Genomic DNA, 72,089 nt, shown 5'->3' with positions numbered 1-72,089 from the left:
AAAATAAAAATTTACATTTCAGTCTCTAATGTTTCTGATCCATCCAAATTGGACCTTTAAGGTTACGAATTTAATAATCCAACCCCTAAATTTTGAAAATTATTTAATTTGGGCCATTAAAGTTTTAAAATTTGTACTTAAAGCCCTCAATGTTTATAATTAATTAAAATTGGCCCTGAAATTTTAATTTTTTTTTAAAATTTGATCCCTAAACTTTTGAATTATTAACCCTTAGGTCCCTAAAGTTTTTAAAGGCATCTAATAATGCAAAATTAATATCCTCTTTCTCAAATTAAGGTACTAAGGACTCTTTTAAGAGGAATAATTAAGGTTTAATTATGTGAGACAATCAAATTCGAATAATTTGGTAAATCATTCATAATAAATTAAGGTTCTCTAATATTTTGAATAAACTAATTGAAACAATATGTCACCAAAGTGACTCCTTTTGTGTAGATTGGTTTGTTTGGGATGTTTAGATGTTGTGTGTGTGTTTCTTCATGCGGGTATTAGCCGGCCCAAAGGAAGGTTAATACTTGGCCGAATTACATATACACCTACGGTGCTAAATGTGTGATAATTATAAAGTTTCCATGTGAATAATAAATCAATCCAAAGATGGTTTTATTATTTGACAGGAGTTATTGTCAATGTTTGATCACTGTACTGAGAGTATCACTAGCAATTAATATCACTATCCAAAGACTTGATATTAATGTTGCACTGGGTATCTTGAGATGAGACTTACCGTTATTTGAATTTATTGTACATTAAATATGGATATGAGCATGATTATCTGTTTATTTTTGTTCACTGTACAGCTAATTCATCTCCTACCACAATATCTGCTAATATCAATTCTTAATGGGACAAACTTCAAGGATTGGAAGGAGAACGTATTGATCGTTCTTGGCTGTATAGATCTTGACCTTGCACTCCATATTGAAGAACTCACTCCTGTTACGGAAGAAAGTTCTCCCGATGAAAAGAGGAACTTTTAGAAGTAGCATTGCTCAAATTGCATGAGTCTAATAATCATTAAGAGTGGTATTTTGGAAGCTTTAAGAGGTGCAATATCTAAAGAGATAACTAATGCTAAGGAGTTCCTTGCCGAAATTGAGAAACGTTTTGTGAAAAACAATAAAGCTGAAAGAAGCACACTTTTGCAAAGCTTGATTTCAATGAAGTATAAAAGTAAGGGGAACATAAGGGAGTACATCATGGAGATGTCTCACATTGTTTCAAAACTTAAAGGGCTAAACCTTGAGCTGTCTGATGACTTGCTTGTGCATTTGGTATTGATCTCACTTCCTACACAGTTCAATCAATTTAAGGTTAGTTATAACTGCCAGAAGGAGAAATGGTCTCTAAATGAGCTCATTTCATATTGTGTGCAAGAGGAAGAAAGGCTGAAGCAAGATAGAACTGAAGTTGCTCATTTGGTAAGTACTTTTAAGGATAAGGGCAAGAAAAAGATGAATGAATATGAAGCTGCTTCTAAGGGTCCAGCACAAAAGAAACAGAAGGAAGATAAATGAACTTGTTTCTTTTGCAATAAGGCTGGACATGTGAAGAAGGACTGTGCCAAATATCGCGCATGACGTGCAAAGAAAGGTACAATTCTTACTTTGGTCTGTTCTGAGAATAATTTAGCTTCAGTACATAGAAACACTTGGTGGATATATTCTGGTGCTACTACTCACATAAGTGTTTCTATATAGGACTCCATAGATTTTGATGTGTGTATTATTGTATCAAAGGAAAATAGACCGAAAAAAGGAGATTAGGTGCTAACAAATCTTCAGACGTCTTAGAATTGATGCACACAGATATTTGTAGGTCATTCCCTACGACTTCTTGGAATGGTCAACAATATTTTATATCATTCATAATTTATTACTCACGTTATGGGTACTTATATCTCATCCATGAAAAATCTAAGTCACTGAACATATTCAAAGCCTTTAAAGCAGAGGTTGAGAATCAACTCAATAAAAGGATAAAGAGGGTTAAGTCTGACCATGGTGGTGAGTATTACGACGAATATGACGCTGGTGAGTATTACGATAGATATGACGCTTCAGGTGAACAATGTTCAGGACCATTTGCTAAATACCTAGAGGAATGTGAAATCGTCCCACAGTACACCATGCTAGGATCATCTAACATGAATGGTGTAGCTAAAAGATGAAATAGAACTCTTATAGATATGATAAGGAGTATGAGAAGTCATTCTACCTTGCCATAATCACTTTGGGGAGAGGCATTAAAGACTGCAGCTTATATTCTGAATAGAGTACCAACTAAGGCTGCTGCTAAAACACCTTATGAGCTTTGGACAAGCAGAAAACCTAGTCTAAAGCATTTTCACATTTGGGGATGTCCAGGTGAGGTGAGACCTTATAGGCCACATGAAAAGAAATTGGACTCCAAAACAATTAACAGTTATTTTATTGGTTACTTTGAGCGATCTAGGGGCTATAAATTTTATGATCCCACACTTAAGTCAATTTTCGAAATGGGAACTACAACATTTTTGATGATGTTGAGTCTGGGAGGAGAAATAAGGTTAGAGACATTTTCTTTGAGGAATGATCAATTTCGATTCCTACTATTGTATTTAACAATGTACATGTTTCTACACTCCTCGTTGATCAAGAAGCATATCTAGAACCTCAATGAGACAATGTTGAAGAACCTCCCATCCAAAAATGAGGTAATTATTCTAGAAGTACAAACTCAACAACCTCAAGAACCAATGCCATTGAGGAGATCCATGAGAGAGAGAGATGAAAAATACTATTCCGGATGATTTTGTAGTATTTTTCCAAGAACATGAGGAAACTTATGGAATGGTGGAAGACGATCGAATCAATTTCCATCAGGCCATGTAGGGTTCTAACTTTCAAAAGTGGATTGATGCCATGAATGAGGAGTACAAGTCTATGCAAGACAATAAAGTTTGGGATCTTGCCCCGTTACCTGAAGGTGTGAAACCTATTGATTGCAAATGAATTTTTAAAACCAAGAGGGATTCAATTGGTAATGTGGAGAGATATAAGGCTCGTCTTGTGGCTAAAGACTTTACCTAAAAGAAAGGCATCGATTTCAAAGAGACTTTCTGTCCAGTTTCAATGAAAGACTCTTTCAGAACAATTATGGCACTTGTTGGCACTTTGACCTTGAGCTACATCAGATGGATGTTAAGACAATATTTTTCAATGGCGATTTTGATGAGACGATCTATATGGTGCAACCAGAAAACTTAGTGTCAGGAGACTCGAAGAATACGATTTGCAAATTAAAGAAATTTATCTATGGGCTGAAGCAAGCTTCCCATCAATGGTACCACAAATTTCATCAAGTAATTATCTCATTTGGATTTGAGATGAATGCCGTTTATGATTGTATGTATCACAAGTTTAGTCGGAGTAATCTTATTTTCCTGATTTTGTATATTGATGACATACTACTTGCTACTAACGATATAGGCATGTTGCACGAAACCAAGAGATTTTTATCAAGGAATTTTGAGATGAAAGATCTTGGTGACGCCTCTTTTTTATTAGAGATTCAGATACATTGGGATCACTCTCGAGGTATTCTTGGATTGTCACAAAAGAGGTATATCGATAAAGTACTTAATAGGTTTGGCATGCAAGACTATAAACTAGGTGACACCCCCGATCTAAGAGAGACAAATTTAGTCTCAAACAATGCCCACAAAATGACCTTGAAGCTAAGGAAATGCAAAGGATTCCCCATGCATCAGCTATTGGGAGTATAATGTATGCTCAACTTTGTACACGTCCGAACATAGCATTCATTGTTGGAGTGCTAGGAAAATATTTAAGCAACTCTGGGATGGATCATTGGAAATCAGTCAAAAGGGTAACCATGAGGTAGTTAAAGAGAAAAAAGGATTATATGCTCACATATAGCAGATCGGACCAGTAGAAATCATAGGGTATTCCGATTCTGTCTTTGCTGGGTACCAAGACAGTAGAAGATCCACATCAGGCTATATCTATCTGCTAGTTGGAGGAGCTATTTCTTGGAAGAGTGCCAAGCAGACACTCATAACTTCTTCTACCATGGCAGCAGAATTTGTAGTATGATATGAGACATCTAACCATGGAATATGACTGTGAAATTTTGTCACTAGGCTGCGCATTCTGAATAGAATAAAAAGACCACTAAAGTTATATTGTGATAATAACTTGGCAGTTCTATATTCTAATAACAATAGGAGCTCATCTAAATCAAAATACATTAACATTAAGTTCCTGGTTGTGAAGAAAAGAGTATATAGTGGACAAATTTCTATAGAGTACATAAGAACAAACTCCATGACTGCAGATCCGCTCACTAAAAGATTATCACCCAAGGTCTTTCATGAGTACACTGCTTCTTGAGGATTTCATATTTTAGTTGGAGTTCATATTCTCGTTGCTTTATGTTTACGTTGGACACATTTTTATATTTAGATATTTTTCTGTACAGAAATGAAGTATTTAATTCATTCCACTATCCTATTATGTTCAGTACTAATCCCACTTAAGAAATAAGGTTGGACCAGTTGGAAATAGACATGTTCAGATCACATAACATGTAATTTTCATGCTACACTCCCATGATTAATCAATATAATTGATGGACGAGATTGTTTGGAAATATCCTTAAAATTGATAGCAATAGTTTGAGCTCATAAAATAGCACACATTTGTAATATTACATGTATGACCCAGTGGGAGTTGTTGGAAAAATTCCATCGTATGAGGCCATACATGTATATATATTAAAATGTGTGGTGTTAAGGTTTAGTTGATCAGGTGATCCCCTAAGTTTAATTTTGGACTAATGGATATTAATTCTCATGGGATTAAAGTGTAGAGATCGAAATAATTATTTTGAATTGATGATGGGCCAATATAAAATAATTAAAAGATAATAATCAATTATTTAATATGGGGTCATGATCCCAAATTGCACATGACTTTCAGAATTCTTTGCATCCACATCAACAGCGAACAGATTTCAAGAAATCACGTAGCATTTGGAAGATCACAATCGATTTCAGAAAACTCAGATCTATGGATCAAGGTACACTTCTGTATTTATTTTGTTTTCTCATTGATTTCAACATGAAAAATTCAAGAATCTAGTTCGTTTCGATTTCCTACATATATAGCTCAAGACGCAAGGTCAAGGAAATGATTCCTTATTCCTTAATTGAAATAACATATGCAAATAATATCATGCAATCGAATCAGTTGTCCTAGCCTATAAAATATGCTAACATACCATCAATAAGTACCATAATATAGTTTGTATCAAAAGGAAGAAATATTCTATTTTTAAGATCCGAAAGTGTAAATTGAATACTGTTTCCACCCTCATTACAATAATCTCATATTTAAACTTGAAATCAATCAATTCTAATAACACAATGGCTTGACAATATCCAACTAAAACTAGAGCAAAGTAAACACATGGTTTGTCAACCTTGACTATGGAACTAGATTTCTTTGGGACTATCTTCCCTTTATTCTAGTTGCAGCAATATTTCAAGCTTGGGATCCCACAATTTTTCTTCTCTGGCTCAATAGAAGAATCAAATCAAGACCGAAAGAGGGACCTTGTAACTGAATCCATTACATCTCACTATTCTTGAATTCAATACATAAAAGGATGGTAATCAACCAGAGAGAAACTATAGCCAAAAGACCTCCTGATTCCAACATATTCATAGAAAGATCAGTTTACTCATAATCTAGATTCATCATTATTTTACTTCACCAAAGGACCATTCATGTCCATTGTGTAATTTTAATCCACCATACACTTTCGTAATCATATAATCTTCTTACGTAAATATCATTCTATGACAGAAAGATCAGTTTACTCATAATCTAGATTCATCATTATTTTACTTCACCAAAGGACCATTCATGTCCATTGTGTAATTTTAATCCACCATACACTTTCGTAATCATATAATCTTCTTACGTACATATCATTCTATGACATGATCTTAAACATTAACTATATAAAGTCTCTTGAGATCACTAATAATTATCGTCCTACTTGCATTGTTAGGCTTCCAAACGCCCAAGTATTACAGAGATTACTTGAGCCCAAATTTTCAATCATAGTCAATATCACCCTTTTTAATGGTCTCTGACATTAAAATAAATGTAACATCCCATTCATAAAAATTTGCATTTATTATTATTATTATTATTATTATTATTATTATTATTATTATTATTATTATTATTATTATTTTCATAATCTTTTAACTTAAACTAACAAAATTTCAAGGTCACGTGAATTTCAACATTCTTAAAACCCAAAGCCTAACATCTAAAATAACAACATTGTTTTTCATAAATCAACACTTCACATAGTTTTGTCATCAATAAGATTCTTATCATATCACACCATCATGATTTTCCATCACATGCATTATCCTCCCTGATATTGGATGGCACTAACAATTGTCTACAATGACGAACAAGGTGGGGGCTACTCAATAAGCCTTCTACATTCACGTTGAACCATCGACCACTATGAGGTCTTCTACGTCCATGTTGTGCCGTCGACCACTACGAGGCCATGTACTACCATTTAGGCTGTTGACCACTATGAGGCCCTCTATGTCCATGCTGAGGCCATCGACCACTATGAGGCAATCCACAACTACGCTGCTGATGCAACACTTAATCGTAAAATTATCATTGAATTGGTTAATGATAATTTATCGGTAATAATGGAGACAACTAACCGCTGGATAGGTGGAAATCTTCCACTCAAAACGTGGGGGCAATGTATGGGGCTATGTGGAACACATGGCACTATAATTGCCCAGCAATTATATGGCTCCAGTCACCTATAAATACTTCTAAGTCGAAACGTGTATGGATCTTGGAAATTTTTGACTATTTAAATACCTGTTATTTCTTTTCTTTCTAAGTCGACATTCTTAAACCCCATACTAATTCTTACGACGGAGGTACAACGTGCCAAACTTATTTCGTAGGTAACGTTTGTTCATCGAAACAGTAAAAAAATCTTGCCCGCTAGGGGGACACAGAGGTTTGTTTCATAAATGTTTCATTGGCACTGTCTGTGACAACATTCACCGAATAGAAAAGCTATGCCAAGAAGACGAATGAGGAGTGACACGCACTTGGGCCGGGATACAGTGGAGACGAAGTTGGAGTCAGTCGCAAGGGGTCATGATCCGTCATTGCCGCAGTATGTGACATAAAGCCAATTTAATACTCTGGAGGCTCAGTTGGCAGCAATGGTGACCCTCCTGCAAAGTCAATCGCAGATAGCCATGGTCCTATCGTCCAACCCAATAGAAGTCACACGCTAACAATTACCTCAAGATACACCTGCGATTGTCCTACCAATCTTTCAGCCCACAACAAGAGATTTGAGGGCTCTAGCAGTCACGGTTCCGCAGCTCCCATGGCTTATTGTAGAATTGGAACAAAGTATGGAGAAAATGATGGCCCAGAAGATAGAGAACTTGCTATCCAAGAGGAAGGATAGACATAGGCAAACAGTTCTAGAAAAATGAGTTAGCAAATTAATAAATAACTATAAGTGATAGTTAGTACATTGTTGCCAAAAAAATAAATAAGTAAGCAAATTAATAAATAATTGTAAGTGATAGTTAGTACATTGTTACAAAAAAAATAAATTACTCACGTAAGGTAAATACCTTTAAACCATTTATTGAATACATTCTTCTTGATTGGATCAACATAGAAAGGGATTGACGTTCGTGTTGTCTACATACCTTTGTCTCGATTTTTAACGGAGAACTAATGTGTTGTGATAACAATCTCAGTCTCTTGTTCAACACCTCAGGCTTTATCATCTAAGTTGTACACTTTCTACCATCCATCATCCTTCTGTCTACCCTCTCATCCATCCTATCATCTACCTCTCGTCTACCCCCTTTGTCATCCCTGGTCTACCCTCTCATCCAACCCTTTCCTTACCATATCATCTACCTTTCTGTCAACCCTATATATCATTCTCTTATTTCCTTCCCATCCATCATTTCTGTCACCAATTTCATAATCCCTTCATCTACACTATTGGTCCTTTATCTTCTCAATTTTTTACTATAAGATCATGTCCACTCAATTATCTCATCTACATTCTTGTTTAAAACTCCTATGTCAGATTGTAGATATTTTGTATCAGATCGAACGACATGGTCAGGTGACTTATAATCATCTTTTCCATTGCCGACGTGTTTGTTCAAATGCTCAAAGAAATCATCTGATGTGGAAAGCGCGTGCAAAAGGAGTGAAAGGGACCTATAGGGTATAGGAGATCAATGCAGTATAGGAAACTGACCAGGTATATAGGGTCGACGAGAGGGTAGATGATATGGTAAGGAAAGGGGTGGATGAGAGGGTAGACGAAGGGATAACAAAGGGGATGAGAGGGTAGACCAGGGATGACAAAGGAGGTAGACGAGAGGTAGATGATAGGATGGATGAGAGGGTAGACGGGAGGATGATGGATGGTAAAAAGTGTACAACTGAGATGATAAAGCCTAAGGTGTTGAACAAGAGGCTGAGATTGTTATCACAGCACATTAGTTCTCCGCTAAATATCGAGACAAAGGTATGTAGACAATGCGAATGTCAATCAACTTTTAAATTTCATGTATATTCTAAAATATAAATCTACATTTAAATTACGTGTAATAATATAAAAAATAAATCCATATTCAAATCACATCTAATAATAAAAAAAAATATAAATCTACATATCCTTTCTCTATACAGAATGACCTCGAATACTTTGATCCATATTCCTCGATCATAGCCATCATCTCTATACATACTTTGAGCTGATATATTGACCTATCAACGTGTTAATGATAATACATTTAATTGATAACAAATATAAATTATAAAATGTACATGAATACTCACTTGAGGATCGTTAAGTACATCGATAATATCTTTGGCATTTGGGATAACCGTTACGTTCCAGTTAAGCATCTTCATGACCCCTCATATCTTTCATTCTCTCTACCCACTTGATTGTCAAAGCAGGAATAATCTCATATGCCAATATGTACAACAATTATATATAGAAATTTAATAAAATATCAAATATCATAAGGTTTAACATTTATTTGGATGGCAATGAAAAGTCGTACGCACTGTATTTGCAATCGACCTTTGATGACTTAAGCATTGATACCCCCATTTAAACACAGGAAAAATATTTATAAAATACCTACGACCACACAAGACGGTTGTTGTTTGGATCAAGATCGTCAACAAAACCCAATGAGAAAAGATTGATAAATGTTTTAATGTGTTTGCTCCTCATTACAGTCTTTAAGAAAATACCAATTCGAGCTTAAATTTATCCTCCATAATTGAGCAAGCCTCAAATGTAATTTCCATATGTGAAGGTATAATACTATTCCTCTCTCCAAAATATCAAGTAGTCTTTTGTTCCAATGAATATTGAGAGTAATTTCTTCTTCACTTTGTGAGTTAACAGTAAACTCGAATATGGAGAACTATACCACCTTTCTCATGCCGAACCAAAACAATAGCACATCAAGTCAACTAACTTAATCAGCTAAAGTAATAGACGATCAATTACAAGGCATGATAATTGTATAAGCCTAATGTGAAATAGTTTCCATAGGCATGACTGGCACAAAAAATATTTGTGTTGTTGATCTTTGGCATATAGGACTTCTTCATATTCCCAACGTTATAGTTGGAATGTCACATTTCTTGGATATTCTCTCAATCTAGAGTCAATAACATTTTCCATCCTACAATAACTAAATATTTGTAACTTATTAAGAAAATAATTAACATGGCATGATATCTAGAAAAATCAATAAGAAGATTAATAAATAATCCATTTCAAATTTTAAAAAGACGCCTCATTGCATATGACCGGATGGATGAGAATTCCTTACCATTTGAACCCCCATAGTGGGGAACAAATCCTTAACGATCCGGGTAGAGTTGATGAAGACAAATCTTGATGGATCAATGTGAAGGCTATGAAATGAATGGCTTGTTGTAAATGGTAAGTTTATTAAGATTTATTAGTGAAAGAAAGTTTTACCCTGTAGTCCTAAAAATTAGTACCAATGTATCACTGATTCTTACCAATAAATATAGGGTTCTTGTTCTTAATAAAATACAAAAAAATTATTGACTTTCATTTTTTCTTCTCTTTTTCTCTTTTTTCATAACACATTATCAACATGAAAGCTTAATTCTTCACAGTTTAGAGAAGATTCAAGATAATTGTCAAGATACCTACTTAATTGATAGTGCAACTACACATACCATTTTTCAATTCAAAAATATTTTTGGACTTAATATTAGCAGATAATAATATTAATACGATATTAGGTGTATCGAATATCGTTGAAAACTCCGGAAGAGCTTATATTATTTGACCGAATAATACAAAATGATATACAAACGATGCACTTTATTCTAGCAAATTCAGAAGAATTTTGCTTAGTTTTAAAGATATCCGCTGCAATGAAAATCATATTAAGACGATGCAAGAAAATAATGTTGAATATCTTTGCATAACTCCTTTTGTATCAAGCAAGAAGTAGATAAAAGACAAATTTTATGGACTCTCATCTGGTATGTATTATATATTTATCAAAATAATTGAATCAAATAATATTGTGAACCAGAAGTTCGTTGACCCAAAAAGCTTTGTACTTGAGTATGATCGGCTTGGACATTCAGAAGCTATAATAATGTATCGAATAATAAACAACTCACATGGATATCATATAAAGAACCTGAAGATTTTTTAACCTAATGATTATCCATGTTTAACTTGTTTGTAAGGCAAGTTAGTCATTAAACTTTCGACTTCAAAGGTTAATATTGAATCTCCAACTTTATTAAAAAAAATCAATGGAATTATATGTAGACCAATACACCTATCATGTAGACCATTTCATTATTTTATGGTATTAATTAATTCTTCTACTATATGATCACATGTTTACCTACTTTTCACTAGGAATGTAGCCTTCACTAAACTACTTACTCAAATCATAAAATTACGAGCGCAACTTCCTGATTACTCAATTAAGATTATCCGTCTTGACAATGCTAGTAAATTTTAGATCACAAGCATTCAATAATATTTGTATGTCAATTGAGATTGTAATTGAAAATTCGGTTGTGCATGTCCATACACAAAAAATGATTTAGTGGAGTCGTTTATTAAATATCTACAATTTATTACTCGACCGTTACTTATGAAAACAAAACTCCCAACTTCCGTTTGGAGTCATGCCATATTATATGCTGTATTATTGGTTCTTATTACACCGACTGTCTATTATCAATATTCACCTTCGCAACTGGCATTTGGTCATGAAATTGATATTTCTCACCTACGGGATTTTAGTTGTGCTATCCAAGTTTCTATTTCATCCCCACAATGTACTAAAATGGATCTCTAATGAAGACTTGAGATTTATGTGAATTTTGATTAATCATCTATTATTGGGTATCTTGAACTTTTAACGAGTTATTTATTTATTGCACGTGATATATATTGTTATTTTGATGAAACGACTTTCCCAACTTTGGGAGGGAAAAACTACATCTTGAAAAACAAGTTAAATTTTCTTTGAATGAAACAACTCTACTTATTTTGATCACACAACAATTATGTATAAGAAAGAGGCTAAAAAATCATTCATTTGCAAAAGTTGCAAACCAATTATCTGATATATTTGTTGACACTAGAAAAAGTAACAAAGTTATATGTTTAAGTAGAAAATATTTAAGCAAAAATTGATGTCCCTAATGGACAATCTGCAGTAATAAATGAATTTCAAATAGGTCAGAAATGTGAACGACCGGTTGGTTCAAAAAATTATATACCTCGAAAAAGAAAAATATAAGAGAAAACTAACAAAAAACTTTGGAAGAAGTAACATTAGAGAAGATTGATCAATCAAATATTGAAAATATGGTTCCTAAAAATCCATATGTCCAAAAATAATGAGATTTCAATAAATTATAGATTATCTCATACATTATGGGAACGGAATAATGTTGTTATAGATAATATTTTTGTCTTTAATGTGGCTCTTGATATTATGCAAAATGATGATCCTGAACCACAATCAGTTAAAGACTGTTAAAATAGAAATGATTGGCCAAAAAAAAAAAACCCCATATAGGCGGAATTAAAATCCTTAGGGAAATGAATAGTATTTGGACCCGTAGTTTGAACACCTAAAAATATAGTACCTATATGATACAAATGAGCTTTTGTATGAAAGAAAAATGAAATTGATGAAATTACAAAATATAAAGCCTAACTTGTAGCTCATGGTTTCTCATAAAGACTTGAAATTGATTATGAGGAGACATATTCTCACACCATAATTTTTAGATTCTTAATTAGTTTAACCATGTCACAAACACTTGACATGCGCTTTATGGATATAATAACTGCCTATTTTGTGAGATTCATTTGATAATGACGTATATATGAAAGTCGCCGAAAGACTTAAAGTGTCAAGAATAAATGATACATGCCCGAGAACTATGTTCTCAATTAAATTGCAAAGATTATTATATGAATTGAAAAAATTCGGAAGCATGTGTTATAATTACCTAAGCGAATATTTGTTAAAGGAATGTTATAAAAATGATGATATCTGTCCATATACTTTCATAAAAAAAAAAAATATTAGATTTGCAATTGTGAGAATTGATGTTGATAATTTAAATTTAATTGGAACTTCTGAAGGGCTCAACAAAATCGTTGCTTATTTGAAAAATGAATTTGATATGAAAGATTTGGGAAAAATCAAATTCTGTTTTAGGTTGCAAATTGAGCATTCCTCAGAAACATTATTTGTTCATCAATCTACTTATACAGAAAAAGTCTTAAAGCATTTTTATGTGGATTATGCACATTCATTGACATTACATATGGTTATTCGATCACTTTATGTGAAGAAATGATTCATTTCATCCACTTAAAAATGGAGAAAAAGTTCTTGGTCCTGAAATACCATATCTTAGTGCAATTGAAGTATTAACTTATTTTGCAAATTGCACTCAACCCGATGAAACTTTTTCTGTAAATCTCCTTGTAAGATATAGCTCAACACCTATTCCAAAATATTGGAATGGTGTTAAACATATTTTTCATTACCTAAAGGACACTATTAATTTGGGATTGTTTTATTTTCAAAAGTTGGGATATGTTTTAGTGAGATATACAAATGCAGGTTTTCTTTCTGATCCACATAAAGCTAAATCACAAATAGAATATATGTTTACACGTGGAGGAACAACTATATCATGGATATATGTGAACTAATCCTTACAATAATATCCTCAAATCATTCCAAAATTATTGCAATCCATGAAGTAAGTCGAGAATGTGTATGGTTGAGTAACATGACTCATCATATTCAAGCACCATGCAAGTTAACTTCAACAAAAGATAGTACAACAATTTTGTATGAAGACAATGCAACTTGTATTGCACAACTCAAGAGATATTATATCAAATGTGACAGGACGAAATATATTTCTCCAAAATTCTTTCATACTCATGTGCTTTAAAAGAATGACGACATCGATATATAACAAATTCGCTTAAGTGACAATGTGACCGATTTATTCACAAAAGCACCGTTGACATGTACATTCAAGAAATTGGTTCACAATATTGGAATGCATTGACTCAAAGGTTTTCAATTATCAACATCAGTGGAGTATCTGTACTCTTTTTCCTTCGCTTAGGTTAAACTCAATTTTCTTAACAAGGTTTTATGATGCAATATTTATTTTTAATACTCCAAAATAACTGTATTCTTTTTTCTTCGTTTGATTTTTTTGTCACATTGAATTTTTATTAAACAAGGTTTTAAAAATACAGATATTTTTTAATATGTTGTTCAAAGGGGAGTGTTGTAAATGGTAAGTTTATTAGTGAATGACAATTTTACCCTACAACCCTAAAAAATATTATCATTGTATCACTAATTCTTACCTACAAAACTTTTATTCTTAGTGCTTGCTTGCTAGGGATTTTAATAATTGATTTTTTGACTGTTAGAGATAAAGTTCATCCTACTTGTTAGAGAAGAATTTAAAAACGATGGCTGTAATAGTGAAATAACGATAAAAAAAATTGATTTTAATTGTCTTTTTAACTGTATCAAACAAACTATTAATAAAACATACAAAAAATTTGTTGATTTTCTTCCTGTCATTTCATCACATGGCTCTTCAGTTTTCTCTCAATAATTTTACAATTGTGGATTAAATTATTATATTGTTATTTTACATATTTTTAGCCCGTGTTTATTTCCTATTTTTTTCTTTATTAAAATAAAAAAATGACTATTATCCATCACATCAAATTATCAAATTTAAATTTATATCTCTTATATAAAATTCATGATAACTATATTTTTCATTCTCATTTTATAAAAGTGAGAAACAAACACCCTTAACTTACAAAAATGTGTCAATGACGTTCGTGGTAAAGGACAAGTTCAACCTGCTATTCCTCACTATTTCCTGTATTCTGAAGCCGAAGGGGGGAAACAAAAAAGAAAAAAAGAAAAAAAGAGGAATATGCACGTCGTTGACTTGAGGAGATCAAATCAATCTTCTTCTACTATGAAAAGAGTCGGATGCTTCCGCAAACCGCGTTTGTCTATTGTCCCCCGAGTCTTTAATTTCTTGGCTGAACAAGAACTTTTTCGTGCCATTTCTTTATTTTTTTCTCCCTAAAAAATCTCTGCTATTTGACCTTGAAGTCCCAGAATTTCGCAGGGCATTTTGTTAATCTGTAAGTCTTGATTTTTCTGGGTTTTGCCTATTTGTTTAGTATCTGTTCGTTTCATTAAATTTTAAATTTTTATTTATGAGCACAATTAGTGGTCTGTGAATTTTGTAATGGTGTTTAATTGAATTGGTTGGACTTATAGCATGTTTACTAAGCTTAAAAACATGTTCTATTTCCTATTTTAATGTGTATTTTGTAGTGGGATTAATCTACTTACTGGGATTCATATCCTTTGTTGATAAGTATTTTGTAGTGGGCTTGAGTCAAGAACAAGATAAGGGAATTTACAATTTCTAAAAGGGATCAATAATTCATGGATAGATCGAATCATAGATTGAAAAACTTCATGTGGAAACAAAATCTACTCTAGGATAAACATATAGGTATTCTTTGAGTTTGATTAACTTATCCTTTCTGCTCCATTTTAAACGAGATTTTCGGTAGGATGGAGCAATTATGCAATAAGCTTTCAGAAAAACTATTAGTTAGGCTCTACTTTGAGGGATTTAATTCTTTTCTTGATGGGAATTTTCTAGCAACTTTATGCGATATCTATCGCCTGTTAGTTCAGTATAACTGTCCCTTTCATCCAGTTGAATTATTTATAGTTGGAAAATAATGATTTATTTTGTACAGGTATTAATATAGATTGGAAAACTGTGGGGAAATCAAACTTGGTCTAGTATAAACATAATTATCATCTTTGAGTCTGATTAGTTTTCTTTTTTGCCCCATGTTAAATTAATTTTTCTCTCATTTATGATAAACCAAGCATCCACTTTTCTCTCGTTTATGAAGAATAAATTCTTCTGCAAGATAACAAAATATTATCAAGACCACCACACACAGGCCCTGTTTGATTCTCATTTTTATCAAAAAATATTTTTCTCCATCTTCTTTTTAACTACACATTTTTCATTAAAATAATATTACATGTAAATAAAAAAATTTCCTTATTTTTCATCCATACATTCTTTATCAATCTACCATTCTAAAATCAATTTTTCCGTAAAAATGGGGCTCAAACACCCTCACAGTTTATACAATCAAGGCCAAAAGATTGATTAGTTACACAAGTTCCCAAAATTAGCAAAAGTTTGCCAAAGTAGCGACCCAAATTTTTACCTTTGAAATCATTGTATATGTACTGTAAAAGAATACTTTCATAAACAATGAAAAAACATAATATTTTTTGAACATGCAAGGATTGAAATTAATTTTAAAAAAAATAAACATAATTAAAATCTTTAACTAGTTAAATTATTATTCATTTTTCAACCACAAAAGCACAATCCTCATCCAATTGCCTCGATCCTCCTTTTTAGTTATCTATAAATTATTTAAAACATACGTGTAAGACATAAATCTCAGTAAATGAAATAACAAATTTGCATCTCATATTTAAATACGAAAAATCATAACATACATATGGAGACACGTGAATTAAAATTAGAATTTCGTGGCTATAATTCCCGTGCGTAGTGCTACTACACTCTAGTCCTTTGAACTTGCACATATAGGACCCCTATCATAATCATAACTTGGATTTCCGTATCATCATATTCATAACATAAATTTCTCGTAATTTAAATAAGGGAAAATTGCAATAGCGTTCCATAACCTTTTCATTTTTTTTGCATACTTTATCCTAACCTTCATTTTGTGCCAGCGGAGGTTTCTAACCTCTCATAAATATACACCTGAGGTTCATTTGGACGGAAACTATCTAAAACACTGTCAGTTGATCAGGAAAACTAACGACCCAACATCCAATAAAACAGTCCAAAATACCATCCAAAAACACTTTTCTAAAAGGTATCAACATCCAATAAAACCGTCGTGGTAACAAATAGTTCAAGAAGTTTTCCCGATCAATTGACAATTGACAGTGTTTTGAAAGGTTTCTGTCCAGATGGACCTCAGGTGTATATTTATGAAAGGTTAGAAACTTTTCGATGGCACAAAATGAATATTAGGGTAAAGTTTGCAAATAAATAAAAAGGTTAGAGACCGCTGCTACAATTTTCTCCTTAAATAATGAAATACCAATTCGTACTGCTATACTTACCTTTCACTTGAGAATTCAAGATGATAGAAGAAGTGATTGTTGGAGGAAAACCTTTGAGCCGTGTGGGGTTATGTGATTGTGTAAGTGTATGATTATATTTAATATAAAAAGGACGAGAAAGAGTAGAGATCTAGAGACATGATAAAGATAGAGTGGGAGAGTGTAAATAGTTGGTGAGGGGAAGTCCAATGTTGAGTTTATCTCTTATTTATATTTCAAATTCTTGGACCATGTGTAGAAAATTGAAAGGAAATGGCTAGATGTTAGGCATGATCAATGCATAATTGGTGCATTGTCTTGAAAGTTGTCAAATCAATACTTTTAATCATATGATCAAATCAATTGATTTAGCATGAAACTTGGTGTAAATAATGCATGTGGTCAAATCAATTACATTATTTAAAACGTGATGAATAATGCATGTTATCAAATAAATTATCTTTAATTATGGCTAATATGCATATTACATATATTTTACATATGATTTTATCTAATTTCCAAATTACTCCACTTAGATTCTCAAACTATTGGCTAATAATCAATATGATCATTTAGCTACGTCAATAACTAATAAGGTCATTAAACTTTAATAATAGCGCACTTAAATCCTAATTTTTAATATAACGACTAGTAGTAAAAATTCGGGACATTACAACCTATCTCCCTTAAATTAAATTTCGTTTGGGAAATTTACTTTGGAACTCCTTGAAGAGTTGTGGGTGCTTGCTCGCATTTCCACTCCTCTCTCCCAAAAAGCTTCTTCTACTGAGTGATGTTGCCGTAATATTTTAACCAGCGGTATCTCTTTATTGCGAAGTTTCTGTACCTTCTAAGCTATGATGTACATTGGTGCTTCTTCGTAACTTAGGTTCAGCTGAATATCTAATGGTTGATGTCTCACCACATGAGTTGGGCCAGAACATACTTTCTGAGCATTGATACATGAAAGATATCGTGTGCAGTTGAAAACTCCGGTGGTAATGCTAACTGGTATACAACATTTCCAGTCCGCTTTAAAATTTCATAAGGATTAACATATCTTGGACTGAGCTTACCCCTCTTACCAAATCGTAGTATTCCCTTCATGGGTGTAACCTTTAAAAGTATTTTATCTTTGATCGCAAATTCCAGGTTCTTTCTCCTTTTATCTACATAATTTTTTTGTATATCTTGAGCTTTCTTCATGCTAACTCTGATCTTTTCAATTGCTTGTACTGTTTGCTCTACAATATTTGGGCCTAAGATCATACGTTTGCTAACCTCATCCAAATGAATAGGCGATCTACATTTCCTCCCATATAAAGCTTCATAGGGTGCCATGCCGATAGAGGCATGATAGCTATTGTTGTATATAAACTCAATTAAAGGTAGATATTTTTCTCAATGTCCACCAATTTCTAGGACATACGATTGCAGCATATCCACTAATATTTGGATTGTCCGCTTAGACTATTCATCATTCTAAGGGTGAAAAGTTGTATTAAATATAGTTTCCCATAGCTCGTTGTGAATTCTTCCAAAGGTTTGACATGAACCTTGGGTCCTTATTTAATACAATTGAAACTGGGGCACCATGTAGCCTCATTACTTCTTTAACATATAATTGTGCAAATTGGTCCATAGAAAATGTTATGCGAACAGGTAAGAAACGGGCTGACTTGGTTAAACGATCAACAATCACCCAAATAGCCTCGTGACCTTTTACTGACTTCGTAAAACCTAAAACAAAGTCCATCGTCACATGTTCCCTTTTCCATTTTGGAATTTCCAACGACTGCAACAATCCTGCTTGTCGATGATGTTTGGGCTTCATTTGTTGACATATTAGGTACTTTTCCACATATTTAGCTATATCTTCTTTCATGTTTTTCTGCCAAAACATAGCTCTTGGGCTACGATACATCTTTGTACTTCTTGGATGTATAGAATAAGGAGTAGAGTGGACTTCCTTCAAGATTTCAGTTTTTAATTCTTCGAAATTTGGTACACACAGGTGTCCCTGATAATAAAGTATCTTCAGCAATGGTGAAATCTTCTCTTCTCTGTGTTAATCTCAGCTTTGATAAACTCAGAGGATCGATCACCCTTTTGATGACTCTTAATCCGATCATGAAGAGTCTGTCGAATTGAAAGTGCTGTTATTCGAGCAACAAAATCAGAGAGAGTAGTGACCACTTCGAGACTTAATCTCTTAAATTGTCTCTATAAAGGCTTTTGTGCTGTTAACATCGCCACTTGTCTTCTTGTTTTCCTGATTTCCTAGGTGGTAATGAATTTCACAATCGTAATCTTTTACTAGTTCAAGCCATTTTCTCTATCTCATGTTCAACTCTTTCTGAGTAAAGATGTACTTGAGGCTCTTATGATATGTATAAATGTAACACTTCCTTCCATACAAATAGTACCTCCAAATTTTCAGAGCATGAACTACTGCAACCAGTTCTAGGTCATATGTGGGATAGATTTGCTCGTAAGGCTTAAACTGTCTCGATGTATAAACAACTACCTTGCCTTGTTGCAACAAAACATATCCAATACCAGTTTGGATGTATCAATGTATATTACAAAACCTTTAGATTCTCTAGGTATGGTTAAAACTGGCGCATTAGATAACCTCCTCTTTAATTTCTCAAAACTTTGTTCGCATTTCTCTGTCTATTCAAACTTCACACCTTTATGAGTTAATTATGTTAATGGTTCTGATATTTTGGAGAATCCCTCAATAAAAACCTTCTATAGTATCCTACTAAACCCAAAAACTTGCGAATTTCTCCCACATTTGTTAGCCATAACTAGTTCAATATTGCCTCTACTTTATTGGGATCCACCTCTATTCCCTGTGCTGTGACCACATGACCAAAATAGATAACCCTTTCTAACCAAAATTCGCAATTCTTGAATTTTGCAAAAAGTCTTTCCTTCCTGAGGATCTCTAACACAATTTTCAAATGTTTTTCATGCTCTTCTTCACTCTGAGAGTAGATCAAGATGTCATCAATGACAAACTGTTCCAAGTATTCATGGAAAACACAATTCATCAAGTCCATGAAAACTCCATGACTATTTGTTAAGCCAAACGACATAACTAGAAACTCGTAGTGACTATACCGAGTTCTAAAGGCTGTCTTTGAGATGTTACTAGATTTGATTCTCAACTGGTGATATCCCAACCTTAAGTCGATCTTTGAAAATACTCTGATTCCTCGTAGTTGATCAAACAAGTCTTCGATTTTGGGCAGGGATACTTATTTTTAATGGTGATTCTATTCAATTCTCGATAGTTGATACACATCCTCACTATCTTGTCATTCTTTTTGATAAACAACACTAGTGCTCCCCATGGTGAAACGTTGGGTCGGATGAACCCTTTTTTCAACAGTTCTTTTAGGGGCCTTCGGTCCCTGTAACTCTTTTGGTGCCATTCTATAAGGAGCTTTAGAAATCAGCATGGAATCGGAAACTAGATCAATTGTGAACTCCATTTCTTGTTTAGGCAACATTTCATTCAAATCACTAGGAAATTCTTCTGGGAATTCTCGTACCACCTTAACATCGCTTACTTTCAGTTTTCATCTTTCCTTAGCTACTATTGACATAAAAAATTCACTACAGCCTTCTGATTTCAAGAGTTCCTTAGCTTTTAATGCCAAAATGATACGAGGTAGGGTTTTTGCCTTAGTTACGGAAAGACGACATTCAATTTCTCCGAATGCTTAAATGCCACTTCTCGTTCAAAACATAGAATAGTTGCGTGATTTTTAGATAGCCAGTCCATTCCCAAAATTACTTCGAACTCTTGCATGTTAGTGACATATAAGTTCGCTTTTAAGGATTTATCATCGATCTCTAACTTAGCCGTCCTTATTCTAGTCTTTGTACTTAACACTTCTCCTGAGGTCATAGCAACTTCTAAGGTAGCATTTATATGTTCATTAGGTGTATTGAGTTTGTTCACAAACTTTGAGGATATAAAAGAATGAGTGGAGCCAGAATTAATCAAAGTATAAGCAGGGGTTTAAGATATAAGGATGTCACCTGCTAAAACCTTGCGGTCCTTGTCCTCTTCCTGTTTTGTACACCATATTTAATATCCCAAAATCCTTTATCGTTGTGAATTATGAAAATTGAGACTTTAGTGCAAGAGGATGAAAGTTAGGAAGATTTCTTCCTAAATAAGTAAACTATCGTATATGTGTGAATATATATATATATATATATATATATATTCACACATATATATTCGTAGAGCCTACTATCCCCACCCCCACCACCAGGATTGATAGAGGCTTATCCGATTCATCAATCCTTGCTACTTCATCAAGTATGTGATGTATGTTACATCACCTTGTTGAGAAACATATTAACAACTCCATGTTCACTTGGCTTTCCAATCCACATCTGAAGGGTTGCTTCACCAAAGGTGATCACACACCGACTCGAGCGTTGTAACGATCCAAAGGAAGATCTCGTGGCTCAGCACGACTTAACTTGTGGGGTCTCACATACCCTGCTTTCCCCGTGAGTAGCATGTCAAAAACGAGGAATTGAGATCCCACCTATGGGCGAAATCAATGAAGACCTTTTCCTTCATAGAGGTACTTCAATGTCCAAACATCCGTGATTAGTGATGCAGCTTCTACTCCGGTAACAAGTATATATATATATATATATATATATATATATATAAATATAATTACGTGAGCTCATATATGTATAATTTAATATAATTATGGTTTATTGATTTCAAATATGGTATTACCATAATTACGTGTGTCTATATATGTATAATTTATATATAACTATATTTCAAATATAGTATCATCATAATTATGCGCATCTATGTATGTATAATTATATATAGGTTTATTAATTTTAAATTACATGGTTACTATAATTATGTGTGTTTATATGTGTATTATCTAAGTATGATTGATTGATTCAAATTACATAATTAGTATAACTCATTGCCTTATTTAATGCACGATTATAGGGACACCATTATGGCATTTCCCTTTTAGTACCCGTAGGTGCACCTATAAATACCACACGTAAATCACAATCACACACATATTATCACTTTGTTCAAGTTAAATTCTCCTCTACATATTTACTACGATATTTCAAGTATGTAAGTAGTCATACATTGTATGTTAAATCGTTTTTCATACTTTAAAATATGAAATTTGATTTACGAATATAATATAGGTCCTATATATATATATATATATATATATATATTCAATGATCTGGAATTTAGTAGCGCCACGCACGGGAATTATAGCAATGAAGTACGGTTTTTAATTCTCGTCTCCCTATGTAATGATTATGTATGGGGATTATGACCACCTAAGTTCGGTTTCTAATCCTCGTGTTTCCTTATGTTCATTATGAATTCCAAAATTTTAAATATGAATTACAATTTATGTGGCTCATTTATTAAGATTTTATCTCATCGTTTATAAATTTCCCCTTTCAGATAATTTATATTCGACGAGTTAGAGTTTGAAATGGCTCTTTGGTGGTATAATAAAGATATTATTGAGTAATTTATTATTTTACTTTTATTACTTATTAATTCTTCTTTTTCAATTATTGTAATTGGTACAAAAGTTATATTTCTGTGAAATTAAGTCTTTATTTTACGATACGCTATAATGATCCAAAAGGTAAATTTTAGGTCGCTACACCTAGCTTGGCCTCTAGGGGGATTACTAGGCTTCTGTTGTGGTTGCTTTTGCTTTTGTCCCTTGGGCCATGTTTGTGCCATATGGCCCATTTCACCACAATTGAAGCATAAACCTGTTCCCATGAGGTACACTTCTAGTATGGCGCACTTGCCTCAAACTGAATACTGTTGATAACTGTTTGCACCTCCTTTTCTATTTCTTTACGAAGTTCTGCTTTCCTTTTCCCTTGTAATTCTCCTACCTTAGCTTTTCTGGCTGTACATGCTGCTTGTTTTCCCCACTATTGATGCTTGAAACCTGCCAACTAGGCCTTAGCTAACACTTCATGGTAGGTTCCTAGTTGAAACACTACCAAAGCCTGTCGTAGATCATCTCTCAACCCTTATTTAAAACGTCTGACCCTTTTTTCCTGTGTCCACTAGCTTAGGGGCATAATGAGATAACTCTTCAAATTTCCTCTTATACTCAGTTAAGGACATTGAGCCCTAAACTAAGTTGAGGAACTCTCTCTCCTTCTAATTGTGGATACTTGTGGGATAGTATTATCTCGAGAATTGTTCCTTGAATTCATTCCATGTCTAGATATGTCCGTGAGCCTTTAACCTTGAGGTTAAGTCCCACCAATGCATAGTACTTTTCTTAAGTATAAATGTTGCGTAGATAACTTTCCTACTATCCGTGCAGTCAATGAGGTGAAAAATTCTTTCTATTCCTGCCAGCCAATCTTTTGCTTCCAATGGGTCGATTCCACCCTCGAAGGTTAGGGGATGCTGTTTCCTAAAAAGTTCCACAACAATCGCAGCAATATTCATGTTATCTTTTGTCACTGCTGGTGCTTGAGGTGGTGACAATTGTCATGGTGTCGGTTGTGGCGGTATATGTTGTGGCGGTATATGTTGTGGCACTGTCGCTTGGATGAACGTGCTCATCATAGCTTGAAATTGTTGTGCAAGCACTGGTTCAATGCCACTAGGTTAGGGCTATTTGAGTTGTTCGCCATTGTTATTTCTTTCGTATCTTGAGGTGCTATAGTCTTAATACATTATAATAAGATAAGCAAAATGTTAAATGAAGATTATATTTTTTTATAAAAATTTTGTAAAATAAGAATTCCTTGAAATATGATTTTTTTTAACTATAATTTTATTATTATTATTATTATTATTTTTTATTATTTTTTATTTTTATTATTTATTTATTTATTATTATTATTTTTTTTGAAATAGAAGTTTTGCAAGATGGTAGTTTCTCAAATTAGACACTTTACCAAAAAATTTCCTTTGATTAGGGTTTCTTGAAATGGAAGTTTCGCAATATAAGGATTCTTTAATTTAAAGGTATCAAAAATCGAAAATTCTTTAAAAAATTTGACGAATGAAATTTGGAAATCCTCTTAAATTTAGAGTGAGTAAGCATATTGTTTTTGTTTTATTGGCTTGAATAATGCTCATTTGAGTGGCTTCCAAGTGAGGAGGAGGGTCACAAGTGGACCACTTAAATCCGAAGCTCTCCTTATTTAGGTCTTTTTGACAAAGCCCTCCAATTTTGTGAATACAGAAACCAAGAAAACTCAAACAAAAGCAGAAAATAAAGATATTTTGAGGCATGATTTTCGTAATTAGACTATTATTTGATCGAGAGACTTTCTAAGGTCAACTAATCTAATATATTCTCTAACGTACTTAATAATCTAAAGTTACATAATATCATAAAATTGTCAATTTCAAAACTAGAATTTTTTTTTTGAAGTTTAAACATTAAATATGATCATAACATTAAATATTCATGCATTTACATGTTTTTCGACCCGATTCGATGGCATCGGAGCTTGAAAAGTGGCATTGCGTGGTGGCAATATAATAAACTTTAAATCTTTTTATTTTTATTTTTTTTATTTTTAAAGCCTACGAAAACGTAAATCCGCTTTGATACCATGTCGTAACGACCCAAATTTTTACCTTTGGAATCATCATATATGTACCATAAAAGAATACTTCCATAAACAATGAAAAAACATAATATTTTCCGAACATGCGAGGATTAAAATTAATTTAAAAAAACTACAATAAACATCATCAAAATTTTTAACTATTTAAATTAATCTTTATTTTTCAACCACGCAAGCACAATCTATCTCTAATTGCCTCGAACCTGCTTTTTTAGTTACCTATAAAATATTTAACATGTACGTGTGAGACATAAATATCAGTAAATGGGTAATAACGAATTCACATCTCATATTTAAATACGAAAAATCATAACATACATATGGAGACTGGAATTAAAACTCAAATTTCGTAGCTATAATTTTCGTGCGTACCACTACTAAACTCTGGTCTTTTGAACTTACACATATAGGATCATTATCATAATCATAACATGGATTTCCGTATCATCATATTCATAATATAAATTTTCGTAATTTAAATAATGAAATAACAATTTGTACTACTAAGCCTTTCACTTGACAATTCGAAATGATAGAAGAACTGATTGTTGGAGGGTGACGCTTGAGCTGCATGTGGGGTTATGTGATTGTGTATGACTATATTTAATATGAAAAGGACAAGAGAGAGTAAAGGTGTAGAGACAAAGTGATAGAGATGGAGAGGAAGAATATAAATAGTTGATGAGGGGTAGTTCAATGTTGAGTTTATCTCCTATTTTTAGTGCAAATTCTTGGATCATGTGTAGAAAATTGAAAAGAAATGACTAAATGTTAGGCATGGTCAATGAATAATTGGTGCAATGCCTTGAAAGTTTTCAAATTAATACCTTTAATTATGTGATCAAATCAATTGAGTTGGCTTGAAACTCGGTGTAAATAATGTATGTGGTCAAATCAATTAAATTGTTTAAAATGTGGTGAATAATGCAAGTGGTCAAATAAATCATCTTTAATCATGGCTAATTGGCATATTTACATGTATTTTACATTTGATCATCTAACTTCCAAATTAACTCTTCACTCAGGTTTTCAAATTATTGGCTAGTAATCAATAAGGTCAATAACTAATAAGGTCATTAGACTTTAATAATAGCACAATTAAGTCCTAATTTTTAATCGAACGACTAAGTAATAAAAATTCGGGACATTACAGTCGATGCTCTTGAGACGATTTCTTTTTCTTTTGATGGGTTGGGGTGGCACACCTTTTTGCTAATGACATTTTATTTGTCATCCATTTTTGTCTGATAAGTTCAACAAGAATTTCTTGAGAAATTGTATGGGGGTGTGCACAATCTTGGCCATCTAGGGCAATGCCCTTGATCATTTCATTCTATTATTTGACTTCTGACAATTCTGAAAAACTGAACAGCAAATAATGGTGGATGCTTTGGTTAGCGTTTTCTTGGAGAAACTTCTTAGCACTCTCACAGAGGAGAGCCAGTTTATTACAAAATATAGGGAACATTTTGAAAGATTAAAGGAGCATCTACTACTCATGCAGAGCTTCCTCAAAGATGCGGAAAGACTCAAGAGGAAACATGAGACCCTCCGGAGCATCATGGCACAGTTGCGAGACCTAATTTATGAAGCTGAAGATATACTTGTGGATTGTCAAAGTCAGACTGATAATGGTAATGGGGGTTCTAAATATACAACATTGTTACATCCTTCAAAGCTTTCATTTCAACACCGAACTGGGAAGCGCCTCAGTGAAATCAATGATAGAATCGCAGGGATAAAGCAGAACATTTCAACTTTTCTTGGAGTGCCAATTCTGAATACTACAAATTCGATGGAGGCACACAATCATCTTATGTCTAGATGGAGTTCACCTGCATATGACCATACACAAGTGGTTGGTTTAGAAGGTGATACAGAGAAGATGAAGGACTGGTTAATCGAAGCAAGTGATGGCATACTTTCCATTGGAATTGTTGGTATGGGAGGACTGGGCAAGACAACTCTTGCACAAAAAGTCTTCAATGACAGAAGAGTCGAAGATCACTTTGAAAGAAGGATATGGGTGTCTGTTTCTCAGACATTTACGGAAGAAAAGATCATGAGGAGCATATTGAGGAGCTTGGGAGATGCATGCTTGGGGGATGATGAAAGTGAATTATTAAAGAAAATAAACCAGTACCTTTTAGGAAAACGGTACTTGATAGTGATGGATGATGTGTGGCATGAAGATAATTCTTGGTGGCTCAGAATAAGTGGGGGTTTACCAAAGGGAAATGGCAGTTGTATTATAATTACCACAAGAAACGAGATGGTTGCTCGTAAGATGGGAGTATATGAAGCTAGGATTCACGTGCCCAAATTCCTCAGTGAAGAAAATAGTTGGTTACTTTTTCGTAAGGTAGCATTTGCAGCTACTGGCGGTGAATGTGTTTACGAAGAGCTAGAGGTCACGGGGAAAGAGATTGTTAAGAAATGTAAAGGCCTTCCTTTAGCTATCAAAGCCGTTGGAGGAATAATGTTGTGTAAACCTCCTCATAATCATGAGTGGAAACGAATCTTGAGGCATTTTCGTGAAGAATTATCAGAAAATGATAGCTCAGTAATGGCTTCATTGCAGTTGAGTTATGATGAACTCCCACCTTATCTGAAGTCATGTTTCCTCTGTTTCTCACTGTTTCCAGAGGATTGTGAGATAGCGAAAGAGCAACTGATCCATTGGTGGATTGCAGAGTATTTCATCCCATTGAGGACTGGTCGGTTATCGACCGAAGTTGGAGAAGACTGCTTTTCGGAATTAACAAATAGATGTTTAGTGGAGGTGGTTGATAAAGCTTACGACAATGAAGTATATACTTGTAAAATTCATGATATGGTCCGTGACTTGGTCATTAGAATTGCCAGAGATGATGCATTTTCAATCCCATCAGATGGAAATTCTCGCCATTTGGGCATTACGAGTGATATAAACTTGAAGCAATTAACAACCAACAGAAAATTGCGAGCATTGCTTACTACAACCAAGAGTGGTGAAGTGAACCGAATTCCCTCATATTTTGTTGAGAAATTTTTCCATTGTCAACGCCTGCACATACTAGATCTTTCCAAATCAATCTTTGATGCACCTCTTTTGAAATTGTTGGACGAGATTGGATCTCTTGAACACTTAACATATCTTGGCCTTGGCAACACTCATCCACTAGTCCTAGTTCCAAATTCGTTGGAAAAGCTTCAAAAGCTCAAGATTTTTGATGCGAGTTATTGCCAGAATCTGAAAAGGCTCCCGTGTTGTATTCTGAACTATGAACAACTTCTTGTCTTGGATGTGAGTAATTGTGGGTCACTTGAATACTTACCACAAGGACTTGGCAGACTTACGAATCTTCAAGTATTACTTGGATTCAAGCCTTGTAAATTAAGTGAGTCAAGGGGTTGTCGGATTGGTGAACTGAGAAGCTTGATTCGATTAAGAAGACTAAGTTTGCAACTTTCTCATGGTGATGAAATTGGAGATGATGAGGTCAGTGCATTACTAAATCTCCAAGAACTGCTTTTTTTAACAATAAGTTGTTTTGATTGTCATGATGTTGGTCTAGTCTCCAAACTGGATAAACTCTCTCCTCCCGAACAACTCCACAAGCTGAGTCTCCGTTTCTATCCCGGGAAAATAACTCCTGTCTGGCTTAACCCCATTTCACTTCCCATGTTGCGATATCTTTCCGTGATTTCTGGAAATCTTGAAAAAATGCACGAGTCCTTTTGGGGTGTTGAAAGTACAGTTTGGAAAATCGAGGGGTTGGAGTTTGAAGCTTTAACAGATTTGAATGCAAATTGGTCCATGGTTAGTCGAGTTATGCCATCCCTGAAAATACTGAATGTAAGTTGGTGTCCAGAGTTAGATTCATTCCCGGTTGAGGATGCTGGATTTAGAGGAGGCGTTTGGAAAAGGGAAGACGAGAGTTCCTGAAACTAGCAGGATTACTCATCAAGTGATTCACAAAATATGACATGGTTTTCATTCACAAAAGTATGATTGGTAGCCTTGTATTATTGTTCATTTCTCCATTCAAAGTGTATTCACATGTAATAATCATAATTTAAAGATTTTGATTCATCTGTAATATCTTTTTGACCTCTGTCGTCTCAAGATACAGATTCAAATTGAATGTTATGGTTCCTATGATGTTTTTAGCCTTCAAATATGAGCATGATATAATTTTTTTCGCAAAATATGAGCAAAACGTGCAATACATGTTTGGTTTACAGTAATAAACAAGAACATTATGAGATTTTTTTATACTAACTTATTATTATTATTATTATTATTATTATTTGGAAGAATTGTCTACTCTATGTTACCTAATATATTGGTAACTTTATCATTTAGATTTCTCTTTAGAAATTATAGCATTGAAATTAGTTTGAGTTTAAATCATCAATTATTTTGTGTATTTTTTAGGAGAATTATTTTGTGTATAAGCAATCTTTGCTGCTCAAAAGAGCGCATCTAGCGAGATCTGAAGTAGAGCAAATCACTAATCTAAGTTAAGGAGCATTTGATTACAATAGCAAGCAAACAATCAGGTGAACACCATCCGAATAGTGACTGAATTTGGAATTCAAACTCGGTGATTAGATAAAGAGATTACTCTTACTCTGGCCCAACGGTCTAGGCTCCATCTTATATATGTGAACGCGAAGGGTAGAAATTGTCCAATATCTCAGTAGCAATTTAGTCAGTGCCAAGAAGGATGATAGAGGGGAAGAGAAAGGGAGATAGAGGAAGAATAGTAGGAATAGGTTTTGACTAGCCAAGCACATATTTTTATTCCTTCTCGAATTTATTTTATGCATTTTTCACATTTACTATGAAATTCATGAAGATCGACCAGCTATTTGTTATTCCGCACTAAAACTCTGGTATTTGAAAAATGCTAAGAAGGTATCTTTTAAATAGATGGCTATTGATAGAGTCATCCTTGATCGTAATTTCCAATATGAATACTATGTCCAACATGATAGTTTTTATGTTAGTTAAAACATCGAACTTCCTCCCTCTTCAATTTTCGATACTGCCCAACTGATCATCTTTCTCCCAAGCTAGTGGTGCAAACTCCGAAGAAGAAGGATCTGATCGCCTACTTATGATGATGATTCTAAATTTCATATACATGGTTGTCAACCACAGACCATATTAGAACTTATCTTTTTCTTTGATTTTGATACCAGTACTTAGACATCAACTACTGCAAATTAACACTTCGGATGTACAGGTTGCAGTTGTTGCTATTAGTCGTGAGTTTTCACCCACTATAGAAAATTTCCCGTTATTGCCTCCTATAGGAAACTGGGCTGTATCTCAATCCCTTTGTGGCTAATAATCCTCCTAGACCAGCCACTAATCATTGCCTTTGAAAGTTATTACCTCACTAACTAGCTAATCAGACATAAGTCCCTCCTTGAGCAAATTCCTCCTTTTGCTCCTCAGCCTATGTATTATTAGCAGCCATTTTCAGCTGTTGTTCCACTTCTAAGGGAAGTTCTTATGCTTTACTCACCTCTTTGTCACTGGAAACACCACTTTTCGTCCAAATTGCATGTGTTAAGCATGTCGCCAACATTAGTCCTGAACTAGGTCGAACCCTTCATAAGATTTATAGTTGCATTATTTATAGCTTCCTCATTCATACGCAAAGTGAATTTGGAATTATCTTTCACTTTAAGGTATAACTTGTACACATGAGCTTCATACTCACCTAGAAGTTCCCTCCCAGAAATATAGCCATCTTTGTCCTCTCACATCAGTCCCACAAGCCTCTTATCCATTCATATTGAATCACGACGAGAAAACAAATCCAAGTAGAAGGACTCACGTTGGGTTTAAGAGTTCATAAGGCTCAAACTTGCCATTCTTTCTGTCTTTACTCTTTCCTGTTGCCCTTCGACTTTTGCTGCAGTACATGGTACCATCTTTCTTGATTCGTGCTTCTGTATAAGGAGTATCCCAACTAGCAGCTTAAGAAGGAATTTTGATGCAAATTTCATACCCTTTACCATTAAAACTATAAAAAGGTATTGCCTTCAACGTTCGGGTCCATTGGTTATAGATCAATAGCTTACATCTCGTCTACAATCTTTAGATCTTTAGTGATGACAAGGATGTCGCCAAACTTAATTTTTTTCATTTATTTTATTTTAAACTACTTAGACTCAACTCTTTGATTCAAGTTGAGCGGTATGACTGTGGAAGCTTGATACTACGACTGAGCAACCTACAAAAGAGAGACCAGGGCTCACTTTCACTCACACACACACACACACACACACACTCTCTCTCTCTCTCTCTCTCTCTCTCGCGTTTTACTTTTGATGCACGAATTAGTCGTAGGAAAAATCATACCTAAATGTAGTGACTTTTATTCTCGATTCATAAATTTGATATCTTCAAGACCACTTCAATTAAAACGCCAATACTCACTAGAATTTAGATTAAACTACAACAAATTTCCACCTTGAACCAAATTTTGGTGCAATGAACGAAGCTTCAAAATTTTTTTACCTGAAAAAATAAGTCTGACTACAAGGAAAAAATTGAACTCTTTAACTCGAACCAAACTTCTCCAATCACGCAAAAATACTCTTCCATTTCCATAGTATCCAACACGGATACCAAAACCCAAACACAGGGTTTCCAAAGAATTTCATAAATATTTTAAAAATAATCAAACAAAGTACACCATGTAGTAGAATCAACTCTTAATGCTTTCAACGAAGGCCCTTTGTTAGTCTCAATACCTTCAAAAACCCCAAAAGCATACACAACCAAATAGTATCACCGTACTTATCTCTAATGGGTCTATTTCTCGCAATTGAATAAGATGGAACTCTGGAAAATGGTAGCAAAGCGGAATTACTCATGTCCTCCAAACTTAACTGAGTAGTATTCTTCAATATGAACCCGAAGCCTAATCCTAAAGGTACCATACCAAATATAATATCCATCACGGTATTAAACTTGTGTTGACTTTTTTCGCCGATTCTATTCAACCTTGCAAAATGTATAACCGAGACCTCTTCTGCCTCTCCAATACAACACGAACACCCTTTCGGACGTTCAAGACTCCACTTGCTCCAAAGAATGTGTACCCCTTCTAATCAAGAGTACTCAATGAAATGAGATTCTTCTTCAAAACTGGAATATGATGAATGTGATCAAGTGTTCTACAGGCTTCATTTACCAGCTTCAATCTTACTCTCCCAATTCTAGCTACCCAACAAGATTTGTTGTTACTCATGACAACGATACCTTACGTCATCGTTTCATATGTTTCAAATAAATCCCAATTAAGACACATATGGAAAGCAGAAGCTGCATCCAAAATCCACTTGTTAGGTTTGAATTCCACATCAAAAATAGCTAAAAGATCTACATCACTCAAATAGTCCTTAGCTATGTTGACCTTGTCCGAAGTGTTTGATTGATTCCTATAATTTGTAGTTGAATTACTTTTGCTCTGCAACTTCTTGCAATATCTCTTGATGTGTCTTTCTTCTTGTAATAAAAACAAAACCTAATTACTGTAACTTGACCTCGACTTATCCCTTCGTTGATCACCATGAACCATAAGACCATCTACATCTTTGGACTCAGATTTACCTAGATGCTTCATCTTCTCATTTGAGATTAGGGCATCATACACATCTTTAATGATGAGAGTATCACGATCATACAAAATCGTGTCCCTATATTTCACCTTTAATATCTCCAAATCAGCGACAATCACCTTGAACACAGTCAGATGATCTTCCAAAGATTCACATTCTGCCATGCGATGAGAATACAATCTCTGCTTCAGATACAATTTACTCGTCAGACTTTTAGTTATACACAATTGCTCCAGCTTCAACTACAATGCAGCTATTGTCATTTCCTTCAAAACATCTTGAAAATATTATTAGAGAGATAAAGGTGAATCTGTGAAAGTGCCATCCTTTTGTTGTTTTTTTCCCTATTGTCCAAATTATGGGTATCTTGTCAAATCCTAACAATGCACATCCAAATCCATCTATGCCAATACAGCTCGTATCTTTACTTGTCACAACAAAAATCTTGTATTGCAATCCAAATATGGAATTTCATACTCACGGCTGCTATCGATAATAGAATCCTCAAATAAAATCACAACCAATAGCTCTGATACCACTTGTTATGAAATAGGGAGATGATATGACATAATATAAAGTACATGATCACACACAAAAAACATGATTAAAAGCAAGAAATGGATTGACAGAGGAATAACATATTTTATTCAACAACCAATGGAGAAAATAATATTATTACAACAATGTCAGCAATTCAACTAAGCTGAATGATGAGTCTTCTATTTAATAAGGGATATGCCAAAACCCTAGAACTAACCTAAAAGATAAAAACTAAGTCAAAATATGCGCGATATCGACAAAAAGAAAAAATTGCGGATGGCACTATCGCTTAAACGACATCTAGTGCCAGGCGAATGACCGTCCTATCACTTGAGTGAGATCTCGAAGACATGTAGGCAACAGCTCTCTGCTCCAAAAGTTCACTGACTGCTCGAGCGACCAGCTAGCAGTAGGCTAGTGAAAATACAGTGACTTTTCTTCCCATTTCATAACTTTGATCTCTTCAAGACCATTTCAACTAAAACTTCAATACCCACTGAAATTTGGTTTAAACTACAACATCAAGTATATATTAACTTGATGATGTGCAATCCCAAAAGAAATAGAGTATCCTTTCATCAATAGAATAGGCAGATATGATTGAACTTTTCATGGTCAAAGACTCCAAGTACGACTCGAACACTAAAGAGGTATTGAAATGGGATCCCTTAAGGGAGTGACAATAGGTCTCTTTGCCTAGTTTGGAAGTCAGAACCTCAGGAGCATAGACCAACTAAGGGACATAGAACCTTGAACCTAGATTGGGGGCTATAGGCTAAGCCCAGGTGCCAAGTACCAAGTATTTAGAGTCTCATTAAAGACCTCAAACTGAAGACAAAAGCATTGTTGCACGAGTGTGCATGGTCGAGGATCCAAACCCCTCCAAGATAGGCCCAAAAAATATGGTATCATCAATATATATTTGAATGATTAGGATTCATGGAATTTGTGATAGCTATAACATATTCATTGTAAATCTTGGTATGCCTAAACAAGGCCTAACATTGTACCTTGTTAGTAATGAGTTAAAAGTTTCTCTATTCACAGAATCCATGTTGTTAATTATCGTCAAAACACTTTTATTTTATGCTTCACATATTCCTTAAATTTTATGTTCCCCCTGTTCTATGGCTTAGGCAGCGCACTCCTCATACTTGACTATTACAAATTTGTCGAACTTATGTGAGCATGATGACTTTCATCTAACAGAGAATTTCTTTGCTGTTTGAAGCTCATAGGTGATGCCTTTTGGTTATATTGAGGAAATCCTTTTAAGAGTTGAGATATGGTTTATGAGTTAGAAACAGTGATAAAAAAAAAATTCTTTCATTTTAATAACCAACAACTTTCTGTTGAATTAAAAAACTAAATTCATTTCTAGCCCAACCCATAAGTATCTAGATTAGTGTTAGAATTTTCTAATGCTTGAAATAAAGAGAGTAATGTATATCTATTGCCATTATTCACGTACTCAGGTAGAAGGGAAGTATGCAATTAAAATGGTCACATGCACTAGACTATATTCATGTTGGAAAAATCCTATATATAATTATGTAATCTAGTCATTTGAGAAGTAGTCAAGTTGAAGTAATTATAAAATCACATATATTTACTCCACTACTCTCTTGTGAGCTTGGGTGTTAAGTGAACTTATGCTCTTCAATTTCTAACAAATTGGTATTAGAGCCATTTGTGTTTCGAGATAATTGAAGAAAAGATGACGAATAGAACTCCATTTCAAGTTCCACCACTCACCAAAGAAAATAATGATAATTGGTACATTTGCATGAAGGTTTTGGTTGAAGCCTATGATGTTTGGGAACCTATGGCCCAAGTTATGGCAACAGAAGATGCTGACGCAGTGGCCATGAAGAAAGATCAAAAGGAACTATCTTTCATCTACCAAAGTTTAGATGAAATATGTTTAAGAAGGTTTCTAGTTCAACCACCTCCAAGAAAGCATGAGATATTCTTCTAGCTTCTTTTAAAGAAGTATAAAATGAAGAAGGTACGTCTCGAAACATTAAGAAGAGAATTTGAATCTATGCAAATGAAGAAATTCGATTGTGCTTCAGATTATACTTCAAGAGTTTTAACTAATGTAAAACAAATTAGGAGATATGGGGATGACATAAAGAATGATCGGGTCGTTGGAAAAATTCTATGATCCTTAGATCATCTATAGAGTCCAAGGATGTGGATACCATGACTATTGAGGAGCTTGCCAATCTTTGCAAGCTCATGAAGAATGACTAAAGAAACCAATGCAAGAATCCGAAGGGCAAGCTTTACAACTAAGCTTTTATTGAAAGAGGATGAAATAAGTGGCACATCCCAAAGATTATGTGAATTTGGAAGAGGTCGTGATTGTGTAAGAAGCTGACAAGGGGGTAATCAACCTTCAAATAATGAGAAAAACTAAAACTCCAACAAGGAACCTCTGTGGACGAGACAAATGAGGAAGTTTGAAGCAAAATCAAGTAAGGTATGACAAATCAAATGTTGAATGTAATACTTGTCACAAATATGGTCATTATTCTTGGGAATGCAAAAATAATGTGGAGGAGAAAACTAACTTTGTGGAGAGTAAGAATAAAGATGGAGATCCCACATTGCTTCTCACTTGCAACGGTGATGCAAATGAAGAGAATAATCGGTGGCATGGAAAGAAAAAATTATTTATGGAGCTTGATGAATCCATTGGCAAAAATATCACTTTTGAAGATTCTTCCAAAGTTCAAGTCGAAGGAAAATGTACTGTTTTAAATAGTTTGAAAGATGGAAGTCATCAATTCATTTCTAATTTGTTTTATGTGCCAAATATGAAAAGTAATATTTTAAGCTTCGGACAACTTTTAAAGAAAAATTATGATATTCACTTGAAAAATAAAAGTTTGATTATAAAAGATGAAAATTGGAGATTACTAGCTAAGGCATCAATGATAAAGAATAGAATGTTTATGTTGAACATTCAAAATGATATATCTAGATGTTTGAAATCTTGTGCTTAATATTCTTCTTGGCTTTGACACTTGAGATTTGGACATTTGGATTTTGATGGCCTCAAAATACTGAACAAGGAAAGCATGATGGGATTTCTAATCATTGACCATCCAAATCAAATTTGAGAAGGATGTCTTTTTGGCAAACTAGCAAGAAAGAGCTTTCATAAGAAGTCTTTGATAAGAGCTCAATGTCCAGTGGAATTGAACCATTTGGATGTTTGTGGACCTATGGAGCCATCATCATTTTGTGAAAATAATTTTTTCTTCTTTTACGTATGATTTTTCTCTAAAAACTTCGGTTTATTTCTTGAAGGACAATTCAGAGGTGTTTGACCCCTTTAAAAAGTTAATGATTTTGGCGGAGAAACAAAGGGGATATCAAATCAATGCTCTTTATTCCGATAGAGGTGAAAAATTTACTTCTAATGAATAGTTCCAAGATTACCACAACAAAATGGTATAGTCGACAAAAAGAACCAGACCCCACTTAACATAGAAAGGAGTATGCTTAAGAGCAAAAATATGCCACAGGAGTTTTGGGTTAAAGTAGTTCCTATTTGTCCAACTGGTACCATACCAAAAGTGTTCATTGCAAAACACAAGAAGCTTTGATTGGTAACAAGCCTAATGTTTCACACTCAAGGGCTTTTTGAGGCACATCTTATGTGCATGTATTGGATGAGCAGATGACTAAACTTAATGAGAAAATTGAGTAGTATGTGTTCATTGGCTATGATCATGATTAATAGAGCTGTTGATTTGATGAAGAAAAAGCATGGTAATGGAAAATTGCAAAGGAAGAATACAATTTTAATTTATTCTTTGATGAATAAGACATTATGAAGCCTACTACTCTAGCCCTAACACCTCCACCAAATCCACAAATTGGGAAAGCAAGTACAAATGAAGGACCTCAAAGAACTAGAAGTATTCAAGATTTGTATGATTTAACTGATGAGGTAACACAAAATTTTAGTGATTTGACTTAATTTTATCTTTTTGCAGATTGTGAACCCTAGGTTTTGAAGATGCCATAAAAAATGGAAAGATTCCATGGATGAATAAATTAAGGCAACCAAAAAGAATGATACTTGGAAATTGGGACCATTGCCTAAACGAAAAAAGTACAATTGGAGTCAAGTAAGTGTACAAGATAAAGAAAAATTCAAAAGGAAAGATAAAGATATATAAAGCAAGATTAGTTGCAAAAGGATATAAGCACAAAGCCGTCTTTGACTATTGTAAGGTTTTGCTCCGGTCGCTCATTTAGAAACAATTCATTTGATTATTTTCTTGGCAGCTCAAAACCAATCGAAAATTTATCAAATGGATGTTAAATCCGAATTCATGAATGGATTTTCGAACGACTAAGTCTACATTGATATGTCTTAGGTTATATGGCTGAAGGACGCGAAGACAAGGTCCTAAAATTGAAGAAAGCTCTCTATGGCTTGAAGCAAGCCCCACGTGCTTGGAATAATAGAATTGAAAAATGTTGTCGAGAAAATAAATTCTCCTAGTGTCCACATGAACATGCATTTTATGTGAAATTGATCAAAAATGGTGATATTTTACTTGTTTTTTGTATGTAGATGACTTGATTTTTATAGAAATAATCCAAAAATGTTTGAAGAATTCAAGAAAGCTACAGATAGAGAATTCGAGATGACAGACATTGGATTAATGTCCTACTATCTTGAAATTGAGGTGAAACAAATAGATGATAGAATCTTTATCTCTAAAGAAGGATGTGCAAAAGAATTCTTAAAAGGTTTGAAATGGCGATTGTAAGTCAGTGAGCACCCCTGTTGAATGTGGAGTTAAATTGTCTAAAAAAAAGATGGAGAGAAGATCAATCGCACATTTTTCAATAGCCTTGTTGGAAGCTTGAGGCATTTAACTTAATCGGATATTCTTTTAGGTATGGGACTTGTAAGTCTCTACATGAAAACTCCTACTACTTCTTAGTTATAGGTGGCCCAAAGAATACTTCGATACATTAATGGTAGACTTGATTTTGGTGTTTTCTATACATCTTCTTGAGACTTCAAGTTTATTTGCTATTGTGATAGTGATTAAGCTGGTGATATTGATGATCTAAAATGCGCTACCTACAATATGGCTTAGGAGTTTGATGAGGGAACTTCACTAACCACAACAAGGCCTAACTGAGATTTTTATTGATAATAAGTCTGCCCTTGCATTGGCCAAGAACCCGATGTTCAAGGAAGAAGTAAACATATTGATACGAGGTATCATTTTATATGAGAGTGCATATCCAAGAAAGAAGTAGAGCTTGAGTTTTTGAAGTCTCTAGACCAAGTTGCGCATATTTTCATCAAGCCTTTAAAGATTTATGTTTTTTAAAATTGATCAAGTTTAAGAGGGGATGTTGAATTGATAAACTAGATTTATTTCTAGAATAATCCGTAAGTATCTAGATAAGGAATGTTATAATGCATAAATCAAAGAGAGTCCGTTGATGTTATTCATGTATTCAGGTAGAGGGGACGTATGCAATTAACTATCGATACATTTACTAGATTACTTATATGTTGGGAATTCCTATATATACTCATATAATGTAGCCATTTGAAAAGTAGGTAAGTTGAAGTAATAATAGAATCATATATATATTTCATCTATTAGTCTCTCATAATTTTGAGTGTTGAATGAACTTACGCTCTCCAATTTCTAACTCTTTCGAGCCCCTATTGATGCCAAACTTTGGAAGAAAAAGAATGTAGATACTAAATAGTCCTTGTAAAAGTCCTCCCAAGTTGAGAGACTCAAAACAATTTTCTTACTTGCATACATTCAAAAACAACTCTATTAACTGATTAGTTCTATCAAATTTTTAGCTCCGAAGGTGGCAAATTTTTATAATATCATGTATATATATACACTCACACTCACACACACACACACACACATGAAATTTTTAGTGATGCCAAGCTTTGGAAGAAAAAGAATGTAGATACTATATAGTCCTTGTAAAAGTCATTCCAAGTTGAGAGACTCAAAACAATTTTCTTTCTTGCATATATTGAAAAACGACTCTATTAACTGATTAGTTCTATCAAAATTTTAGCTCCTAAGGTGGCAAAATTTTAAAATATCATGTATATATGTGTGTGTGTGTGTGTACACACACATATACGAAATTTTTAGTGATGCCAAACTTTGGAAGAAAAAGAATGTAGGTACTAAATAGTCCTTGTAAAAGTCCTCCCAAGTTGAGAGACTCAAAATAATTTTCTTTCTTGCATACACTGAAAAACGACTCTATTAACTGATTAGTTCCATCAAAATTTTAGCTCCTAAGGTGGCAAATTTAGAATATCATGTATATATATAAGGGTAAGGGGGGGGGGTGTGTGTGTGTGTGTGTGTGTGTGTACATGCATACATACATGTGTGTGTGTAGAATGCAACAAAAAGAAATGAAATAAGAACTGACTTTTTTCTCTCATTTTATAGTTTTAAAGGGTCTAAATTCCCAAAAATAAAAATTAAAAAATTAAAAAAAAATTGGAGAACAAGGATTCCTTAAATAAGTGTATTCCTTTTCAATTAAGACTACCATTTAGTATCGGTATTGGCTAAAAAAGCAAGGAGAATATCCAAGCAATATGGTTCAGGTTCATACTATAAATGAAGTCCATGATTCTGGACGAGATCAAATTTTTGCGCGTATAAAAATGAATTCATCACTTAGAGATTGCAACATCAAGCATACCTCAACAATAGAACAACATTGTGGCACCGTTGCTAACTCAAAATGTCAAATAATTCACATCATAAATGTCAGCTGGTTGGCAAAATAGACACAAAAGTACGATAAGATAAAAAACATATTCAAGAAAGGTCATTCATTTATAGATTGGAAACAGAGGAAGAATTCTTTTAGAAAATTTACCCTTCAAAATAAAGGTGCTTGTTGTCAATAAAAATTTACAAAATATAAAAGGCAAACCTATTCCTTTGTTAGCAAATGATTTAAAGTCAATGTAATCATGTGCAGGCTCAGGATAAGATTAGTGAGCATTGGATATTCGAAACCTTATAATAAACCTTGGGCATTAACAATGAGCACGTATACTTGCAATAACTTTCCCAGCTATTCCACTTTAGCGAATAATTATTATCAAAGTACACGTGAATAAGAGTGTATATTAAGCATGACTTCACAATCAATGAATGAACAACATGTGTACTGATCAGCTAATAGATTTAGTTGAAAGTGCACTTATCAATGACTTTCATGTGTCATTAACAAATAGGACTTAATTACCTCATAACCTATTAGAAATCTATGAATAGACATAGTAAGAAACAAAGAGAGGCATGCAAATCTGAATAAACTCCTTTCAAATAGCCTTTTTTTCCTTCTCCATCTTGATTAAGCATAAAATGAGTGAGTTTATGAAGGGAAAATAATGGCTATGTGAGAAGAATTTGTTAATCTCAATTTCAAGGTCAACAAATTGACGTCGTTTGTGAAGAATTTCAAAATGTTAGGATTTATGTTGTATTGGCAATTCTATAGACAAAATCAAGTCCTAGTTAAATTGTATTAGGAGTTTATCGAGTTGTGATCAAAGTCAAAATGGGAGTTATTGAGTCCTAATTAAAGTCAAAAGAGTTAGAATTGTAGTATAGTCCTTGAAGGAGTCCCAGATGTCCAAGAATATCATATGTGATCAAGGGAATGCGATTAGAAGTCTAAATTGTGTCAAAGATTCGTACAAGTTATGTTCCAAATTCTCAGTTGTAACTTTCAATGCATTTTTCACATAGAAAATATTGAAATTTGAAAGGTTATGTGGAAGAAAGAAAATTAAGTAACCCGTAGATATTGGCAAAATAACAATTATTGTTAACTAAGGAATTCGTGGTAAATACAAGATACACTTGGGCCATGCTCAAAACATACAATAATGCTTCTCATTACCTCTCGTGGGAAAATGATCCCACAAAGAAAAGAATTGTATAGTACGAAATAACATAAAAATAGATTGATTATCTTTGAGTTAGCTTTCCAATGCATTTTGAATTACTTCAATTGGTTATTGGGAGAGAAAGTTATGATAAAAATACTGATAATTGCTCACCTATCGCTAGCCTAGAGCTTGAGTGATGACGTTACGTATGAAACTCTAGTTCGCATTTTTCAAGAGTTTTATCTGGCCCATACTACCCAATCACCTCCTACTATAAATATGCAAGCCCTAACATGTTTTTTTGTTTGGTTATTCATTATATTACTTCTTCAAAACATCATTCCAAGATCCAAGAACACATTCAAGCATTGAGATTAATCATTTGATTCTTGAGATCATTCAATCACAACTTTGGGAAAATATCAAATCCACATAATCCAAAATACCCATTTCTTATACACATACGGAATGTTCTTTATCAATAGCTTTCAAAGGTTGCTAAAAATTGAGGAAGGTTGGACCAGAAGCTCATGAAGAGTGCAAGAACAAGGTGTTGTTGATGATCTATAGGAGATAGACAATTCTATAAGATTGGGAACAGGTGTGAGTGACGCACATTCCAACAGTAATTGGAGATTGCAAGAATTAAATCAGGAAGTGTAGTGAGTTTTCTAGGCTGGATCATACTGTAAGTTCATATTTTCTATAGTGGAGGTTAGCGGTTTAGTCCCGGAGATTTTACCCAGTTGGGTTTTCTCCGTAAATATATTTTGTGTTGTTATTGCTTTCATATTATTGATTGTGACATTCAAACCATATCATAATTTAACGTGATCAATTAAGCATTAGAAATAATTAAAAAGTGACTTATTGCTTTTAATTAAATAATTCCACATGTTGGGTGAAAATAAATTGGCCAAATCTAAACTTTCAAGTGGTATCAGAGTTTTTTAAAAAATAAAGGCAACCATGATCTCATCAATTTTTATAAACTTAAAGCCATCAAAAAATTTGTTAAAACATAAGTCAAATGGAAGTGAATCCTATTGAAGTAAAAGCATTGGAAATCGGAACTAAAATTACCAGCAGTAATCATGAAGGCTGTGATATAGATTCAAAGAAGCAATGGAAAGAGTCTTCAATAAAATTGATTGAAGCTGGCTTCCCGGCCAAACATCACTGTCAACGAAGAAAGATTTCCACCACAATGACAATACAAGATATGGTCGAAAGCTTAAGAGCATTAACTACTGAAAACACATCCTTATGAGTGACTGCTGTAAATTCAAAGCAAATTTGCATTTTGAATAAGAAAACAATCATGAGCATACGAAGAGTTTTCTTTTCCATCTGATTCGCAGTAATCGCTAAAACATCGAACAATTTGCCTCACAAGTTAGGTAGGACTGTTGAGCTCCAAGTGTGTTCAATAGGTTAGGAAAGAATGGAAGAAAGTATCATCATAACTACCACCATGATGGAATGAAGGCAAGGAGTCTGCTTAAGATTCCCTACTCTGCCCCCATTATGAGGAGTAAGAAGATAGACCTACGAGTCCTTATGAGCTAGATGACAATGATGAAAACTTATAAGGATATCAAGGAAATACCCATTTCTGACTATTTCTTTCAGCCAAAAATATAGAAATACAATGATAAGGTGACCCTATATATCACTTGAAAGGGTTTATGTCATAGATGACGTTGAATATAGCAAGTCCAGCACTAAAATACCAATCCTTCCAGTTGACATTTGATGGTTCAATGATGGCACGGCAAACTCCCTTAGAATCAAACAAGAGGTACCGTAATTGAAGCAATTTTTTCTTAGTGCCTTCACCAGAAGTTGACTGGGTAAAGCATACTAAATGATATGAGAAAATAGGAACGACACACTTTGAAAAGCTACTTCACTCGCTCTAGTATCGAGTTCATTACTTTCAAAACCATACCCAACGAAAAAGTGAGAAACACTTCTTGGAATGAAATGCTGATGGAAACTCCTTTTTGGAAAGACGTTCGTAACGAGAATCTTACCACCTATCATCAACTTTTCTATCTTATTCAGATCAAAATCTTAAAAGAAATTATAGAAAAAAGGAAGAAGATAGAGCTAGGACGAATAGAGAGTTAAAGAACAGGGAAAAAACCATGATGTACGAACAAAGGCTGTCGAAGACGCAATGCTTGCATTTTGACGTGCTTAAAGGAGAGTTCTTACTATATCGTATGCTTTCTCGCAAGCAATCAACGAATCTTATATCCCATCTCAGGACAAAGTTCTGCAAGATACAGCGCACAGCAGATCATGATAGGGATAAATGTCATGAATTCATCAAGATGGCATGAAAGCAAAGTCAACAAGGAGAATACATGATGCTCTTACTATTTGAATACCTCCCTACCTTGGATAGAGGGAAGGGCGAGGTCAAGGATCGAGAACAAGAAATATAAGGCTAACATATACACCAGTAAATATTTTAAATCATCAACCGCCAATGAGAGAGATCAGCACTATCATAATTGAACTTCTATAGAGCTAAACTTCGTCAATTGAATTTACTAATGATGATGATTGTGGAGTAATTTATCCCCACCATGATTCCTTGGTTGTGCGAGCAATAATTGCTTACAACAATCTTAAACAAATGCTCGTGGATAATGGAAGCTAGATAAATATCCTATTTAAGATTACATTCGGTCAAATGCAAATTGATCAGATCCTCTGTTCGATTTCATCGGAATAATCTAGTCCCACTATGAGATTACTCCAGCGATAGAACTTGGAGAATGTTCGAATTTTTCAACTGGTACCAAGATTCAACTTAATTCATTCTCTAAAAAAAGGTCAAGAGTCAAATCCTGGGAATGCGATAGAAATTCATGATGGGATAAATGGGCAAATGCCCCCACCCAAAGCAAATAGTGCATATAATATAATGGTTTGAGCATAGAAGCCGAAGTGTTACAATTTATGCAAAGTCGTTAACTTTTGTTTTGTTCACTCTAGGAGAGCATAAGCATATGTTACCTCTCATGGATTTATGTTTCATTCTCAAGATTCGAACCTTATTCTTTCATTTAAGAATGATTTAAATTGCATTCTGGTACCAATTGAAGTAAGCGAGCAGATGTCAATCGAAAAGAGATAGTACATATAATATAACGACTTGGCTATAGAGGTTGGATCGCTACAAAATGTAACAACCCGACTTTATATCCAAACTATTATATTATACGTACTGTTCACTTTTTGTGGGTATCTGCCCACTTACCGTTGAATCCTGATACTATCAATTGGACAACTTGTCTAATTAGTACAAGGATCAACTTAAATCTTTCTTAAGAGGAGGTTATGTGTTCGAATCTTAGGGAAGCGATAGAAATTTGTGATGAGGTAAGTGGACATATGCCCATCTAAAACGGATGGTATGTATACTGATGATATAATAGTTTGGACATAGAGGTCGGGTCATTACAAAAAATATATCAATTGATCCCAAGCTTCTACTTATGTTTCTCATTAAACAGAGGTCTTGGGTTCAAATATTGTAGATGCAATAGAAAATCGTGAAGAGGTAAGTGGGTAGATATCCATCTAAAACGGATAGTACGTATGATATAACGGCTTAGATACAAAAACCGAGCCATTACAATAAGAATGTTACATCAATGAATTAAAAAAAGCAACCCAACGAATCCTCATGATTAATACGACAGTGACGGTGAGAATTACGCAAGGAATGTCAGAAAATGAGAACACATGTGACTCTTGCCTAGTAAAGTGTATTTTTTAGACTATGGAAGTTGAAGAGCTGGACATTTCTCCTGCTAGCAAGGAAAATACAACGTAAGTCTTAAAACTTGGCGAGGGTCATGAACTAGTTGAAGTGGCAAAGCCGAAAAATACAATGTTTGTCTTGTTTAGGCAAGGTTCAGTCCGCCTCCTGGAAGTAATTCTTGTTTGATAATGGTTGTAATTAAGGCAAAGTCCATTCCGTCAATATGTTATTTTGGCGAGTTTCCTTCTGCTCATTAGAAATACATTTTCTTCGTAAGGCAGGTGAATTTCGTCCGTTTTGTGAGTATTTTGAGCAATACACTTGTTTAGCCGAGGTTTATTCTGCCTGGTACTACTATTTCTTATTTAGGCAAAGCTTATTCTTAGTAGAAAATATAATTTATTAGATAGGCAAGGTTGATTATCCCTTTGTTGAAAGATGTAACCTTATTTTGGGCGAAGTTCATTCCACTTGAAATGATATCTTTTTGAAATGAAATGATTTTTTGAAAAAATAAATGAAATCTCCAAATCATTCTTTAATATTTGAGAATACCGTATATTTTCGACGACCAATATTACTTAAATCAATTAATTCGAGCTTACCATCTTAGCAACAAAGTGCAATGCCATAATAAATTCATCATGATATTTTAATGCGAGGCAGCAGATTTGAAAATAAAAAAAATAAATATTGAGACAAAACAATGTTTATTCATTACAAAAGAGAAATTCAATAATTACAAAGAAAGTTACTCCTCAAAGTTAACCAATTCTTGGAGATTTTTAAAGGCTGGGTCCTCTTGGTTAGCCTGAGAACTAGTCTCAATGGGTGGAGTTGATTCGACAAGAGGCAGAGAAGTAACATAATTCACAGAGTCAGAATTTTTTCGACAGTAGGAATATAATTTCTCATTGGGTTTGTAAAAGTGTTACTATTTTTCAGAAGTTCTTAGCGATAAATAGTGCAAGAATTTTCAGAAAATAGTATAAATGGATAAGTTTATTTATTTTCAACTATCCACTCACTGAGTTGTAAACTCATATCTTTTTACTATGTTTTCCTATCAGGAGAAGGTCGATTTTGAGATACTGGGAAAAAGCCTGCTGAAGCGAAAGAGACAGTTTCATAAGTATGTAATGAATATTTGGGAAACTTATGTTTATTAAGTAATTGTCTAATTTTGGGTGTCAAGCATATTTGTATAAGGGTTTGCAAGTGATATAATACTTGCATGTTAACAGGATGATGTTGTAAAAACACTCAGTCGAATTTTGTTATATTTTGTAGTAGTTGTGGTAGCATTAGAGGAAGTGGTGGTTTGCAAAACTTTTGGTTTAAATGTCTATTTGAGATTTTGATGATTTTTCAGGTTGGTTTTGTCCATGTTACAGGGGAAACTCTGTCAAAATTTTTATAGATATTAGCACAGTCAAAATAGGTCAAGTTTGCCTTGGTGGTGGGTCCGGTATTTTGCTGGTATCTACTACCGGCGCACGACACGTGTCGAGTCAATTAGGTTGAGTCGGGACGGGTCGTGTCAAGTTTGTGTTCATCAGGTCCATAGGAGGCAAGATTCCTGCGAGAGGCGGAGGTAAAAGAGCAACTGAAGCCTCACAAACTGAGTGAGAAGGCTCGGAAGAGGGGATTTCATTTCCATTTACTGCTTGATATTAATAACTTTGCTTTCCTCTTCCTGCATACATCTTCGTAAAGGATGATTTCACAAGCCTTTACCTCTGTCAAGCTAGACTGAGCGATTAGCATCAATTATTTTTTCCTTTTCTGTCGGAGTAATCTCCTCCTCCAATTTCTCCCAAGATGGCAGGGAGGGCCAAAAGGATGCCGAAATCCAATTCCTCGTTAAGGCGAAGGATGAATAAAGATTTCACGTCCGGTCTCTTCGAGTGCTGATCCCTTGTAGAATGAGATCTCTTAGGATTCTAATGAAGGTTATCAGTACCCAACACCTTTCTTTTCCTAGAACAAAATCCCTTGGTGGAACTGGCAAAAGGACAGTCAGAGTATACTCTATAGTTGAAGGCCTATGACAAGGAAGAGTAGTGATGCCAATGGAAGACCTTTCAGGTTATTGCGAAGGTGTAGTCTTCTTCAAAGAAATACTCTTGGAACCCCCAACCCTTGCGAGGATGGACCCTTTGATCCTCCAACCAGCAGCGAAGAAACAGCTTTGGGAAGTACAGGTACTTCAGAAGAGGTCCCCACGATTTTTTTGCACTTCAAGTTCGGTTCACACCAAAGTCAATCCTCACTACGAAGCAAAGAATAAAGTTAAAAAAATAATAGTTAATAAATAAATAAATAAAGAAGAAGACGAAGAAGCTCTCTTTAGCATAAGCACTTAGCTATAAAAGCTCTCTTTGGCATAAGCACTTAGCCATCGTTGTTTGTATCCCTGTACTACAAAAGTTTGAACTCAAAGGATGAAGCAGTGTTCCTATTTCACGAACCTCTACATTTAGAGTAAGAATCAGTGCCACATGAGTCTAAAAACTAGTGAGTTCATGAACGCCTAATGGATATTTTTGTTTTCTTAGAAGGAAAAGTATTCGCAAAAATCAAGAGAATTTCAATGAAGGCAAAAAGTATTAACCATACTAACGATATTCGCTATAATATCGAGGCATCATTGTTAAAGGATTATGTCCATTTGGAAGAAGACCGCAATAGCCTCACACAAAAAATGAAATTTTCTTTTCAATGTATAACTTATTTGGACTAATTACAAGATAAAAACTGGTTAGGGGGTTGCAATAATAAAAATAATAGGTCCTTTTCGGTTAGTTTTATTACCTGCTTCCACTTGGAGATAGCTCGGCTGAAAAATATCAGAGGATAACTTTCTCTCTAACCTTGCAGTGGTCTATAAAAGGAAAGAGCCATCCATATGAGCCCACAGATTTGGAGAAAGTTAGGTGGGGCCAAGTTTAACAGAAATGAGAACCTCGCGGAAGAAATGGTAAAAGAAAATCCTAGCCCCATGTCTATTGAACTCTTATGGATAGAAATACAGTCTTGAGATGTGCGATCTACATCCTTGAATTATTTGAGACATGCTAGCTCGATATCTTCATGGAATATCAAAATTGTTTCCGGTTAGAATTTGGGCGTGACATGAATTCTTCGATGAACATAATAGAGTTATAATTAAAGTGTACATTAAGAAAAATTCTATTTGGAATGCTTTTTGAATCCTATTCGAAGTCCATTCAAAAATTCTAGTTGAAGTTCTATATGGAAGTGCTATTGGGAGTTAGAATTTGTGTTAAACTTAAAGAAATCAAGATAATGAAACTTTTGGGCATTCTATTTCATCTACAACTTTAATTCTAGGCCTTGGGTTGTCCCTATATCTATTTGACTCTTTTTCCTGTTTATGTATTGCTGAAATTGTATTTTTCTCTCCATTGATTGTCAATTAATAAAATTACTCGATTTCTCTGCCAGTCTCTTTTTGCTTTAATCTTATTTTTGCTTGTGCGATTAATACTTCATATCGTGTCATACCTACCTCTTCTTTTTCAACAAGTGGTATTAAAGCTATTGTTGTGATTTTGTTAGAGGTTTTCTGTTATCGATGGCAACCATGAAGCACAAAATTTCGCTTTTGAATTGCAATATAAGATTTTCATTGTGGTAAGTGAAGATGATAGTTGTATTAGCACAGATGGATTTCGATGATACGTTGTTGGGATTTCACAAAATACCCACAACTTGGATAACAAATGAAAAAAATAAAAATAAAAGGAAGGATCGGAATGCACTTTCACAGATTCATCTTCATTTCTCTAACATTATTCTTCAAGACATTTTGAAAGAGAAAATAGCAGCTGCTTTGTGGTTGAAGCTGGAGCAATTATATATGACCAAAAGTCTAACAAACAAATTACATCTGAAGCAAATATTGTATTCTCATAGCATGGCAAAAGGAGGATGTTTGGATGATCATCTCGCTGTGTTCAATAGATCGTCAATGATGTAGAAAAATTAAAGGTAAAGTATGATGAAGAAGATTTGGCCTTAATCATGCTATGTTCGCTACTCTCTTCGTTTACTTCGTTTAGGGACAAGATTTTGTATAGTCATGATATTCTCAAAATTGAAGACGTATATAATGTTATGTTCTCAAAGGAGGAGATGAAGCATCTAATTGAATCAAAAGTCCAGAGGTAAAAAAGCTCTTGTGATTCATGGTGATCAACGAAGGAATAAGTTGATAGTGAATTTCAGCATTCAAGTTTGTTTCTATTGCTAGAAAAAAGGATACGTTAAGAGAGATGAAAAAAAATTGCTAAAAAAGGTACTTCAGCTGCAAATCATTGCAATTCTTAATGGGTCTTTAAAAATAAAAATAATAATAAAAAAAAGGGCCTAATATAGAAGAGGCTTGGAATCTAAAAACAAAAAAAATGGCCCAAGAATACACCTTCCCCTTCTGCGAGCACGCGTGTGTTTTGTTTTGTTTTGTTTTTTTTTTTTTTTGTGCGTCTAGTCATCAATTAATAATCCAAAACTTTAAAAAAAAATGATAATAAAAGTTATTTGGGTTGGGCCCAAATTCTTTATAAGGTTTGGGAATTATGATACAGCCAACATTTTTTAATTGGGTCTGAGGCAGCCCAAAATCGGGCCTAGATTGGTGAGCTTTTTGCAACTTTCTCTAAATGTTGCTAAAGGAAAATTTTTCTAACGTTTTATAAACGTTGCAAAAGAGAAAGTTGTCTGCAACATTTTGTAAACATTGTGAAAGAGTTGTTTACAATGATATATAAACATTGCTAAAGGGAAAGCTTTTTGCTACGTTTTATAATATTTGCGAAAGAGAAACCTTCTTTTCAACATTTTATAAACGTTGTGAAGGAAAAATCTATTTTTAACATTTGACAAACGTAGCGAAAGCCTAAGTATCCGCAATAGTCTATGAATATTGTTATAGGACAAACTTTTAACAATGTTCATTAAGCATTGCGAAAAATAAAATTTTTCGCAACACTAAATAAATGTTGCAAAAATGCAACATTAGCAACGTTTGATTAAAAAATGTTGTCAAAGCTCAATTATGTTCAGGAATGACAATAGTCACATATTAAAATGTTACGATAGACCCTTTTACTAACATATAATTAACTAATGTATTTTGCATGTTGCAAAAAGACATTTTTGTTGTAGTGTATAACAGGTCACACATCACAATACATAGGACACACGTTTTTTGGGAAAATAAATTCGTAGATGTCACACGATTGAATTGTAGAGATCACAATCATTAAATTCCATTTGTATTATCACACATGTTACTATACATGAATTACATAGGTCACAATTGTTGTATTTCATAATTTAAGCCACAATGTTAAATGTCACATTAACAAAGTCACAAATAAACAATTTTGTATGTCACACTAAAAATAGAATTTCAAATGCCTCCATTTTGTCACAACTACGAATAGATATCTAATTATCGATGAAAGTAAAACGATTTCCTATTGTGACATAGAGAATGATGACTTTGACTGCATAATACGTGGAGGAATCTATGAATTCATGGACATACAATTTATTCTTTAGCATGTCACAAGTGAATTGATGCGATAACATTGAGGAAATCATCTGGATACCAACAACAATATTCATCTCAAGGTACAAATAATTATGTATGCAAAATTTAATTGAATATTAATTGTTTCTTCATGGTTTATTTATAGAAACTGATGAACTCCACAAAAAGCAATTTTGTTTAAATTGAATTTTGAACAACATTTAACATAATCTCGCTAACTACGAGGATTGTTAGGTCAAACTTGTAATTGACAATATCTAAATTAGTTATTGGCAGTTTCAGTATTAAAAATCATGAGTTATTGTATAGAGTCACAAGAGTATAGGGTTGGTATTGTAGTCTTTGAAGGAGTTAAAGGGATCAAAGATTGACCAAGGAGAAAAAAGCCGACGCGTTTACCACTTGTTGTACACGTACCTCGCATTCGAGCACTCATAGTAGGACCATTGGTTCTCAATCTTCGCGACCTAGGCACTCGAGCGGTGGACTCACCTCTCGACGGATGCAGGGAATTTTGCTCAAGTGTCAGATCGAATTCCACGAACCCAGTTCACGTAAAACGGTGATTTTAATTTGAATCCCTTTTACACCCAAACACTTCCATTATAAATGTATAGGAACGTCCCAATGTATGTTGATTCATTATAGAAATCACATTCTTAAAAATCAATAACAATTTCAAAGATCTCTAGATTCAACCATTTGATTTATTTTTCATAAATTAATCACAAACCTTATTACATTGGTTGAGCCTTGTTTTAAGTCAAAAGAATATTCATTGAAGTTCAAATCCATATATCCATAAATCTCTTGCCTTAGTCATAGATCAAACACAAGAGATCATTTGATCAATTACCAAACAAGAGAAGAGACGCTCGGAGTTCTAACGCTCTGAACATGCTCATTATTTGTGATCCACGTGGAGAGAAAAGTAGCCCAGATTTGTTGAAAAATGCAAGTCGTACAACCAAATAAGCTCTTGGCGATTTACAAGTTGGTGACCATAGCAATGATGGTTTAATAGTGTATGGACTAATTGTAATTTAATTTTTCTAGTGGATTTTACTGGCAAGTTCGTATAGAGATTTTTTATTCTGAAAAAGGGTTTTTCTCTGTGATTATATCTAGTGTTATTTACTTTATTGTTTTTTAAATTTTAATATTAATGTGATTGTTAACTTAGGGGTTAATTGGATTAATTACCTTAATCATCTAAAAAATAATAATTAAATGGCTTGTTGCTTGTTATTGATTAATTCCTCATATATTAATCTAGATATTTCCCAACAAGGATCTAACCTATTGATTTTGGGGATGGACTAGTAGAAGAAACGAAATAGGAAGAGAAATGGAACAATGTAGATATATGCATTCTTGCGAGGGCAAAAAAATAAAGAAAAATGATGAATAAGAAGAGATGGCTAGTACTTGAATGATCCATGCCCATCACGTATTTCCATTTCAAATGGTGTATTTTCTCTAATGGTATCTCTTCCATTATTGTTTTGGCTTTAGTCGATAATAATATTTTTATGAGTATTAGGGTTTTAGTTAAACACAAATTCGAAAACAATATTAAATGATCCAAAAGAATTTTTATTTAAATAAATAAATTTACATAAAGTTAAAAATATTAACTTTCTTTTTAGAAGTAGATATATATCCATTTTAATTTGTTGTAAATGTTTTGATAGTAATATAACTCTTCAATATAAGAAAATAAGAAAACAAAGTAAAAATACAAATCACAAAATTCACTGTGAAATTGCAACGAAATCCAAGTTTCCGTCGCAAGCTCAACGTCGACTTTGCAACAAAAAGAATTCATCATTGAAGCTCCCCTTTTACATACGAGAGAGATGTCAATTTGTTTCTATGCTAGATGTACAATTATTTAAACAATAATCGATGGACACATTCTCTTATACTATCTTGAGATATATTGAACTTAGACAAATGTTGCTAAATAAATAATGGATTCACAACAATAATCTTCGTCTATTCTTCTTTAGGTTGGCTATTGCCTATTGTTGATCAATTAGTTTGAATATGACGAATCAAGCTAAATTAATCACAACTTAGGGTCCTTCTAATATAACTTTTGCTTTTACTTATATTTCTAGTTGAAGAATTTTTGGAGGAAACTATCTTAATTTTTATTTGAAAACTAATATTTAAAAACATTTTCCATTTCGGAAGTACTTTTAAAAGAAGACATATTGAATCAGTTTCTTTTAAAAACTCTTTTAACTACCAAAATCACTTTAACAAAATTATTCAATGGGGTTCAAAAGCAACTTTTGTCTTTTCAAAACCCATGTTAAACGGGTCCTTAGTGTTTTGGAGCATGCAGGTTCCTGTTCGACTCCAATCTGTTGCCGTAGAATCATTATTCTAGGCTCAATAGATATAGACAAAATAAGTATGGTACCGCTAAAGTATCTTTTTCTTTACATGGAAGTCTGCGTAAACTCCCAAAATAAATAAATAAATAAATAATAAAAAAAGAGGAAACATTTACTTTTTTATAAACAGTCTGAGCATTACTTGTAATAGCAATACAGATTACATAGACACGTCAAACACATCACAATATGGCAAATACGCACACATGCACATGCTTTGTTCGTAGGAACAAGGCCATGGCTTATTTCAATAACATTTTATGTAACTTAAAGACGGAAAAACAAGCACTAAATGATACATTGATTGATGCTCCGTCAAGTCGAAAGAGTCATGCGATGGTCTGTTTCTCACTTCATCTCGAAGGAACTAATTCAAGGACTATTATTTTGTTTACATATATATTATTAATTATTGCGGCCGGGCAGTTTGTCCATGATCTTATCCATCATTCCCTTCTTCTCCTCGCCACGTTCTCCGGTAGCTTCATAACCTGCTGGAGTGGTATTCTTCGAAGCCAAATTGTAAGTTTGATCTTCCTTATTGCTACCGGTTAACTTGTCTTCTATTTTGTCCTTGAGTCCCTTCTTTCTCCTTCCACCTTGCCCATCGTCCTCCGAAGACTACAAATAATTACAACAATTATAAAATACAAAAATCTTTGAAATATTGAAAATTATATTTAAATAAATAAATGCGTCTTTTCTAACATTTATTTATTTATTTTCGATTGGTTAGTTCAATATAATATCTAAGTACGACTAGTTTAAAGTCTTGTGAAAATAAATCCTTGACGTATTCGTTGACAAGTCAAAAATTTATTGAAAGTGGAATTCTTTTGGTAAGTTTCATAGTAAACAATGTCAAAAATATGATTATTCTTCCTAAACCTTCGTTAGACCTATTAAAAGACGAAAAAGTGCGCCTCGAGGCATAACCCTGAGGTAATCTCAACAGTATAAGGATTCGATCCATGAGATATGAAATTGGATTTTTTATGAGCACCAATGTATAAACAAACTCTTATTCCCTCACCTATTGGGACATATCCCACGATTTATCTCTCTTTCGACACTCCAAGAGCAGGACAGTGGATGCCCTTAAAGTTGGGATTCAACTTTTAAAAGACAAAAAAGTGCTACACGTATAACATATTTGACAGTATGGTTGACAGCCTCTCAAATATAGGAGGAAATAGTCGTGGGACCCACGTTTATGAGAGGGCTACATTTCAATATTTAACCACGGGAAACCCCCCAATAAAATAAATATGGACACTACGACATTAATAAGATCAAATTTATCAGGCACTTGAGGGACATGTTAAAGACAAAATCTAAAGAAATGAAAACTCTAATCTTTAATGATACATACTTCTAAACGAGACGATTAATATTAAAATTTGAAGATTTCATCTTAAAAATGTGCTCCTAGAATTAACTTAATCCCTCAGAGTTGTATAATTATTTTATATTTATTCAGTAAGATTCATCCCATAATAGTTTAATAATATTCAACAAAAGGCAAGTGGAGCTTACGGAGCTGCCCGACCCAGAACGGCGGAGCTGCCCCTGATATTCACCAGTTAGGCTAGCGCCGTCAGTGGTGCCAGCACCAATCCCGCCGCCTTTATTTCCATATTCCCCTGTGGTGCCAAATTCTCCGACGTTACCTCCAGTGGCTCCATATTCTCCTGTGATACCTCCGGCGGCCTGGCGAACGGGGTTTCCATACTCGTCAGTCCGGCGTGTTTGATCAACGCATTGCTCTCCATATTCTGCCATTTCAACTGTACAATCAAATAACAAGCGGAAAAGGAAACTATAGCAGATTGTTAGCAATTTGATTGTCCCGCTACCACGTTTATATAAGAGCCATGGATCATGCAATGACTCTCTTTACTATGAAATGTGTCAGATATGTGTGGTGTCCGCACACTTCTTGGACACTCTTAAGACACGTCTTCGAACTAACAAATGTTTTTTTGTAAATCAATTCTGCTTTACCACATGACATTATTCAATTGGCCCCAAATATATTCACGTTCAATTTATTTCCCTGATTTTGACTTTGCAATGAATCACAATTTCTGGCCAAAACATTGTACCTAACATTTTATATGGAAACTATTATAATATGCACTATGATTTAAACTTTACACATTATTCAATTGGACAATTTAAGAAAAAAATCAGCCTGATTGACAATACAACAAAGGTCAATAATAGTGTAATAAATTATTGTACAAAGACCTTTACCCTTGGGAAACTATTTACCACATAAGGAGCATGTCCTCAACTTTTCAAGGGAATTAAAATAAAGTTAACCCTACAAATTTATTCCCAGTCTGATGAAATTAAAATTCAGATTTTAATTTAAATCAAAATCAACGATTAATTTAAATTACATATTTCAAGGGATTCATAACTTTTTAACTACACATTTTATCAATATTTATCAAACAGAGACTTAACGCCTAACATGTTATAAACCTATTATATGCATAATTCTTCGTTTAGTATAGTAATATAGTTATTTTAACCTAACAAATAACTACTCTGTGATTTTATAAACTTCACCAATAAAGATCAAAACATAAGATTAAGAAGTACGCAATTTTATAAAATTTAACTGACATGTTCTCAATATATCCGCATTATAATCTCAAACATTTCGTGTTTTGTCAGATTCTTGAATACCCTGAATGATAGAATGTTATTCGACTATTTAAAAACGGTCAATACCATAATCCAATTATTTTTTGCCACACACTTACTCTGTCAACTAAAGTATTAAATTCATTTGATAAAACAACATAACTCTTACGTGTCGATGTATTCTTTGTTGGACCATGCTACGTTATCTACCCCCACCTATCACAGTTTTCCCTCTGGCATTACCAGGGCCCATGTGGCCCTGGCAAAGGAGAATAACCCTTCCATGTTTCTTAGTGTAGTAGAGTGAAAGGGTGTCGGCAAGTTGAGTGATAACTCGTATAATTAGAACATTACAAGTGTTAGCAACATAATGGAGCCGACAGTGTCAAGTGTTTGCAGACTTTTGCTTGGAAAAATAAGCGAAGGACGTGTGTCTCCAATGGCAATCTTGAATTAAGATTGCTTATTAACTGAAAATTTTCTGGTGGGACACTACACCGCTAAAGAGACAAAATGGGGCTCCTTGCTGGCTCTTAGAAACAGTCTCACTGTGCACAAGTGTGAATTTGTTGTGATTGATTGAGTCCGTTCAAAGAAAACCCATCATTGTGGACATCAAAATCGGGCACAACTTAAAGTTATAATGCTAAAACGTTGAAGATTTAATGTGGTGCAGCTGCATATTTAACGTGACATCTACATGCTGTGTTAATGTTCATATTGACGTTTTCTGTCACGGAGAGATTCAAATTCACAAATTTAAATAGGTATAATCGAAAACCTCATTTTTTGAAGTTGGAGAGCTAAATCCCAACTAATTAAAAAGTTTGAAAGCTCAGCCATTATTTTTGTCTTGTAACTTTTTGTTAAGATATTTAAATGTACCAATATGATTTTATAATATATGATATCACTAACATCTTAGGTGTGGAGTTGAGATCTATTGCCCAACAATTCAAAATCTTCAGATTATTTTATTTAAAAATTGTTACACCTCATTCTACAAGAGATTATCTTATGACTTGCTGGCAACCGCAGTATGGAAGTTCGATTTGTGAGACATGAAATTGGATACCTTGTAGGTGCAATGTACAAGCAGCTCTTATTTCCTGACCTACTGGGGTACATCTCGCGATTTCCTCACTCACAAAGCTCTAACGGCGGGGCGGTGGGGGTTCACAAGATTGGGGTTCAACTCTTTTTCAAATAAAAATAAAAAGTCATGTAAGGCTCACACTTCACATCGTGTCCCTCATTTGCTATATTTGAAGCAGTTTGACAGGTGAACGAGGAAATTGAGGTGTCTCATCCGAAGCAAACGACACTTCTAGCGGTACTTTCGAGACGTGGTGCTACATCTTACTACAAGATATTGTCGAAGTGACCAATCTATGCCTGATAAAGAGTCTTTTGCAAACGTTGCCCCGATAGAATTTTTCGTACGATCTGCTAACGAATTTTGCAGCGCTTATAGTATACGACAAGTGAACTTTCTTGCATACTTTTCTAATTGTAGGCCTATCACAGAGGATGGCTATTTTTTATTTTTTTTATTTTTAACACACAAAACAAACAGCCCTTAATCTTTAGTAAAAAAAAAGGAAATTTACACTAGAGATTACGTCTCTCTGTCAATGCAATTTTTTTTTTGATATCCAGGTATCCACCTTACAGTGATTAAATTTTGGAGTCTACACCTTAGCCCCTCAAGTTGCAGACAGGTTAAATCGCAGGTTGTGCCCCAAATTGACCAGTGCTCAAGAGCCCTCCAACTGATCTGTCAAAGTGTCAAGCAAGTCGTTTCTCATCTTTGCTCCTTGCCTTTCAGTAGAGCTCCTGCCTTCCAGGATAAATCCTGCATTCCAGGAGTATATCTGCCTTCCAAGAACCTTCCAAGAATCGAACTCACGACCTCTGATCTGCCAGCCTTGAAGCACCCTCATTTTTGCTAGTTGGGATGTGCCCTCATCTCTGTCACTGTAATTTTCATCCCATTAAAAATGGTCTTAGGCCTATAACAGCTAGGATAACACATATCGAGCTTAACCCATGGATTCAATGAAAATTGCCTCTTTCCTTCAATTATAATCGCTCATACTTAGTGCCTTGCAAAGGTAATGCAACTTTGCATAGCATCCACATATCGCAAACAATATAATATTCTCTCTTCAACCCGAATCCTATTAGTCACATTTATTGTGCCTCTCCCACACCCAACATCATCAATCTTTTACTAACTTGAGTAATAGAGTGCCATAGCCTTTTCCTTCATTGCTAAAGCTATCACCACGTGCACCAATGCTTTGTCCAAATGTTCAAGTAACATATGCGTGAATGGAAGTGGTGTTAGAATCTGTTGGTCACATATCTCATCTACTTTTTATGTAAACCTAACATACATTAAGGCCATGAATAAAAAAAAAGTCTCACATAATTAACTCAAGCTTCTCCTTACTGCTACAATTCTGACCTTACAAAAAAATAAAAGGTAATGTGACCTTACACGTGGTGTGCTCATAGGCATTGGATCTTTGTTTTTGTGATCCATTTAATTAGGGCCTTAACCAATTTTCCCATGGGAAGTGCTACATGTACATAACTGTCTACATAATAGTATCCATAATTACACGTGGTACTGAGTCCAACCTTTAATTCAAATCTCGCACTTGCACATCAACAATCAGATGATTGGCACATCACATTATGGACACCATTATGTGCAATAATTATGTACAAATAGAATTTTCCTTTTTCCCATAGTAATGTGTGTGTGTGTGTGTGTGTGGTTTCATTCTCAGTCGTCTTTTAGGATTTTCTCTTCGATTCATGCTCCTCTCTGTAGACTCTTTAGTGATTTATGATGTACTAAGAGTATATTGATAGATTGAGTGAGTGGTTCACTGTGATGAACTTGTAAATTGCGAGTTAAGATAAACTTGAATAAACTTGTGGATTTTTTCGAACATTTGTACTGGACTAAATCTTTGCTTGACTTCAAAGATTTAGAGCATAATCTATTTTGTGGATGCTCAATGAGGGAGTAGTATTTAGAGGACTTGAACATTTGGACTTGCTGGTGGGTGAAAAATTCTTGTGTTAGATTTTCTTTAATTTTTTGCAAAATTTATTTTTGATAATTTTTTTAAATGATCGACCAACAGATTTATTAAAAAATGAGATATAAAAATAAAATAAAAAGAGGACACTGCACAACACCATTCTTTCACACGATCAACTAAATGTAGCTAAATTCATAGATCGATAAGGACCTAACTTACTAAAAATTTTGTTCAGTCCCGCTACACGTATAGCTGTACATCTTACCTTACGTTGCTGAGCTGGAAAATTGAGGGGGGGAAATAATACAGAATAGAAAAGGAAAATCTCCGATTTTTGTAGCCACTGACCCAATCTAACCCCTTCTTTCTCCTAAGTGAAATCCCCCTTTCCCATTTACAGAGAATGACGTGGAGAACCCAAGCCCTAAATTGACGCCCTAACTTTCGAACGACAACCCAAGTAATCGCCACCTCCGAGCGTCAAGAATCCAAGTTATTTCCTCCAACCTCCAACCGATCGCCACCTCCAGTCGAAGTGAAATCCCAGTTTCCCATTCGTGAAGAACAACGAAGAAAAAGGCATTGAAAACCCAAGTGACCGCGTACGATAAGCAAAAACAAGGCATCGACGAAGACCTTGATAAAAGGAAATTCTCGTGCATTACCTACTATTAGTGCAATTATAGATGGTACTAATTCTGTAGGTGTTTTTGTTGGACCTCTTAGTGCAATTTTAGACTTGTCTTATGGACCCCTTTTCTGATATTATCCCCCGTTTTTATCTCGTGCATTAACTGTGATGTTCATGTTTATTATTTCAATTATTTGTTATTGAAGTTCCTGTTGATTCATGTTGTGAGAGTAGAGGTTAAAGGAAAGCTGAATGATGAAAAATTGCTTTGGTTGAAGGAAAGTTGAATGATGAAAGATTTCCTGTTATTTCAAAAATGATTCATGTTGTGAGAGTGGAGGTTAACTCACCCATAGAACGATTTTCTCGTCTCCGATAGGATAAAAATAGATGAACCATTAGAGAAACTGGAACCCGTGTGTACTTCATTGAGCTTCCAAGTTGTATTGATTGAATCTGTTGTAAAATCTAGAACACACATAAATCACTTTATTCCTTTTAGATGTCGTATCCCATGCTTGCCTTGGATTATATTCGTATTTTTTATTCTAATTTGATTGTTGAATTTGGTTGAATTAGATTAGTTCGATGCTAGGCAAGAACAAGGGAATATGTCTTAGTTGTAGGGAGACGGGACATATGCTTCCGGAATGCCCAAAGAAGAGAAGATGTCCAAATTATGGCGAGGGCTTCATCAAGTGGTTGGAGGTCGAAAAAAACAACGAGCATAAATGGCTGTTTTTTCATTGTTGTACCTAGGACTGTAGGTACTTCAAGTGGTGTAACAAATCCCTTGACAAAGAATGCCCATTACATGATGATGGTGAATCAAGTGGCATTACAAATGGAGCTGAGCACGTCGACGATTTGTCGCACATGTTGAAAACACTTGCTACGCTAAGTGAGGAAAAAGGCTTGGAGATTTCTCTAAACATAAATATGCGCAAAGGGAAAGGAGTCTCAGGAAATTGAAGATGTATTAGGATGTTGATTCTGAAATTTAAATAAAGTGTGTTGTACGACTTCATATGTTGTTTAGGGAGGAGTTTCTGGAATTAAATTATTACACTGAAGTTCTTAAATTAGTATGATGCTAACAAATTCCAACCTTTCACTTTAACTCTACAATTTTACTGTTATTATACCAAACGGGCAATAAATGAATACATGACAATTGTGTATGTTTATGTACCTGCATTTGTGTGATAAGAGCATGGAGACCTGCTTGCAATTGCCCTATTGTCACGATTGAATATATAGTTGATAAATCCTATTCTTGGCTCCAAAATCAAATTAATAATTTCAACATACACGAACACTTTAATCATTAAATTACGGAAAATCGTATTTCAATTACATTCTCTTCGGCCCTTGTTCAAACCATCAAATTACAAATTACAAAAACATCAAATTACAAATTACACTGTAATGAGCTTTCACAAAAACATCAAATTACAAATTACAAGTACAGATTACATTCTCACAGTAACTACACAAATCTTTTGGGCACTTGCTCAAACCATCCTTACATGCCTGCTAAAAATATGAAACATCATTTGTGGAGAATATGGCTGATAGAAAACATTTAATCTTTGATGAACACGTCTTCATTGGAAGGAAGGATGAAATTCTGCAATCCTTGATGAAGAAGCATTTTGTGAGGCTATTCCAACACAACTTTCCGCAGCTTCGTAGTCCATTTGTGCCAAGTATTTGAACAGCACTCGAGGGACCTCTAGCAACAGCAACCTGAGGTGTGGAATTGGTGACACTGGACATCCAACCCTCTATGGCACTTGGAGGAAGCAGTGGCTGGAATTGCTATGTTCAAAATGATATTCGGCAAGTAAATTGGAGCCGAAAAATTAAATTCAGCACTTGGGTGAAAAAAATAAAAAGGCAAAAGCAACTTACATCCTGAAATCCAATCGGAAAAACGCCCATTGTAGAGGGTCTTAGTGTGTCCTCAATGACTCCGCATCGTGATCCATCGTTGTATCGAAGATTAGGATAGTGAAATGGCATTGCATTACCTAGCATAGACATTATGTCATGGAAAGATGTTAACATCAAAATGTAATACATATGAAGTTGAAAGCATACACATACCTTGGTAATTGACAAAAACATCTGACATTGACATGGGGATGAAAGTTGAACACGACAGTTGTTGTGGTGCGGTACTTTCGTCACCACTCTACATGTTATGAAAATTGATTTAGAAAAATGCATAATGTACGATGAGCAATAATAAATACTTACAAATATTGTTGGTTGCATCGAGTATTGTGCTTGTTGGTTGGTCCAGCAACTTGGTGCATTTTGTCCAAGCCTACTTTTCAACACTATTGGTCTCTGTCCTTTGATTGAAGAGCTTAATGTCTACATGTTCACACAAAAATTCGTATTCAATGTTGCAATGGACGAAGGTAGAACATAGATAAAAACATATATTGCAATAGAAATTACCTTATATTTCTTCGAGTTGCACTCCAACGGGTTTTTGTGACCAGTTTCTTTGATGCACCCTTCCTTTTTGAGCGTAGAGGATCTTTTACGCTCCCAATGCATGTGTCTTCGATGCTCTAGATTGGGAGCCTAAATGTAAACTAGGCTGGGAAATGCTATTACTGCCACAACTCGACTTTCAGGACATTATGTCTTTAGATAGCAATTGAACCCAATCGATTGTCACACGAGTTCGCTCTTTATCATCTGTGGCAACATTTGCTAACAAATGAAATACTTCACACATTCTATCGCACCTCAACTGGCTAGGGGTGCTAACCAAGCCATCGTAGTGCACAGCGATCCTCGTGTGGGCTCTACTAACATCCCTTCTCCATCTCCTCAATATGTACCTATCCGGTAAAGATGTGACCCTATTACGCATCAATACTTATATCGCATGTCTGCACAAAATGCCACGAAATTCTAACAGGTGACTGCTGCAAATAATGTTGCAATCCTCTGCATGAAATGCGATAGAAAACTTTTTCTTCCTAACCCTATCTTCATGAATGACATCCTCCTCAACCTCATAGGTATTCTTTGAACAATGATCTGATGCAGATATCACATCACAGTAGACCTTCCCAGTTATTTCATCCTGAAATTCTTGGAACTTTGAAATAGTGTAAACTGCTTGAAATTGCCTTTCCATTTCATATTTCGTTGCACAGGGCACCATCGGTGAGTAAGACTTAAAATCTTCTTGGAATTCCATCTCAACTTTACTTCTTAATGCTCGTTCGTACTATTCAACGAACTGCTTCAACGATGTCTTAGAGTGCATATACCCATCGAAGAATGCATTCATGTTTTCACTACGTTGAGTTATCGACATCCCTGCCCAAAAAGTGATTTTTAAATAACACGACACCCAATGACCCCTATTCTCATACAACCCCAACAACCATTCATTATCATGTAAGTCAAATGTATCGAGCATAATTTCCCGACCTTCTTCAAATTCTTTGACAGCTGTGTATCATATAGTAATTCATGTATACACGAAAAAATTGAGCTCTTATCAATATGGTATAACTTTTCAGGCAAATTCTTCAATATGTGCCAAAGACACCATCAATGCCTCGTGTTTGGAAAGACTATCTGAATTGTGCTTTGCATAGCCCTGTCTTGATCAGTTATAATTCCATTCGGAGCTTGACCATGCATGCACTGCATCCATGTTCGAAACAACCAAACAAATGTATTTGTATCTTCATTTGATAACAACCCACAACCGAGAAGTGTTGATAGTACGTGATGATTTACCCCGACAAAAGGGGCGAACGACATCTCGTATTTATTAGTGAGATAAGTGGTATCAAATGTTACTAAGTCCCCAAACTCCTTATATGCTTCCCTAGACCTATTATCTACCCAAAAAAGATTCTTAAGTCGGGACTCGTCATCCAAGTCCATACAAAAGAAAAATCCCTTACATCGTGCTTGCATTTGTGAAAAGTAGGACTACATTGCCGCGACATCTCCCTGACCAAATCTCAATTGCCTCACTTGCTCAACATAATTTCAGCATTCCCTTTCCACACAAGTCATATTCTCGTACCCACTCGCTTCAACAATTGCAGAATTGTAACTTTTGTGCAAAGGAATTTCAGCCATATTGTTCACTTCAAGCTTGCGTTTAACATTTGCACTCAATTCTCGATTGCTTCGATACAATCTGGACTTCGAAGGACTTGTCTTATGATTGTGTTCGAGATGGACAGTACAAAATTTCCATACTCCAAGAATATCTGCGAAAACAGTGAGCCTTGTTTTGCAACCTGTCTGAATTGTTGGTTGTGGTTTCAAAGAAGAGCTTGTATTACTGCTTCGTCGTCCTTCACGACAACATGTCAATGTAATGTATCTCACTACTCCATCCTCCCCCTTTCTAGAATTCATCCGCCTAACCGGAAAGCCTACCTTATATTCGTACCTCTTGTAAAATTGAAACAACTCTTCTTCATCTTTGAATTTCATAGCTACCCTAGGCACAATCACATCATTTCCTTCAACCATGTCATCTTCCAATGTCATCACATTGTTCATATTGTTCTCATTATTGGATTCTACAAAAACTTCATCATCCGATATGTCCACTTGTTCATTTCCTACAACATAGTGAAGGAGAACATAGTCAGCACTAAAACGGAATTTCCCAATTTTTGCATCAGCTCAAGAAAATATTCAAATGCATAATTAGAAGAAAAATACTTTAATATGGAAAATCCCAGGTGATCTTTGTACTTGTCACTTCTTTAAACCATTCTCATAAGATTCTTCATTTCAACAAACTGCTAGTGGAGCTTAATTTACATAATGAAATTCATTTGTGAATATATCCAATCTCAATAACTAGCAAAAGAAGTAATTTTTGCATAATATTTTTCTACTTCACCAAAATAAATATAATGTCTATTTTCTCAAAAACAAAACATGTCCAAGCAATATCATGCATTCAGATACATTTTTTCAATTCTTCAGAAAATTGCACATTTCCAGTGCATATCATAAACCCACCAAATATAGATAGTAGCTCATCCACTGACAAATTGAAAATATTATGGAAATCACATTTGTTCGACATTCTTGTGACACAGCTTCTACTTCTTTAGCCCTACAGAAGTTCCCACCGGTTGGCGCCAACAATCCGATTTCCGTTGGATGTGGCGGTCATCCTCTACTGGGGTAAAACGGACCTAAGATACCACAATCACTTTTTAAGTACGTGAATAACCTCCGATTGGCACTGAACACTTTGATTTCCATTTGATGTTCAACGGGCAGTCGCGTTCCCACCTTTGGAAAAATTGGAGATCTCAGTTTTGAGGTTAACAATGGTTGAAAATATGTGTGTTGGTCAGAAATCTAGAGGTGTAAGAAGTCGAGGAAGTCGCCAACTCTTACCGCCAACTTGTATTTTGCTTCTAGAGTGTGGAGGGTTTTTCAAATGAAATAATTTGGGGCCGGCTCAGTTTTCTTCCATTAAAGACAGCAAGCTACAGTGGTTGTAAGTTTATTTGGCCCGGTTTTTTAGAGAAGCATTTTTGCAGCTACTAACCTGATTTTAAAGCAGCCTTTTTTGGTTTTTTAAATGGTACAACTTTTCAACTGCCATGTCAGCATTTTTGAAATGCTGTGTAGAAAGCTGTACAAACTAATGTACAAGAAGCGTTTCTGAATTTTGTTTAGTGACTAGTTGGCAGCTGTGAAAAGTTTTAACATTTTTTATGTTGACTAGACTCTCTTGTCACTGTGAGTCTCTTATCAAACATCTAATGATACATCACATTTTTTTTTTTTGGTGTTCTCAAGTTTTTAATTCTAGTTTCTTGAAGTTTACTACAAGATATTGTGGTATATTGTTAGATATTATAGATTTGCAGGTGATAATGTCGGCCATTGTCAGTTCACTGTCCGTTTGGTTCGTTTGGTGCTGCTTTGGACTGTTGGGCTGTGATGCCAACATGATCAGTCCCAAATATAGGCAACGATGATAAAAATCCAGGCCCACTCTTTGATACTTAGACGACCTGCTTAACCGAGCCCAATAACCGACTCATTCTCATAGTTGCTTTGGGACCGTTGGATCGACCCATTAATCTGATGGCTGATGCTTTCTACTATAAATATACCCTTTTCTCTTGACCTAGGGTTAGAAGTCGTCATTTTCATTTTTCTCTCTTCTGTGAGCCGTGTTTCTAGAACCTTCACAAGGGTTCTCTGGTTTTGTTCTTCTTCGACCTCTCTGTGTGAGATTCTGAAGTATCATCTCCGTGATATTCATTCCTTGGGTGATTCTTCTCTGTGTGAGAGATTTGTGTCGAAGTGGTTAGTCCATTTTGTGTCCTGTTGAAGTAACTTTGTAGCTTTGGGACTGTGAGGGCTCGCGATTGAGATTTGGTGTCTCTGTGATGTTATAAATGGGGTCTTTGGTCTGAGCCTAAAAGGATCTTCACTCGGTGTTGTAGTCTTAGGAGATTTATGTAAATGGTATATTTTTGATATACTATTTCTGATTAGTGTATAATAGTGGTATCAGAGCCTCAATAATTCGTTCTTGAGTCTTCGGTCGGAGCTCGAACACTGGAAAATTAATTTTCAGGCATTTGACTTCAGATCGCGAAACCCTAGGTCTAGATTTGTGTCGATATGGTGGTTTGTTGAGCTGATTCAAAATCGGACTGTGGAAAACGAGAAAGTTTTATGACTTCTCGCCTCGATCTGTAAAAGGACCCTAAAATAAGAGGTCCTGTGGTTTCGATCTTAAACTGGAACCCTAACTTCGAAGCTGTAAGGTCTCGGTTCGTGATTTGGTGATCTAGAGAACACTCACCCCTTGCTATGATAACTAATTCCTGATTAGTGCTGGTGGTTAATCGTTTAATCACCCTTCGGTTTGCACTTCTTAATCCCTACATGATCACACACACATGTAACACTGTGTATATTTTGATTATGCCTCTATCTTGATATGGTTAATTGTTGTATACTGTAATTTGTTACATTAATTGGTGATATCTCGTTATTTTTTATCTGTGATCTCTGTCTATGATCGTTTAAGTTTGGGTGATTCAAATTGAGCCTTGACCTGAGAACTTGATTCTCACGGAATTCTGGTGAATTTGGTCAACCCTAGGTTCTGTAGATATTATTTATTAATACTGAGATATTCTTTCTGCCTACATTGTTGTATTTCCTTGGTTCTTGTAGTGTTTATATTGATATGATAATTGATCTTGAGATTGCTGAAATTTTTTGTAATAAGGAATAATTGTGACTTAGTAATCTGATTACATTTTATTTTTCCTGTTATCTAAAGCATCATTTTTGTGAAGGTCAAATTCAACAGATTTTTTCAAAAGTTGATTATCTGTCTTGTTTTAATTTTTGGGAAACACTATGTTTTAGTTTTTCAAACAATAAAACATGACAAAATCTTTTAAACTTCGTGTTTTTGATGGAAAAGGGGATTTTCCCATTTGGCAACAAAAATTGCGAGGTGTTTTATTTCAGCAAAAAGTTTCCAAACCACTAACAGATGAATTTTCTGATACCATGATGATCAAAAGGAAGAATCTGATGAACTTGCTTATACCTCCATTATTTTACATTTATCTGATCAAATTTTAAGAAAGGTAGGAAAACATGATACTGCTAAGGCCTTATGGGATGAATTAGAGAAACTTTACCTGCCTAAGTCTCTACCTAATAAGTTGTTTCTGTTAGAGAAAATTTTCAGCTTTAGGATAGACCCTACTAGAGACTTAGAAGATAGCTTAGAAACTTTTATTAAGTTAGTTCAAGACATTATTAATACATGTGAGAAAATTTCTGATGAGTATAAAACTGTAGTGCTACTTAATGCTATACCTGATGCATACAAAGAGGTTAAAGCCGCCATTAAGTATGGTAGAGATACTCTAACACCTGACATTGTTATAGATTCATTAAGAAGTAAGGAACTTGAACTTAAGTCTGAGAGAGGTAATAATGCCCATGAAAACTTGTTTGCTAGAGGGAGGACTTTAAGTAGGTCTAGCGGTACTCAGGAAAGTTATAATAATCAAGGAAACAATAATAGGAGAAAGTTTAAGAGTAGAGGCAGGTCTAAGTCAAAGACTAGGACTAAAATGTGTTATGGGTGTGGGAAATCTGATCATTTTATCAAAGACTGTTATAAGAAGAAAAATGAACAAAAAGGCAAGGGTGTTGATGAAGGTAATGTGGTAGAATCTGATGGTTCTACCACAGTTGATGTATATGCTGTGACTGAAAATTTACCTAAGTCTGCAAATATGGTTGATGAGAAACAAAACCAAGAATGGATCTTGGATTCTGGTTGTACCTTCCATATGACCTCTAAAAAGGCCTATTTAGAAAATTTTAAGAAAATTGATGAAGGAGAAGTAGTTATGGGCAATAACATAGCCTGGAGAGTTGAGGGAGTTGGGAATGTCACTTTGAAATTTGATAATTGATACATTTACACCCTTGAAAGGGTGAGATATGTCCCTGAATTAAATAGGAACCTGATTTCCATGGGAAATTTGGATGATATGGGGCTACAAGGAAAAATAGGAGATGATTTTTTGAAGGTAATAAAAGGATCACTTGTTATTTTTAAAAGTGTTAAAAGAAATGAGATTTATGTGATCAAAGCTAGTACAGTGTATGATCACATAGGTGAGTCTTCAAGTGTTGCCACTTTAAAATGACACAAGAGATTGGCCCATGTAGGTGAAAAGGCCTACATATCCTTTATAAGAGAGGTGTGTTTGGAAAAGACTCTATATCTAAGGTGTCCTTTTGTGAAAACTGCACCTTAGGTAAGCAGCATAGGCTGCATTTTAACACAGGAAAACATAGAACCACCTTTACCCTTGAGTATATACATGCTGATTTGTGGGGACCTTCATCCACCATCACTCAAGGAGGAAATAGTTATTTCTTGTTCTTGATTGATGACTATTCTAGGAAGGTTTGGGTTTATTTGTTGAAACATAAATCTGGAACCTTTGAGAAATTTAGAACTTGGAAGATTCTGGTGGAAAATGAAATTGGGAAGAAAATTAAGGTCCTTAGGACAGACAATGGTTTTGAGTTTTGCAATGCTGAATTTGATCAATTGTGCAAAAGTACTGGGATTAAAAGGCATAAAATAGTACCTTATACACCTCAGCAGAATGGAGTGGCTGAGAGAATGAATAGAACCTTGTTAGATAAGGTTAGGTGCATGTTGATAGGCTCAGGAGTTCCTAAGGTTTTATAGGGTGAAACTGTAATGACAGCTTCATACATTGTTAATAGAACCCCCTCAAGTGCTCTAGGTGATAAAACACCTGAAGAATTATGGACAGGACATGTCCCTGATTATTCCCATTTAAGAATTTTTGGTTGTGCTACCTATTCCCATCAGAGAATAGGGAAACTTGAACCTAGGGCCCAGAAATGTGTTTTCTTGGGATATCCTGATGGGATTAAAGGTTATAGGCTTTGGAGTAAAAAGGTAAAAGGTTTTAAAATCATCACCAGCAGAGATGTGACCTTTGATGAGTCAAAAATGCCTTGTTTAGAAAATAAGGAGCCAAATGGGCTATCTGGTGATGAAAAGGGTGATAATACCAAGCTGCAGGTGGAGCTTGGCTCACCTACTAAACCTGTTGGTGATGAACAGGTGGAGGAAGAAACTGGAACAGCTTCTGTTCCTCAAGAAAATGAAGAAGAAAGTGTTCAAGAAAATCTGGAAAGTCAGCTTGATGAATTGGGGGATTACCAATTAGCTAAAGATAGGTCTAGGAGAGAAGTAAGAGAGCCAGTTAGGTATGGAGATTACCTTTCACTTGCTGTTTTGTCCTATCAAGACTTAGTGTTTAAAGAACCTAAATCTTATGAAGAGGCTATGAGCTGCAAGCAATCTGAGAATTGGCATGCTGCTATGATAGATGAGATGGACTCCTTAATGAAAAATGAGACTTGGACTTTAGTTTCCTAAACCTGCAGGTAAGGCCCTTGTTGATTGCAAGTAGATCTTTAGTGTTAAGGAGGGAAATACTGAAAAGATGCTCATAAGATTTAAGGCTAGACTTGTAGCGAAAGGATTTACGCAAAAGGAGGGCATAGATTATAATGAGATATTTTCTCCTGTGATAAAGTACACAATAATTAGAGTTATGCTTGCTTTTGTTACTCATTATGATCTTGAACTTGAACAAATGGACGTGAAAACTATCTTCTTGCATGGTGACCTTGATGAAGTGATTTATATGAGACAGCCACCTGGTTTTATTGATGAAATTAAATCTGATCATGTGTGTTTGTTAAAAAGATCATTATATGGTTTAAAGCAATCTCCACGACAATGGTATAAAAGGATTGATAATTTTGTATCTACTATTGGTTTCATGAGAAGTGAGTATGATCATTGTCTTTATTTTAAAAGAAATGATGAAAATGCTATTGTTGCTTTTGTACTTCTCTATGTGGATGATATGTTGCTGATTGATCAGAATATGCATGTTATTAATCAGATAAAACGGTCTTTAAGTGCTAAATTTGAAATGAAAGACCTAGGACATGCAAAGAGAATTTTAGGAATGGAAATCACTAGGAAAAGGCACTATAGGTTACTGCGCTTGAAGCAAACTGCATATATAGAAAAAAATGTTGACTAAGTTTGCCATGCATAACTCTAAATCTGTTTCATTATCATTGGCCAGCCATTTTAAACTTAGTAAAGAGCAATGTCCTGTAGATGAATCTGACATTAGACAGATGGAAAATGTACCCTATGCTAATGCTGTAGGATCTGTCATGTACACTATGGTATGTACTAGGCCTGATATAGCTCATTCCATTAGCACATTAAGTAGATTTATGGCCAATCCACGACTTGACCATTGGGTTGCTCTAAAATGGCTGTTGAGATATTTGAAAGGATCTTCACATCTTGGTTTGATTTTTAGTGCCTGTAATGAAGGTGTTGTACTTAAGGGTTTTGTAGATTCAGATTTTGTAGGAGATAGAGATAATAGGAAATTTACCACTGCTTATATGTTTACTTTGTGTAATACATGTATTAGTTGGAAATCACAACTTCAATCGATTGTTGCTTTATCTACTACTGAAACTGAGTATGTTGCTGCAACTGAAGCAATAAAAGAAGCCTTATGGCTTAAGGGCTTGTTATCTGAAATAAATGAATTAAGTAACCCTGTTGTCTTATATTCAGATAGTCAAAGTGCAATTCACCTATGTAAAAATCCTGTTTTTCATGAAAGAACCAAACATATTGATGTTAAGTTGCATTTTATTAGAGATGTTGTTTCAAAAGAACTTATTTTACTTGAGAAAATTGCAACTCAGTTTAATCCAGCTGATGTAGGGACTAAGGTAATACCGTTAAACAAGTTTAAGTCTTGTTTACAAATTTTGAACATTGATGCTGGTTAGATATTTTTGGTTCTGTACAGGTGCTGAATCTGATGCTTATTGAAAGTACTGGGAAGCTGCATTCTTTGGAGAGATATAAATTGTGTTTTACTTTTATTAGACTTCTTATATGACCATTGGCATCAAAGTGGAAATTTGTTGGGTTGTGATGCCAACATGATCAGTCCAAAATATAGGCAATGATGATAAAAATCCAAGCCCAATAGATAAAGAGCAGATTGATCCACTCTTTGATACTTAGACGACCCGCTTAACCGAGCCCAATAACTGGCCCATTCTCGTAGTTGCTTTGGGACTGTTGGATTGACCCATTAATCTGATGGCTAATGATTTCTACTATAAATATACCCTTTTCTCTTGACCTAGGGTTAGAAGTCGTCATTTTCATTTTTCTCTCTTCTGTGAGCCGTGTTTCTGGAACCTTCACAAGGGTTTTCTGGTTTTGTTCTTCTTCGACCTCTCTATGTGAGATTCTGAAGAATCATCTCTATGATATTCATTCCTTGGGTGATTCTTCTCTGTGTGAGAGATTTGTGTCGAACTGGTTTGTCCATTTTGTGTCCTGTTGAAATAACTTTGTAGCTTTGGGACTATGAGGGCTCGCGGTTGAGATTTGGTGTCTCTGTGATATTATAAATGGGGTCTTTGGTCTGAGCCTAAAAGGATCTTCACTCGATGCTATGGTCTTAGGGGATTTATGTAAATGGTATATTTTTTATGTACTATTTCTGATTAATGTATAATATGGACATTTCAGCCTTAACAACTTTGGTGTTCTCTATAGTTTCAACGTGTTCTTGTCTGTTCAGCTGGAATTTCACCAGTATTTGGGGTGATTCATCTTCCTAAGGATTGCTTTCAGACCTGGTCGAAATTACACAATTTCGGCTTGGTTTTCGATTTGGCAGATTGGTGGTGTACTAATCCGTTCAGCTGGTCAGTTCTGGGTGTTTTCAGCCACTTCAAATCCTGTTGGGGTGGTGGGTGCTTCATTTCCATGGTTGCTGGTTGTAAGGATTTTGTATCTATTGTGTATCTAACGGTGATGATGTATTTCAACGGCTACAATTTGAATTGAAGTTGGTGGATCACGTGTTTTTGGTCTGCTGGATTTCAGCTTTGGCAGTTGTTTAGAAGAGCTTGAAACTTTCAATTTCCATTTTGGATAAAACCTCAGATTCATATTTTGCCAACTTTATTATAAATTATTTTGTTGGTTTCTATTAGTGGATCGTCCATCCACTTGGGCCTTTTGAATTTATGGGTAAGAGTAGGAAAAAAATCTTGGCCCATCTTAGTGGGATGCCCCCACTCAAGATTAATGATGCTCCAGGCCGTCCAAAACATTCTACTGCTGGGCAGATTATTAATGATTCCCAGGCCAACAATAGTGAATTTAACAAGGTAGCACATGGATCGATCGGTGCATTGGGGGATGACTTCGGTAGGGGAATTTGACTACACCAATTGTTTCCCAAACACTTGGGGCTGATGACAGATTCATACAGCTCGGTTGGTGAACCCCATGAGGCTAGGAAGGAAGAAATTGAAGGTAAGAAATTGAACCAAAGTGCTACCACTGCTTCTTGGGTCAATCTTTTTAAGGATAATAGGAATATTGATGAAGGCCTAAAATTACACAAGGTGAATGGCCAGCCTAATAAAGTTACCTTGGATGCAAATGATGTGGATGATGCGGAGCAATCATAGGGGTTTTGCCTTGTCGTATACTTTGCCAGGAGATTCCAGGGTAAGAAGGCATTGTTGCAAATGTGCTATACATGGAAGGTTCCATACCAATTCTTTGTTCATGAGAG

At 34.6% G+C, this 72,089-nt stretch overlaps 4 protein-coding genes across 4 annotated transcripts; 2 read left to right on the top strand and 2 right to left on the bottom strand.

Annotated features, from left to right (window-relative positions):
* The first annotated feature begins 1,022 nt into the window (after positions 1 to 1,022).
* Positions 1,023 to 1,538, top strand: LOC111379841. Its single transcript, XM_023003275.1, has one exon. The coding sequence runs from the start codon at positions 1,023 to 1,025 to the stop codon at positions 1,536 to 1,538; it is 516 nt and encodes a 171-aa protein (XP_022859043.1).
* Positions 1,539 to 14,616: 13,078 nt separating this feature from the next.
* On the top strand, positions 14,617 to 28,744 carry LOC111379833 (disease resistance RPP13-like protein 4). The gene is made up of 2 exons (XM_023003268.1): positions 14,617 to 14,883; positions 25,956 to 28,744. Exon 2 carries the CDS (start codon positions 25,962 to 25,964, stop codon positions 28,509 to 28,511), a length of 2,550 nt encoding a protein of 849 aa, XP_022859036.1. The 5' UTR covers positions 14,617 to 14,883; positions 25,956 to 25,961; the 3' UTR covers positions 28,512 to 28,744.
* On the bottom strand, positions 17,846 to 18,851 carry LOC111379840. The gene is made up of 2 exons (XM_023003274.1): positions 18,484 to 18,851; positions 17,846 to 18,287 (listed from the first exon to the last, which is right to left on the bottom strand). The coding sequence occupies exons 1-2, from the start codon at positions 18,849 to 18,851 to the stop codon at positions 17,846 to 17,848; spliced, it is 810 nt and encodes a 269-aa protein (XP_022859042.1).
* Positions 28,745 to 52,563: 23,819 nt separating the features above from the next.
* On the bottom strand, positions 52,564 to 54,321 carry LOC111379830 (dehydrin DHN1-like). Its single transcript, XM_023003265.1, has 2 exons — positions 54,001 to 54,321; positions 52,564 to 53,085 (listed from the first exon to the last, which is right to left on the bottom strand). The coding sequence occupies exons 1-2, from the start codon at positions 54,244 to 54,246 to the stop codon at positions 52,870 to 52,872; spliced, it is 462 nt and encodes a 153-aa protein (XP_022859033.1). The 5' UTR covers positions 54,247 to 54,321; the 3' UTR covers positions 52,564 to 52,869.
* Positions 54,322 to 72,089: the final 17,768 nt, after the last annotated feature.

Source organism: Olea europaea, unplaced genomic scaffold, assembly GCF_002742605.1.
Source record: "Olea europaea var. sylvestris unplaced genomic scaffold, O_europaea_v1 scaffold204, whole genome shotgun sequence".
Classification (NCBI taxonomy): domain Eukaryota; kingdom Viridiplantae; phylum Streptophyta; class Magnoliopsida; order Lamiales; family Oleaceae; genus Olea; species Olea europaea.
This window is presented reverse-complemented; position numbering and strand designations above follow the sequence as displayed.

Excerpts from the sequence above, each read along its gene's own strand:
- LOC111379840 (XM_023003274.1), bottom strand. The coding sequence starts at position 18,851 with ATGTATCGTAGCCCAAGAGCTATGTTTTGGCAGAAAAACATGAAAGAA. Across the intron at positions 18,288-18,483 it reads GTATTAAATAAGGACCCAAG|CTATCATGCCTCTATCGGCA; the intron begins GTTCATGTCAAA and ends ATACAACAATAG.
- LOC111379830 (XM_023003265.1), bottom strand. The coding sequence starts at position 54,246 with ATGGCAGAATATGGAGAGCAATGCGTTGATCAAACACGCCGGACTGAC. Across the intron at positions 53,086-54,000 it reads GTTCTGGGTCGGGCAGCTCC|TCTTCGGAGGACGATGGGCA; the intron begins GTAAGCTCCACT and ends AATTATTTGTAG.
- LOC111379841 (XM_023003275.1), top strand. The coding sequence starts at position 1,023 with ATGAGTCTAATAATCATTAAGAGTGGTATTTTGGAAGCTTTAAGAGGT.
- LOC111379833 (XM_023003268.1), top strand. The coding sequence starts at position 25,962 with ATGGTGGATGCTTTGGTTAGCGTTTTCTTGGAGAAACTTCTTAGCACT.